Source organism: Ipomoea triloba, chromosome 8, assembly GCF_003576645.1.
Source record: "Ipomoea triloba cultivar NCNSP0323 chromosome 8, ASM357664v1".
Classification (NCBI taxonomy): domain Eukaryota; kingdom Viridiplantae; phylum Streptophyta; class Magnoliopsida; order Solanales; family Convolvulaceae; genus Ipomoea; species Ipomoea triloba.
The window spans coordinates 8,754,053-8,826,141 of record NC_044923.1 but is presented as its reverse complement, the minus strand read 5'-3'; the positions used below and the strand labels follow the sequence as shown (position 1 = coordinate 8,826,141).

The 72,089-nt window shown below is 34.5% G+C and overlaps 2 protein-coding genes across 3 annotated transcripts; one reads left to right on the top strand and one right to left on the bottom strand.

Annotated features, from left to right (window-relative positions):
- Positions 1–804: 804 nt before the first annotated feature.
- On the bottom strand, positions 805–6,899 carry LOC116027778 (ubiquitin carboxyl-terminal hydrolase MINDY-2-like). The gene is made up of 15 exons (XM_031269524.1): positions 6,598–6,899; positions 5,614–5,732; positions 5,415–5,521; positions 5,207–5,294; positions 4,064–4,727; positions 3,797–3,961; positions 3,094–3,148; positions 2,921–3,002; positions 2,702–2,782; positions 2,181–2,285; positions 2,048–2,094; positions 1,486–1,675; positions 1,239–1,333; positions 1,027–1,141; positions 805–925 (listed from the first exon to the last, which is right to left on the bottom strand). The coding sequence occupies exons 1-13, from the start codon at positions 6,749–6,751 to the stop codon at positions 1,250–1,252; spliced, it is 1,941 nt and encodes a 646-aa protein (XP_031125384.1). The 5' UTR covers positions 6,752–6,899; the 3' UTR covers positions 805–925; positions 1,027–1,141; positions 1,239–1,249.
- Positions 6,900–19,491: 12,592 nt separating this feature from the next.
- Positions 19,492–44,146, top strand: LOC116026553 (MADS-box protein SOC1-like). 2 transcript variants are annotated; one of them, XM_031267872.1, is made up of 8 exons: positions 19,492–19,588; positions 19,746–20,014; positions 38,605–38,758; positions 40,177–40,238; positions 40,410–40,509; positions 40,633–40,674; positions 41,497–41,538; positions 43,710–44,146. In XM_031267872.1, exons 2-8 carry the CDS (start codon positions 19,833–19,835, stop codon positions 43,812–43,814), a joined length of 687 nt encoding a protein of 228 aa, XP_031123732.1. In that variant the 5' UTR covers positions 19,492–19,588; positions 19,746–19,832; the 3' UTR covers positions 43,815–44,146. The 2 variants fall into 2 exon arrangements, with proteins under 2 accessions (XP_031123732.1, XP_031123733.1); XM_031267873.1 differs by lacking the exon at positions 41,497–41,538.
- The last annotated feature ends 27,943 nt before the right edge of the window (positions 44,147–72,089 follow it).

Sequence of the window (72,089 nt, the reverse complement as noted above, 5' to 3'; positions counted from 1 at the left end):
GTGGATTGATAACAATTTATGAAAGAAAGAAATGGCCATCCCATCTTAATTTAATAATAAACTGTGTATCTAATTGTATAGTATGTTTTCAAAAAAAAATTGTATAGTAAATTTACATTTGAATCTATTTTTTTTTTCATTTTATACATGCTACTAAAAAAGAGAGGAATAATTTGTTAGTTAAAATGTATTCCATATTTCAAGATTCTAACTGAATAACATATAGTAAATTCACTAAATTGAAAGCCATTAACGAAAACAATAATTCAAAATTACATATAATCTTAAATCTAAATTCAAAACAATGAATCTCACTCCTCCCACCCATGGCCCATGAGATGTATCAAAAGAAAAGAAATAATTTCATAAGGAAATAATAAGGAAATGTAAAAAATTTATGTCAGACCGTCTCATGAATCCTTGTATATGAGACGGGTCGGATCAATATGAAAAGTAATACTTATATTAAAAAATATAACACTTTTATATAATACCAACGTTTATTACTTATATGAGAAAGTATAGTACGGAGTAATAATTTTGAAAAAAAATGTAATACTTTTACATTTTGATTTAAAAGTATATTACTACATTTAAAAAAATGTAATACGTTTACCTCGCACGTAACCTGGAGCAATAATAAGCCTCCAAATCAAGATAAGAGATGGCCACCGCGGGGAGATTGAAAGCAAATAGGTCAATATTCCCTGCCCTACCCCCATCCAACTCAATTAAGACATGAAAAAAGACAATCAAAAATTACATCAAACTTGTAAACTTGATAAGAAGAATATGCTAAGCTTGTCCAATGCCAAATCAGAAGTCTCAATTCAATCCCCATTACCAGTTGTACTTTGTACATACAAAAAAGAGTTTTATTATACAATATTTTTGCAACTCTCTGCTGCCTAGCCAGCCTTCACTCCTGAGAATGAAGAATTTATATCAATGACAAAATAATATCTCTATCAGTCCAGAAGAATTCTTAATAATCGCATGATTTGCAAGCACAGGTAGATGGAGCACCTTTATACACAACAGGGATATGTATGAACCACCTTCAACAACAGGGATATTTGACTTTGCAAGTACCTATAAAGCAATGATATGTGCCTCTATACAGCTATGCTATGTGGTATAACTGCAAATTTGATGAAGATCAATATGAGTATAATCGAAAGCAGAGAGTCGAACAAAAAATTACAAACAAACAAAACAAAATTATTTACAATACACACCACGGTTGGATTTACATCACAGTACACTTTTCTTTTGCTGGCTCTGATTCCTGATTGGAAGAGGAAGTTGATTGGTTTCTATTCGGCCTTGATACCTGTACAACATCACGGATTCCATATAAAGCATAATCCAGTGAACTAGCAATTTCCACACACACACACACACACAAAAGCAAACTTCAAAGCCACTTAAGAATCTGCTAAAAATCTAATAAGATTAAAAAAAAAAAAGTCTGAGAAAATGTGCCTGATTACGAGGACCAACTATCAACCTTGGCCCACCATCACCAGTGGGTTGGGCCTGATTACGAGGACCAACTATCAACCTTGGCCCACCATCACCAATCGGTTGGGCCTGCTTACGATTAGCCCGTGCCTGGCAACCTTCTTGCTCAAATTCCTGCTGCTGAAGTGATATTGCCAATTCTGTATCAGGACTGGCAAACAACAACAAAATACATGATTGTCACAAGGTAGGATATCTCAGCTGTCAATTAAGATTATAGAAGCAAACTGATAACTTATCTGAACAAATATTTCTTTTACAAACAAGTAAATCTTAAAATTTGTATTATGACAAACATTAAATAGAGAAAATGTAATTGTTGGGTAATTGGTTTTGGAGTGACACTGACTATAGAAGAACTGGTTACAGCAGTAGGATTTAAGATAACGTGTTCCAAAATTCAGTCTGCCTTGAACTATAAATTACATGGCTATCAACATAATGGCCAACATAGTAATTGCAACCAGTGTCCGATCACATGTAAGAGAAAATATAAATAAGTGTAAATTAATTAAACTTTTACTCGAAATATTTATTCTTCACAGCATTTCCTAAGCTCTCTAGAAATTCCTGCACGATACTTGAAGTCAAGTTTCAAAAATGCATCAAAACAATTCACCACATTAATTTTAGAAAAAAAAAAAAAAATTACATACAGCAGTAGAAGTGATGGCAGTAAGTCGATCCCATGCATTATTGGAGCTATTTCCCAACTTGAACTCCTTAAAGTTACTTGTCACATAATATGTGTCCCCCTTCACCTAAAGACCAATGCAAGCAGCAGTGGTTATAATCCAGAAACAATAGTTCGGTTATAGCATATCCACCCAAGTCTTCTAATCAGGGGAGATCATAAAAACAGTAGACATCACTGGCGGTGACATTTTTGTGGAAGTTGGTCTATGCAATACAGAGGTCGAAGTCTTGGGATCAGCAGTCAATGGTGGGCCCAAAATAAAGACTTTGTAAAGCAAATTGAAAAGCACTGAAACTTTAAAGTGCAAGGGCATATCTGAGGAAAAATAAACAGCAAGGTGGGGTGTTAACAGCATTTTATTGCAATGACCAGTGTAGACCTATAAATTGAGAGCTTCACTAGAGTGTACATATGTTGGCCAGACCTTATTTTTCACTTTACAGAAATAACTTAAGTTTAACTTAAGTCCAGAAACCATACCTCATTCAGCTTTTCCCACACCAAATTAGGCTGGTTTAAGAAGCCTATGTCCGTGGCTAAAATATATAACTCCCCTTCAAACTGCATTAAACATAAATACCAGGATATATGCCAAGTAAAATGAAGTCAAAAAGCAAAACGTAGGCCACAAAATAAAACTTCAAATTCAATAATAACATGGATCTGTCAGTTATAATAAGATGCAGGATACAAACTGACCTTAAACATGGTGTTAAAATGATTGTTCCGAAAGAAAACACAAAGCTCACGCTCTTTCAGACCAGCTTGCAAGCAACCTAATCTGCAGGGGAGGGGAAAAAACCATAACTTGCCTGGTAGAATGCAACATGTTAATTCCCAATGGCATACCAGAAAGCGGAAAACAAACTCACCCATAGATTGTCAGTTGACTGGCATTAGCATTCAAGAAGTTCCTGATCAATTCCCCTGCAAGAACTAAGAATAGTAAACAAAGTATCCATGAACTAACACAAAAATATGAATGTCAACATAAAACAAAGTGAAGCATTATTAAAACACATTAGTATATACGAAGTACAAACATTGGCCAACATATCAATTTGGTCGCTATGCTTTTGTCGCCTTGTCAATTTTGTCCTATCTTTTGCTTTTTTCTTTGGTCAGTTTTAGTCTATTTTATGCTGATTTCATTTCATTTGCCTGACTGTTAGCAATTTTTATTTCGTTTTGTTAATTTAACCCACTTTTTACATGAGCCTACCACATAAACCATTGACCCACTATATGTCAAGGAGCAATTAACCCAAAAAAATTAAATAAAATAAATACTTATCTAATGAATTGCTCCTTGACACATAAAAGTTAAATTATTTTGTTCTTTATTTATGTTAATTGTTCATTGACATTTAGCAGTTAATGATTTATGTGGTAGGGTCAAGTACGAAATAGATTAAATTAATGGAAAGCAAAAAAATTACAATTAGTCAGGGAAAAATGAAGGAAACAGCATAAGCTAATCTAAATTTGATAAAATAAAATAAAATAGGGAAAACTTGACTAGACAACAGAAACATAGGGGCCAAATTGATATTTCTTCCTATAAACAACTCTTACCCTCTCTTGCAGAGATCCCATCCTCGGGACTTTCATTGTGAACATGTCTACTGTCTCCATCCACTTGTTTGGCTAGAACATCCGAGTCTTGTCTTCCATCAACACTAGAAGTAAAAGTTTCAGGATCATCCGAGTCTTGTCTTCTTCCACTAGACAAATGAGAATCTACATGCAGTGCCAGTGAACTAGATGAATCTAATGCATCACAACTATTTTGATTGGTCTCTGTCATATGTCCATGAGCAAAGGTGAATTGATCTTTAATACCTATATTGTCCCCAACTATACGCACATGACTTCCACCTGCAGATGAGGGAACTTCTTCAGATTGGTCAGTGTTCTCAACCAGCAAATTTGGCTCTCCGGTTTCTTTGGACGGATCATGACTAATCCTTGGAGAGGAACTAGCAGCTACTCCTGCCGACTCTGATTCACAGCTATTTGGGTTAAGAACCACATCATCCAACTTCCTAGAACCATCAGATACTGTGACTACATTGGAAATTGGTGCTTCAGGCTGGGAAGTGTCTTTGGCAACATTTATTTCAGATGCCTTGTCAGAAACTAGTCGTTCATGATCTTTGATATTCGCAACCACATTTGGTGAATTTTGTACATTAGTAAGTAAATCATCTCCTGAAGAAATTGTCCCTTCAGCCATAGACAGCTCCAAAGCTCTTTGCAACTGTTCTTCTTCTTCAATGTCTCCTCTTCTTGCCTTGTGTTTGTCAGAGATGGAAACAGAAGAATCATTGAAAGATTTGCCTCTTGAAAGGGTAGGAGAAGGCACCCCTAGTGCTGCAGTTGTTGCAGCATCATTTTCAGCACTTTTCTTATGTTCACTCCCCATATCTCGTGTTTCAAGAGCTACAAGCTCCCCCATCAGAGTATTATATGTCTTTGATCCAATTGCTTTTGCAGTATCATGATCCTGATAAAAAAGAAGGATGATTATATGATGATATGAAAATTTACAACAGTAACTTTCAGGGTCAAAATGGATTGCCTTCAGCATCAATTTCATATTAGAATATCAATTTTAAATTAAAAGCTTCTAAGAGGAAACTAAAATTAATCAGTAAAATGAGTAAGTCAATGAAATATTACATCAGAAGAACATCTTTAACATAAAAAATAAAAAAAAATTCAAAATATCACAAAAAGTGGAACAGAGAGGCCATGGCTTGAGGCATCATGGAAAATAAAATAAAATACTCCATGCATAGTGAAGCTTGAACCATTAACTGTGACCAACTAAAATTTAGGTGGAACTACAGAGAAATTTTCTATAGTTAAGATAATCTATGAAAGGATTATATAGAGAAAATATAAAGGAGAGGAGAAACTGAAGCTTTCTTAAAATAGTCCAGCAAAAAACTTCATTAGTAAATTATGTTTAAAAGCTCATACCTCCGGATCAACTATCCAACCATGATAGAGAGGAATATCTAACAGCTCAAAAATGGCAAGTTCCCCAGTATACTCAAAGTCACCAATTCTGCAAATAATGGCAAAACATGCACACCATTACATTCATAAACATAAGACACCACAAACCAGGTGATCATGATGGATAATGTAGTTAAAGAAATAAAAATCAAGAGACAAGATAAACTACCTTTCAAATTTTGTATTTACAAAAAGTCCAGTTGCAAGTCTGGGAAGCAAGTCAATTGCATCAGTGACTTTTTGTTGCTGATTCTTAACATATTCTGCATCTTTATCCTGTATCTCCATTAATAACCACTAGTATCTGTCTACTCTGTAGTGCAATTAGAAATATAAGTTTTCTAAAATAAGCTGCAAAGAGGAATTACATTGACATTACTGCTTGAATATATCAGCCTCTTAGCAACAAGTGAAAGGAGTTTCTGTTGTGACACCTCAGGGACATCAGGACTCAACTCCAAACGATTCGTCAACAACAATATATTGCCTATAGGTTACACGAGGAAACAGCGATCAGAAACTTGGTCTGCAAAAGGAAAAATAAGCACTGACATGTTGCAGACAAATCCAACACACTCCATGATCACACACTCCATAATTCTGTAAGGTAACAAACTTCAAATTTAGTAGAAAATCAAAATAAAGATCAAGGAACACTAGTTTGTAGCTTATATAACCGATCTTGATCAAGATAATGGATCCTTTTATTTATTATTTCCCTGATTTATCATACATGGAAAATCACACAAGAATGTTTTGATTCAGTTTTATCCACTACTAATATTCAAAGAATTCAAATCATTGACTTGATGAACTCTTGAAAATGCCATACACTGCACCAACATCAATCGTAATTAGCTCAAATGCAACACTATTTCCAGGGCAATCCAAGCTGACTAATCCAACACGATAAAGACAAAACTAATACAAAGAACGAAAAAGAACAGTCAAGAACAGTCAAACGATCACTTCTTCGTCCAGAAGACACATCAAGAACAGTCAAACGATCACTTCTTCGTCCAGAAGACACAAATTGGATTCTCAAACGATCACTTCTTCGTCCAGAAGACACAAATTGGATTCAAGCGAAGTCGCAATCGCAAACTTAACAAATAAAATGGTAAAGATAGTTCATATAAGACACGAACTACACATGCACATATATACACACGATCACTTCAAGAACAGTCAAACGATCACTTCTTCGTCCAGAAGACACAAATTGGATTCAAGCGAAGTCGCAATCGCAAACTTAACAAATAAAATGGTAAAGATAGTTCATATACGACACGAACTACACATGCACATATATACACACGAAAAAAACCCTACGACAGAGAAGAGAAGTTTACAGATAGCAAGCAGAGGACAGGGGCCATTGTCGTTCTGGAGGACGATAGGAGTGGTCCGGCCCATGAACTGAATAACCTTCGTCTTGTACCTCATTTCTTTCTTTCCCGGCTCATCAGGAGAAGAAGAATCATCAGAAGAAGAATAAGGAAACATTTTCCGCAGAATCAATTGAGATTTCAGAAACTTTCCGATATGCACTTCCAACACCCAATTCACTGCGATTTTGAGCTTTGCGGTATCTAATGTGTATATACGCTCATAGCGTATATATAGTTTTTCCGAGCTGTCTCAGAGAACAAAATCCAAAGCAAAATGGGAGAAAGGGAGAATGGAGTAAAGAGCAGAATCATTCCTGTTTTATTTTTAAAGAGCACCAGCCAAGAAAGGAAACACTATTTTTTTTTTTCTAGCAATGGATTTAAACGGTTAATATTTCAAAATAAATAAAGGGAAAAGGGTCAAATTAGCCCCTGAACAATAGCTGAAAAGTCAATTAGGCCCCGAATATTTAAAAAGTACAATTAGACCCTTTAACATGTAAAATTGGGGCAAAAAACCCCAAAAACCGGTAAATGACCTGCAATTACAACTTCCGAAGGCAACCAAAGGAAATCTCCGGACTCCGGCGGAAGGCAACCAAAGGAAATCTCAACTTCCTAGGCTAAACTCGTGGCGGGCCACGAGACTAGGCCAAGGCCCATACGGTGGGTCATAAGACTAAGTCAAAGCCCATCATTATGGGCCCAGAGACGGGCCCTGGGTTTGGGACTCCTCGGCTACTCGAGTTATGCACTTCCGAACCCCGGGTCTCTATTATTATTTGGCCGTTTCCAATATCTCCATCATATATATATATATATATATATATATATATATATATATATATATATATATATATATATATATATATATATATATATAAAATTAATTAATTAATTTGTATCAAAGTCCATCTTATAAAATAGACTCAAAGCGCATTTCAAAATTCTAAGCCAAGTCAACCAATGACAACAATTTTTTAAATTTAAAATCAATCATTGAACGGAAAGGTAGTGTTTGGTTGAAAAATTTTGCACCTTATTATGAGTTTTGATACTTATTATCATGTTTGTTTGCCTACTTTTGTTATCCTACTATTGGATTCAAATCCTTTATTAGTACACTTTATTTTAGTTAAGCGTATCAAATAAATTCGTCAACTTCTCCCCAGCCACTCAATGTATTATATTGCCTTCTTCTGCTTTCATTTCTTCTTGTCTTCACACAAACAAGACATGCTACCTCTACCTATAAAATAGCAACAATAATAATTTTTATTTAAAATGTCATCTAGTTTAATAGAATAATAAATTAAAATTTGTGTGACATGGTGTGACACACAAGACAAGTTCTTAACCATGTCATATGGTATGTCATGTCATCTAGTTTAATCTAGTTTAATAGAATAATAACAATAATAATTTTAATTTAAAATCTTGTTTTGAATTGAACCTAGGTTAAGTGTTTGTTAAGAAAGAATATTAATCATTTTAGTGCATCATTTACCAGTTAATATCATTATTATTTTATATAATTAGATATTTAAACTTAACTTTAATTTTAGAAACATTATAAAACATATAAATCTTTTGATGCTATTATTAATTATTATTTTATATTTAAAATACTTAAGACATGCTTTTACTTTGAGGGAAAACGCATTAATTAAGTTTAAAACAAAAGCTATCAAAAACACCCCAAACTTCTTGAAATACATGCATCTCACTAGCTACTAATTAATTCCTTGAAATACAATAATGGATTCATCATAATCCATTCAGAAATAGAAAAGCCAAAATCTTTCCCCTTATTTAAGTAGTTACAAATCTACAATTTCTAATTATATCATATCTTAATGTTCTTTTTTTTTTTTTGGTAAATTTACAGGGTCTTTCTCTCCGTCCGTTTAACGCCGTTTAACGGTCCGGGGTCCACCCACGTTCGCTCCGAGAGGCACGGGAGCTGGCCCAGGGGGAATCGTCACTTGTGGGAATTGAACCCGGGTTCTCCCGAAATTCCTCCTCACAAAGAGAGCTCACTTGCAACTTGAATATCTTAATGTTCTATTTTAGCTTTACAGGTACTTTACCAAAAGAAAAATAACTTATAATCCTAGAAAAAAAAAAGTAATTTAAAAGTGGGTGAGTCTCCTGTGAGATTGTCTCATAGATTCTTATTCGTAAGACGGATCGGGACTAAATTGATTTACCAAAATAGTGGTTGGGGATTTAATTGACGAAATTTAAAACAATCGAATGGTCAATTTGCCCAAATTAAAAATTAGCGACTAAATTGACAGTTGCAAAATTAACTTTCCCAATAAATAATAAGAAAAGAAAAATAATATTTTTCCCTCCTAAATTTTTCCCTCATTATGTATGTGGCTTTCATCCATTAGATGTCTATGAATTGACTGAGCCACCATTAGTTAAAAATAAAGATAATTATCCAAAAAAAAAAATGCCATGTAAGGATGAGAAATTAGAGGGGAAAATTTTGGAGGTGAGGGTTGCGTTACTCATAAGAAAATCAAAGAATACAAACACATTATTGCACAAAATATTTTACAATAATAAGTGTGTTTAGTTATTGACAAAATTTACAAAATAAATAAATAATATTTTAAGACTATTTTCTATTTTTCCAAACTTAACAAAGAAATTATATATATAGAATACGGTTCAAATGCGATTGCGGTGCTCAAGTGCAGTTGTGCGGTGAAAGGAGAGCCATTGATCTTGTCAAAATCAATGTTAAAAAAAACGCAGTGGCAATTTGGTACTTTTTCATATAGGTCAAACTTAAGGTGCGTAATTTTCTTTCTTAAGGTGCATGGTGTTTGTGCTTAAGGTGCGTGATTTTGAGCTTAAGGTGTATTAGTTGTTGAAACTTAAGTGCGTCGGTCTAAAGCTTTAGGTGCATGCATTATTTTTCTTCTTAAGGTGCATGATTTTTCTTCTTAAGGTGCGTGGTTTTTGTGCTTAAGGTATGTTGGCTTGAGCTGTTGAAACTTAAGTGCTTTGGTCTAAAACTTTAGGTGCGTGGTTTTCCTTCTTAAGGTGCGTGATTTTCCTTCTAAAGGTGTGTGGTTTGTGTGTTTAATGTGCGTCAGTTGTTGAAACTTAAGATGTGTCGACCTAAGGCTTTAGGTGTGCGATTTTCCTTTTTAAGGTGCATTTTTCTCTTCTTAAGGTGCGTTGTTTTCCTTCTTAAGGTGCGTTTTTTTTCTTAAGGTGCGTTGTTTCCATCTTAAGGTGTGGTTTTTTTTTTCTTAAGGTGCATAGATTATAAGCTTAAGGTGCATCAGTTTAATTTTTTTTTTAAAAAAAAGAATAGATCATCGCACAACTGCACGGGAACCCATACGTTTCAAATGCGGTTGGGGTGCTCAGGTGCAGTTGTGTGATGAGAGAAGAGCCATTGATATTTCCAAAATCAATGTTTAGGATTAACAATGTTAAAAAAAAACATAGTGGCAATTTGATACTTTTTCATATGAGTCAAACTTAAGGTGCATGATTTTCCTTGTTAAGTTTCTGTGCTTAAGGTGCGTTAGTTGTTGAAACTTAAGTGCATCAGTCTAAAGCTTTGGGTGCGTGATTTTTTTTCTTAAATAAAGACAGTACAAAGCTCCACGACCACTTCCACGGGCCGTGTGGGTGGCCGTGGAGCTGTCGCGGTTCTGGGTTAGGCGGAGGGGACGCACAACCACCTCCACGGGCTGTGTGGGTGGCCGTGAAGGTGGTTCCTACTTTGCTCCTTGCTCTATTTCGCGCTCCGCTGCTCCCATCCTTCCTTGAGTGGGTTCCTTTGCTTCCAAAATAGATCCAATAAGCTCCCAAATACTTCCTTTGCTACTCGTTGTGGACAATTACACCTTTGAACACATAACACACAAACGAGTCTCAATTCCCACTAAGGTATAGACATTTTGTATAAAAAAACAACTAAAGTAGGGAGTAAATAATGGTTCAGAATTTGAGATTATCACTCTTATCTTGCATGTCATGTTTTTAAGGTTTACGGTTTAAAGAATAATACTATTGTTTATCCTGATAGGGTTAGGGAGTGAGTCTAGAGGGGGGTGGGGGACGGAGGGGGGAATAGAGTCTCTTAACTTGAAAATTTCCTAGCAAATGTTAAGTCAACCTGAGAGGTAATTAAGCTTAACGAATCGTTCAGAGTTTGAATGCACATCGGAAATAATTACTTAACCCTTTTATACGTTCTTTGCACGTTTTGTTTGCTTGGTAAAAATTAAGGGTTGTATGTGAATACTATGCAAAATATAAAGCAATAAAAGATAGAGAGAGAGAGTTTTTAAAGTAGTTTGAATGTTAACAAAGCCTACTCCATTCTTTTTCACAACACGTGAAGGTTTGCACTAAATCCCTTTAGTACAAAAACCATCAACAAATCACCCATTGTCCACAAAGCTGGCAATGAACTATTACAACCAGGTTTTTCAACTCTTACAGAGTTTACTCAGCCTCTTTCTACTTCTCCGAGTAGAGTTTACAAAGGTTGAAGAAATAAAGCTTTTCTTCTCCAACTTGGACGTCTTGGCTTGAATAGATCTGGATAATCGCACTTGAAGCAGCTCAAGACTCTTTGAATACTAGCTGTAAACTTTGAAGATTTGTCTCTCTTCTCTTAGATCACTGGTCGCTAGAACTTAGAACTTTTTCACAGCTTTTTGCACTTAGAATTTTGAAAATGACCAGCACCTTCTTCAGTGAATGAAGATGGTATTTATAGGGTACGAGAAAATAGTTCCGTTGAAGGGAAAACCATTTTCAAATAACCTATGGACCAGCGTGTAGAGACCGACAGGTTATCTGAAGAGTAGGTGAGTTGTTAGACTTTATAGTCGTTGAATCCTCAAAAAACGGCTGGCAACATCTTTGCTTTTAATGAGCTATCAACCTCGGAAAGTGTTCCTTTGCCTTTTGGAGACAAATATTAGACTTGGTGATGTAATAATTATAGATTTTTTATTCTATATTCGGTGAGTTTAATTGTGTAGACATTGGCCTTAGCATCTAGTTTGGTGTAAGCTAGGTGTGGCATATCACCCTAATGGATTGAAATTGCTTCCGCTGTGGTTTAAGTTTAATTATTTACCTTTTGGCTATATTCTAGACCTTTATTTGCCTTTAATTATGCCTTAGATTTGTGGGTGTTACACTCATGTCAAGATAAAGATTTCCAAGAGGTCACACTAGGTTCAAACGGGTTTATACAAATACATAACGAGTTATCAAACACTCATAACTACAAATATCAATGTCAAGGCATAGATTTCTAATACACATAAAATATAGATATCAAGAAAATAGGGTTCATGGATGAATAATACTCTATAACTGAAGATAAGGATTTTGCAAGACATCACAATAGAACAAACTTGAACAGAAGATAGACCAAAACACACTGGAATAGAAATAGCCAGAACTGGACAGTATTGAAACTGGACTCACGGGATTGGTTGGCGGGGTTAGAGGACCCGCCACCCAATACCGTGATAGCAACGGTGGTGAATAACAGGTCCTTCTCCCTGGACATTCACCCCAAAATATACCTTGCGGGGTTCGTTCACAGGCTCCCCAGACCCGTGACCCAATCCCGTTAGGTCAAAAGCAGATACGAAGCAGAAACATCAAACTTCAACAACATAGAACAAAATGTACATCAGAACCTCACATTTTCAAGGCAGTGTATAACTCTAACAACAAGGATTCAAAAAAAAAAAAGCAAGGATTCAAAAATACAAGGAATGACACACTTTCAATACAAGAAACCTTCAAGAAACAAGACATATTTCATAGAACATTCAACCAAAAATAAGCTCAGGGAAACACAAGAACACATGCATACATCATCATAAAGAGTAGAAAATAGGTTTTATTGGACATGGGTTTACCTCTTCAAGCTAGCACTCCAAACCAAGACCTCCAAGAGCTCAACCTAGCATGACATCACCTCCTTGCTCATCTAGGAACCCAAAACCCACCATAAGAAGAAGAAAGAAGTTCATAAAGATAACAAACCAAAGAAAGAAAATGCAAGATAAGGTAGGATCTTACCATATAATCTTTCCCTAAGAACAATAAAAGAGGAATCTTGCTTGAATCTTGAAGATGAAATGAGACCAGTTTTTGAAGAAGAAAGGAAGAGAAATGGCGTGAAGAGTAAGTAGGGAAGAGAGAGAGAGTGTGTGTTGTCTAGACAAGAGCAAGTCTTGGATATATAAGATATTATATACATACATACATACATACATACATATACAAATACATACATACATACATACATACATACATACATATGATAAGCACTATTTTTATATTTAATTTAAATTAATTTTTATAATAATTTAGTTTCATTTATTTTACATTATATTTATTTTAAGATTTATTTTATATTTTATATTAATATAATAATTATATGAATAATTAGACTTAATGACTATTTTATCTATTAAAATTATATTACCATTATTAAAAGAGTTGGACTAAGTAGATTAAAGTGGATTCCTTGTTTTTTTAAATTCTTTTTACCAAACCAAAGTTTGTTTATTTTATTAATAAAACAAAGACCCAAGCTTCATCCTTTAGGTCTTTAATTAGTTTTGTTTTATTTTGTTTTCTAAGTACGTAGACAGCAGATTTGGAGAAAGATGCGGACGAGCTGCGGATGTGCGAATTGCGAAGACTACGGTTGCGAAGAACAATTCAAACGGTGCGACACGTGAACGGCTGTCCAAAGGTTTCTTACGCAATCTACTCTTATGAACGGCCAAAATTAGGCCAAAATTAGTATAAATAGGATAATAATTTTCAGTAGATAATCAGTTTGTACAGAAAGAATTTCATTTACATTGTAAACACTTCCTACGATGTCCTGCTGAGTTTTAATTTTTTCAATTCGAGGATTATTGAAGTTTGATTCTACAAGACCAGTAAGCTTTATTTAGCCTAAATTATTCTTTGCACTTTATTATCTATATATCTTCTGTTATATTCATATATATGAATTATTGTTTGATTAATTGTTGCAAAATGGCCCATTGTTCAATTGTCAAGTTATTAAATTGCTAATTAGAACCTTGAATCCGTAATTGTTTAAGTGTTCTAATGTTGGTAGCAAATAGCACAATTTGATTAAAACTGATTTTCAGTTTGTGTTATAAAGATATATAGTCTAGCTTAAATGAACCGAGCTTGTGAGTTTGTTGGCTAGGATTGGTAGTCTTTCTAACTCTTTTAATGCTGTTAGTAAATTAAATCCTAAGAGCTTGTTTAGGGTTGTTTATTAGCTAGGGAAGTAATTAAAGAGCTTGTTTTGATTACCGACGAAGTAAGGAAAGACAGGTTGTTAGAGCTTGTTAATAACCATAACCAATCTAGTAAAGAGTAAAGTTAGTTCGGCTTGCAAATCAATATCTGTCTTGTTAGAATTAAACTGATATTATTGCTTGGGTTGGATACCAATTGCCATTGACATTTATTTGATAATTATTTGCTATTTGATATTATTTTTCCATTTATTGTTACTATTAAATTTCTATTCCCATCTCATTATTTATTAAATCTATTGCTAAAAATAAGTCTAACCAGTCTCTGTGGATACGACCTTACTCATCGCTATTACAATTCATAAGAGTAAGTATTTATTATTTGTTGGTTTCGACACCCATCAACATACATACATACATACATACATACATACATACATACATATATATATATATATATATATATATATATATATATATATATATATTAGGGTGAATGATTTAATAGAGAATAAGCTTGGATCTATATGTAACAATTATATGAATTTAAGAATAAGTATTGGGCCAAATGATTCCAATCTTAAATAAATAAGTAGAATAAGGAGAAAGCGCATAATACTAAGAATTAAATGTCTTAGAAATAATATATAGACTAGTATAAATAATTGGGCTTTGGTTTAGAAATATTCTAGGAATTATTCTTAGTTCAAGAGTTGGGCTTAACAAAAGGATAAATTCCATTCTAGAAAATAATGTCGGGAGATAATTTCGGAATAAATTATTATGTGGTGTCACTCTCTACCTCCCTTAAAAGGAGCTTCGTCCCCAAAGCTAAAAATCAATTAGGAATAGGATTTGAAATCAGAATAAGGGTTTAAATCCGAATATGAATGTCATGCAAATGAATATGCTAAGAAAGAGTTCTAATCTAGATTGTAAGATCTCAATCTAACTAATACGAAGTACCAATCTACCCATTCCTAAACAAAAGAAATTACTCATAACTTAAAATCTATTTAAAGCTTAAACTCGTTTACCTCGATCAAACAAAGTTGGGTAATATTTCCTTATCTCATCCTCTATCTCCTAGGTTGCTTCTTCGGCCACGTGGTTGGACCACAGTACTTTCACTAACTTCACTGTTTTCCGGTGCTGTTATCTTGTCTTGATTGGTTTCCAAAATCCTCAATGGCCTCTCCTCGTAAGATAGAATCTCATCTAAGGTCACAACCTCATAAAACAACATGTTGCTCAATTTAGCTAATACTCCCATTTGAATGGAATTCCAATCATAATACTTATACTCACCTTAGATGGATAACATGAGATGCATCATGCACATACTTTTCAGTTGAGGCATGTGGAACACATCGTGCACTCGATCTAACTTGATTGATAAAGGCAAGCGGTAGGCCACTTTCCCAATCCTTTTCAATATCTCGTACGGTCCAATAAATCTGGGGCTTAGTTTACCTTTTTTCCAAATCTCATTACTCCTCTTGTGGGTGAGATTTTTAGTAACACATTTTCCCCTTTCTTGGAACTCGGTTGGCTTTCTCCCTAGGTCAGCATATGACTTCTGTCGGTCTTGGGTGGCTTTCATCATTTCTTGAATCAAATTAACCTTTTCCATTGTCTCTTGCAAGTATTGCGGTCCCAAACTCACAAGATTTACCAAATCTTCCCAACACAACGGGCTCCTGCACTTTTGTCCACACAAAGCTTCATAGGATACCATTCGAATGCTCGCATGATAGTTGTTGTTGTAAGAAAATTCAGCCAAGTCTAAGTGTTCTTCCCAAGATCCTTGAAACTTTAGCACGCACGCCCTCAACATGTCATCCAAAATTCACACTTAGATAGCTTAGCATACAACTTATTTTCTCTTAGTGTCTGCAATACGGTCCTAGGGTGTCCCTCGTGCTCAACTAGATTATGAGAATAGACCAATATTTCATCAATGAGTACAATCACGAACTCATCCAAATAAGGGCGGAATACACGGTTCATCAGATCCATAAACACAGTTAGTGCATTCATCAATCCAAACGACATTACTGTCAATTCGTAATGACCCTATCTGAAGAAATTGAATTTTTATTTAACATCATGAATTAAGTTATATTTCCTCCGTCCCATTTTATGTGTCTGGTTCGTTTAACGATACTTGACTGAAGTTATTTTTAATCCAATTTTTCATAATATTAAGTTTAGTATTAATATACAAAATTTATATATTTAGAAACTACACTAAAAGTACTATTAAACACAAAAAAAATTGAATTTAAAAATAAGTAAAAAATACTAAAGAAAATAAACAAAGAAGAAAGAGTTGGGTTGACCAGTGAATAGTAAGTAAGACAGATGAAATGGGACAGAGGGAGTATATTATTGATAAAAGAGCTTAATTGTAGAGAAAAAAAAAACTTTTTATAGGTAACACTTCACTTTTAGTCTTTTTTTTTTTTTTCCAGAACATTCACTTTTGGTCCTAGTATTATTTGACATGATCGTTTTTGGTCCTCTATCAACAAAACAATTTAAATATCGTTAAATACAAAGTCATTTCGGTCTTCAATTATGGATTTTTTTTTTAAAAAAATTAAACATAAAAAATATAGCGAGTCAATCTACTTTGTATATAAAAAAAAGATCAAAATGTCTTTTTATTTAACAATACATCAAGGATTTTGTTGACGGAGGACCAAAAATGGTTATGCCACAATAATACTAGGACCAAATAAGAATGTTCTTAATAAAAATGACTAAAAGTGAATTGTCACCTATAAATTAGGAGAAAAGATGTCACACTCTCACATAGTGACATCACCTTATAAAAAATTATTTTCTTTTGTCATTTAAAAAGATTCTTTACTACAATTAATCTCTTTTATCAATATATAAATTAATTTAATAAAATATATAAAAATAATAAAAATTTCAAAGTTCGTCAAATTATTTTAAAAACTTCAAAATAAAATAATTTGTATTACATAAAAGTTTTAATTATTTTAATTACATAATAAATTATTTTTAATGTATATTATTAAAAAGTAACAACAACAACAATAACAATAATAACAATTATTTTTGGGTGTTGCCCAGGTTTAATTTCACCATCGACTAATCTATTCGTTGAATTGTAGGCACGACCTCTATTGGGTGAAACAACTGACCTGGAGATTTAAGACTGCTCCATACCCAAAGTCGATGATCGAACCTTTAACGTTTAGTTAAGGATAGATGATAATAATATAACGAAAATTATAATTCTGAAATTAAAAGAACTGCGAAGCATTGCTTTAAAAAAAAAAAAAAAAAAAAAAAAAAAAAAAAAAAAAAAAAAAAAAAAAAAAAAAAAAAAAAAAAAAAAAAAAAAAAAAAAAAAAAAAAAAAAAAAAAAAAAAAAAAAAAAAAAAAAAAAAAAAAAAAAAAAAAAGAAGAAGTTGGATTGCAATCGTGACAACAAAGCGTTAGGGTATCTTTATTCGTGAAATACTTTCTTGACTTTTTAAAGTGAGTCATCATACTTACACATCATCAAAATTACAATTTCCTAATTATTTTCTCTACATTCTAACAATTCCAACTTACTTTCAAAAGTTTATCCACTTTCATGCATGCATCCCATTAAAAAAATTATTACCTTTCATCAATATTATTATTAGAGTTCTTCTACATGGACTCCTAATCTCTACTTTTTCACTTTTACTTCTTGATATGATAAGTGATGATCAGTTGTCTTCATCATGCATGTTGATTCCCAAAAAAATATGTCAACATCACAATTTTGAGTGAGAAAGTAAAAGTAAGGAGTAGAACTTGAGAGTCCAAGTAATATTTTTCTTATTATATATTATTTAAATTATTAAATATGATTAAAAGAACTCTCTCTCTCCTCATAACGGTTTACTTTTGCTTCATTTTCAAGGCTTGCACAAAAAGCAAAATCTCTTATCTCAAGGGCCTTCACATCTCAGCTTGATAGGATTATGAACTGGTAAAACACAGTGATTTAAAATTCATTAAGTGGGAAGACTAGTACTTGATATTCACAAGAAGCCACTCGGATGAAACACGCACACTACGACTGCTAAGGCTCGATCATGCGTTCTTGTTCATGATATGCCACCACAAGAAATAACTGAGCTATTTTGCAAGGATTACAAACTACTTAATGCTAAAAGAAATGCTCCGTAATTAATTAACATGATATGGCTTATAGCATGTGAGACATTTAAAGAGGGTAAATTTTAGAAATAGGAAGGCCTTATAATGAAATAGAATTTTCAATTAAAGTAATAGTTTTCATGGAGCCCATAGAGCCTTTGGCCCTTAATTAATTTACTGAAATATATATATATATATATATATATATATATATATATATATATATATATATATATATATATATATATATATATATAGAGGATCGTGTTCAGGTGCGAACTGGCCGCCCAGGAGAGAACTGCGAACAAATCACAGTGCGCCACGTGTCCGGAATGTAGTTGCACCTAACGTTATTACTAGGTGCATGTCATGTTATAACTAGGTGTACATAGGTGTACCCAGGTGCATAAATGTTAACAAGTTAAATTACTTGCACCTGCAAGTGAAAATAGGTGCACACGTGCTAAATTACTTGCACCTGCAAGTGAAAATAGGTGCACACGTGCAAGTAAAATGTCACCTGCAAGTGAAAATAGGTGCACACGTGCAAGTAAAATGTATTACAAGTGCAAGTAAATTATACAATGAGCATCAATACTAAGTGCACCTAATGTCATAACTAGGTGCACCTAATGCTATAACTAGGTGCACATAGGTTACACCCAGGTGCATGAATGTTAACAAAATAAATTACTTGCATAAGTACAAGTAAAATGTATTGCAGATTCAAGTAAAATGTATTACAGGTGCAAGTGAATTGTACAGTAAGCATCAATACTAAGTGCACCTAATGTTATAACTAGGTGCACTTAATGTTATAACTAGGCGCAACCTATGTTATAACTAGGTGCACCCTATTTTATAACTAGGTGCAACTAGGTTGCACCCATGTGCATGAATATTAACAAGGTAAATTACTTGCATTTGTAAGTGAAAGTATTTGCGAAAATAGGTGCATGAATATTAAGAAGGTAAATTACTTGTACTTGTAAGTGAAAATAGGTGCGAAAATATGTGCACTTGTAAGTGAAACTAGGTGCACTTTTAAGTGAAACTAGGTGCACCAAAGTTCCAGTTATTTACGAAAATGTCACCGCGTCATTTTTTAAAATTGCATCTGATTCGTTGATCTGGACACGTGGACAATTGTGGAGCATTCTCATTTCCTACCTGGGCGAGAGTTCGCACCAGAGTGCAACCCTATATATATATATATATATTAAAGATGATGATTATGTTGGCATCCATTAGCTATTTAAGGATTTATACTATGAAGAAAAACATTTTTAAAATTTTCTACTTTTGGGTGCTTATTATTGCAAATTTTACTATAATAAGAAACAATACACGTTTTAGTTTTCAAGAGTCTTTACTATAATATATATATTCCTTTTAGGGTTTCAGATGAACGCTTCTCTCTCTCTCTGTCACATACCTTGAATTCTTCCTCAATCCTTCCAGATCTGAGAAAACCAATAAAAAAGGTTGTGCCTGGTTTTCCTCTTTTGGTAGCCAAAATTAAACATCAATTAATTCTATTTTTGGAAACTTTTCTGTAGCTTTTATTTTAAATTTTTTTTTTTTGGGGGTTTTCTTGATCTGAACTAAACCCAGGTGTTTTGGCTGTTTTATTTCTTGCAGATTGGATTGAGACCATTTATAGCTACGAACCCTCGAATTCTTTTCTGGGTTTTCGATTTTCTTGAGCTCAAACGGTGTGGAAAAAAAATGGTGAGAGGAAAAACTCAGATGAAGAGGATAGAAAATGCTGCGAGTAGGCAGGTGACTTTTTCTAAAAGGAGGAGTGGGCTTCTCAAGAAGGCCTTTGAGCTTTCAGTTCTCTGTGATGCTGAAGTTACACTCATCATTTTCTCCCAAAATGGAAAGCTCTCTGAGTTCTCAAGCTCCAAGTAATCTCTCTCTCTCTCTCTCTCTATAAGAATATGATTTCTAGCTCTCAGTATATATGAATGATATGATCGGTAAAATATCTATTTTTCACTAAACTCTTGATAGTTCAGCCCCCAAACCCCAATTCGTGGTGATTTAATTTGGGGGGTGGGAAGCTCACGTACGTACAAGTGATAGGATCAGTATCAGACATTATCTATTCTTTTGATGATGTTGAGTTTGAAAAGTCAGGTCGTTGTTTACGTGCAAAACCTACTCATAGTACATATACGTAGTTACGTACTACAACCCACTTGGCCAAATGGCCAGTTCATGAATGATGACTAAGTAACAGAAGGTGGACCTCAACTTCTGCTAATTATATTAATTAAACCATTATTTATTGGAAAATGCCAGTTTCCAATGGAGTATTAAAGAGTTAATACCATATGAGGTCCTTCGAGTGTAGTTGTTTTGTCACGTTTAGTAAATTTTTAAATTGACCGTCCTTCAACTTTCAAATCGTTACCATCCGTAGTCAAGGTTAACCACTCATGATCTTTTAATTTTTAAAATTTAACCAGTCGTGGTCCTCCTAAGCTAGAAATTTATGTAACAATTTTGTTGAGAAAAAGGGGATCATGACATCAAGAATATAAAATGAAAAGAGGAATGGAGAACTTATGTGGATTGATTGAGAGCTTACGTCCACGGGAGTGAAGGAGAATTTTATTAATTGCGATGATATATAAAATATCTAGGGCTACAAGCTAAGCATTATATTTATGGACAATCCTAATGCATGGTACATTTACAAAATTACCCGTGTATCATACAGCAGGGGCACTACCCCTGCACATATGCTTTGCTTTGTTGCGCTACAATCCATTCGGTTCCACTATGCTCCAATATCTATCATCTTTTATTAACATATGAGACATACACAATAATTTAAATATCCATCTTACGCAAATATATATGCCCCTTAGAAAATAAACTCGAAGTCTCTAACACACCTCTAGATTGGGGTAGCCATGCTCATCTAACAGCTACAAACACCCCACAAATTCAAACAATGATTGAACTTGTCAATAGTCACTATCTTTGTCAACATGTCAGTTGCATTCTCACTAGTATGAATTTTCTGCAACAATATCTCTCAATAATTAACTAACTCTCTAATCTCATGGAACCTCACATTTATATCGAACTTTGACTATTACAAAGCAGTTGAACTCCACCTTACTTAATACCCAACTCCTTGACCAAACCTGAAACCCATAGGACCTATTTAGCAGCTTTAGTCACAACCATGTACTCTATTTTAGTTGTAGGCAATGCTACAATTGATTGGATCAATGGTCTCCAACATATAGGTTCTTCTCCTAGTAAAGACATACCCAGTTGTAGACCTTTTGTTATCCAAATCACCAACATATATAGTCCAAATTTACATACCCTACGACCAAAGACTCACTTCGCTAATTGCCAAAGAAAATACCTTGCTTCATAAAACTCCTCAAATAATAGAGAATCCACTTGACTTTCTCCAAATGTTGCCTCCTTGGTTTAGACATAAAAATGCTAACTTGACTATAACATGAGCCAAATCAGGATGAGTACAAACCATAACATACATCAAACAACAAGCTGCATTAGCATAAGGAACATTTGTCATATCTCCAATCTCACTAATTATCTTCGGGCATTGATCTAATGAGAGCTTAAAATGATTTGGCAATGGAGTTTTCACTGGTTAGACTTGCTCATTCCAAACTTGTTTAAGTCTTTCTCAACATAACTCTGTTGAGTAAGCCACAACTTCCTAGAACCTCTATCCCTTTGAACCTCCATCCCACAAATTTTCTTTGTAGCACCTAAGTCTTTCATCATGTCAAATTCATAACTCAACAAACCTTTCAACGCAGTGATATCATTCATATTTTATCAACTATCGATATATCATCCAAATACAATAATAGAAAACAAATAAACCGTTATCAAGGCTATTAACATAGACCAATAAGCACACACACATCGTGTCTAGCCAATCTTGATCATATAAGAATCAAATTGCTTTTACCACTATCTTGAAACTTATTTCAGCCCATACAATGATATCTTAAGTAGTTTGTAAACCAAATGCTCACCTCTAGGTTTAACAAACCCTTCCGGTTGCTTCATGCAAATACACTTATCTAGATAACCACACAAAAAAAAAACCAGTATTTACATCCATCTACTCGAAGTGCAAATCCTAAATAGCTGCCAAAACAAGTACTGCCCTTATTGAAGTATGTCTAACTGCAAGGGAAAAAAACCTATCATAATCTATTTCCTTTTCTTCTGAAAACTCCTTCGCAACTAATCAAGCTTTAAAATTTCGCCCTTTTTTTTTCTAATATTGGTAGCTTCTTCTTGTAGACCCATTTGCATCCAATAACATTCTTGCCCTTAAGAAGCTGGACTAGCTCACATGTATGATTCTGGTGCAAACACTTCATCTCCTCAACCATACATACCATCTATTTATCTTTTTTCTGGCTAGAAATAGCTTCTTGAAAGGTAACTGGATCATTATTGCTAACAAGAAGTGCAAAAGAGACTATGTTCCCAAAACCATACCTACTAAGAGGTTTAAAATTGGTGCTTCTTGATTTTTCATTGGCTAAATTGTAATCTTCTAAGTCTACTCCATTAGGACTACTTGTAGATGTTGAATTTAAAACCTCATGGTTTTTCATATGTAGAGGAAGTTTCTCCCTCTCAGATGTAGGTTGCTTCTATGGCCTTTTAGGTAATGGAAATTGGTTTATATCCACCTCTATTGCAGCTAGCCCACAACCACTGATGAACATATCCTCTTGGTTCTACTATAACATGTATTGCGCATCAAACAATGTATTCTTACTGATCACCACTGTCTTTGCTACATGATCTCAGAACTTGTAACCTTTCACACCTTTCTTGTAGCCCAGAAAGATGCACTTCTTGGACTTTGGATCAAGTTTTGGTCTCTCATCACATTGTATATGCACATCAGTAGAACAACAAAAAATACGTAAGTGATCAAAACTGACTGGATTACCTGTTTAAACTACTTTTGTGACCTTGTTACCCAAAGATTTTTGTAGTGACCTATTGATAAAATAACATGCTATATTTACCGCTTATGCCCAAAAGCTCTTGGGGAGTCCTACATTCAATCTCCTACAACCTGTTCGTTCAGTAATAATCATGTTCAACCTTTATGCAACACCATTTTGTTTTGGTGTCTTGCGCACTGTAAAGTGTCTCTAAATCCTTTATCCTCACAAGATTTTTGAAACTCAGTTTATGTGTATTCGATACCATTGTTAGATTTTTTTTTTCTATCAGTTTGAGTCTCCACTTCAGCTTTTTACAACTTGAACTTTACAAAGACTTCATATTTTTGTTTCAAGAAATACACCCAAACCTTCGTAGAAAGATCATCAGCAAAACTAACATAATTACGAGAGCCACCCATAGATACCTCCTTGGTAGGTCCCCACACATCATAATGCACATAATCAAGAATTTCCTTAGTTTTTTGCTTCCTAGTAGACAAAATGGTAGTTTATTTCCAAGTAAACAGAACTTATAACACTCCAACTTGTAGCACTGAACAACGTTTTACATATTCCTCTTATGAAGTTCATACATACCACGTTCACTAAGATGCCCAAGACGCAAATGCCCCAACTTGGTACTATCACCATCAAACTCAATAGAATTAACTCCACCTATAACTGTACTCTCTAACAATTTATAAATATTCTTTGTTTTCTTATTGCCTTTCATTACAATCAACGCACCCTTACACATTTGAATTGGTTTCCCTATTATCTTTAGCTTTATGAATAAAACCATTTTCTTCATGCAAAATGCCAAGAGAAATCAGATTCACTGTCAACCCATTTATGTGTCTAACATCACATAATGTCCTAACAACACCATCATATAATCAAATTTTGATTTCACCAATTCTAACAATACTATGACACCTTTCATCACCCAAAAAAATAACCAAGGTTTCCTGACTTGTATGTGGCAAACCACTCCTTGTTAGATGATATGTGATAAGAGCAACCAGGATCAAGAATTCAAGCATTTGACAATTGCTTTGGTGTCACTAGGGCTAGAGTAATTTTCATTCCCTCTTTCTCAAATGAATATCAATTTTTTGAGTTCATTAAATTGCTCCCTCCTATCATAAAGCCATCCACCCAATACTTGTCTATTTATTCTCACCTATCCAGTGTCATTAAGCAATGCAATCTTATCAATAACCACAACTCCTCGAATAACATACCACTAACAACATCAACGTATGCAATGTTGATTTCAATAATCATACCATACACTTTACCATTCACATGACACTTTAGAGTGGAAAATGTTTTGGTCTCCATCTTAACGCTACCCAAATTATAGTCTTCATCCTCTTGACCTCCATGCTCCTACATATCTCATAATATCAACCACATCGAGATTTACATTCCAATTTCATCTGAATCTTCTCAATATTCACTCTTCTATTGTCAGTCTCATTTCCACACCCTCTAAAAAGAACGCATTCAGCCAAGCCCTCTTACCCATGGGAACTCTAGGCCTCTCCCTCCTCAAGGTAGCTATTGCTTCAACTATGTTTGTAACTTACCCCTCCAAGATAATCCTTCTTATTAATATCAAACTATACAACTACAAGTCTCAACAAACCAATTTGGAAATAACAAAATAATCAAGTTTGGAATGAATTTTAGAAAGATAAGTAAGAAACAAATATGGATAATGGACTTGCAATTGGAAGAATATAATTTCACTAGTTGATACAATTTTTTAATTTCAACACTTAAATTAATTTTAAGATTTTAGATTTTGGTTGAACACTTTTATCAAACACTTTGAATACAATGCAAGTATTTTGAGAATTTGTCCAATGAATTTCTAGAGATAGATGTACCCTAAAAATGGATTTCAAGCAATCACAATAGGATAATATTTCAATGCTTGAATTTATTTTTTTTATAAATAGTTTTGTATTCTTTTACTTAAATTTTTTTTTAGCTTTTCTTGAAGGCAACAAATAGGTATGGTAGAAATTAAAGGAATAGAAGTAGTAGGCATAAGATTTCATTGAGAAACAAAGATACAAGGAAGAAAAACAAGTAATTCTAGAGAAAACAAAAGAAAGAAAAATAAGCAAATGAGCCTTACTTCTGAACCTATGAGACTTATCATAGCAACTTGGAAGGGGTAGAATCTAACACTCCACAAGAGGAAAAATGTTGATAAGTGAAAGGAATCCACAAGGTTTTATTGAAATACTTACTTCAAAGAAGAATAACCATTTAGGCTTTCTTGGATTTAATTTCAAAAGTATAAAATAATTTCTTATAAAAGTAGGTGGGAGTATTTGATGTAGATTTAGAGGTGATGGTGAAAACGGGTGTAGATGTCGAACCACGAGGATTGAGTTTATGGCACGTAGAAAGTCGTTATCTAAACTCTAGGCACCAAGGTCTTGGAATCCATAAGGTTCCAATCAAATCATTTTAGGCTTGAAGATTTAACAACTAAAGTATTTTTTGGTAATTTTGGATTATAGGGTAAACAAGATTAAACTAGGATAAAATTCAATTGGGAAAGATGAGTTAAATTATGTGTATTTGTCTACTGATGCATTTGACACTAAAATTGGGGGAGGAACATTAACCCTAGGTTCTTGAGGCAAGCACTAAGGAATCCAAGTTTCCACAAGGATTAGAACAAAGGTTGCCCCATTTCCATGGTGTATCAACCTAAATTCTTTAAGAACAAAAGCTTTGTAAGCCCCAATCTACCCCTATTTTCATAGAAGAGAAATTGGGTTTGAGATTGGGAAGGCTCAAGTCTTCCATCCAATTCCCATTGCGATGGAAGACTTTCCAAAGACAAACAACAATCATTGCGCAATAATTATTGAAAGATAGAATTAAAACCCAACTCAAACTCAAGAACCCTAAATGGGTGTTCATCCCCTTTATGCAATAATCACATAAATAGCATCAATAGAAGCAATAAACACCAAATCTAACCCATAAAAAGGACTACTCACTCATATCTAAGGTAAACATAGCAATATTAAGCAAAGAAATCATAAAAGTGCAATAAGAGTAAATAAGAGATGAAGAAGAGGAAAAGAGAGTTTTATTATTAAATGGTGGAGAAGAGTTGTTGTGATCTACTCCATATCCTTGAAATCAATGCTACCAAGTGTTTCTAAGTGTAGATCTAAGCTAATCTAAGCTAATAAGGCTCTGTTTGGCAAAGCTTATTTAGGAGCTTATAGCTTATTTTAAGCTACTAATAAGCTATAAGCTCTGTTTGGTAATGTTCTCAAAATAAGCTAGTAGCTTAAAATAAGAGCTTATTTTGAAACGCTACTTGGGGTAGCTTTTCAAAATAAGCTAGTAGCTTTTTAACTTTTTTCCATCTTTATCCTTATTATTTTAAATAAATGACATTCTTTATCCCTCTCAATTAAAACCCTTTTGACATTTTCTTTTCATTATCTTTGGCTGTAATTTCAGTTTGATATTTATGTTTGAACATTAATTTTTGTATGAACTAATCTTATGAATTATAAATATTTTTTTTTACTTTATATATTTTCAAATATATATATGTTCTTACTTTATATTTTATTTAAATATATTGATTTCATTATTTTATATTTTAATATATAAACAAACCTATTTAAATTTAAAGTTATTTAAACTGTATGAATATGTCATTTTTAGTCTTTTTACATTTATCAGCTTATCAAAAAGCTAATTTTACCAAACACTTTAAGCATAACAGCTCTTCAGATTTCAGCTTCGAGCTTATAACTTTTCAGTTTTCAGCTACTTTTCAGCTTTCAGCTACCTTTTCAGCTAGGTTTGCCAAACATAGCTTAAATGCTAAAGAAATGAAGAAAAGTAGTTCTAAGCTAGCAAGGGGTTCGAACTTGGGCACAAAATGCAGAAAAACAGCTTTTATACTGTACAGGGATCGCGACATCCGGCCTAGCAAACTACCATTTGCTAGGCCGTATGGCTGGTCGAAATCTACAGCGGGGCATGCGGCCGCACATCTGGCCGTTTGCTAGGCCGCATGTGCTCAATTTTCTAGCTTTTCTCCCGCTTCGTGTTCCGCTGCTCCGATCCTCTTTGAGTGAAATCTAGGCCTCCGGGGTATTGACTCGTTGTGACCTATTTTATCTAGAAACATCAAACCACACAAACAAATCATAGATTCCACTCAAACTAAAGCACTTTGTTAGAAAAATTGGTTAAAATGAGGGCTAAAAAGAGGTAAGGAATTAGGTGCACCAGTATTTATAGCCCCATCAAGGTACAAGTCATACATAGCACAATGCATATGTAGCTAAAGCACAAAAATAATAAAACAAATTTGAACCAAACACATAATTATCTAATATGTATTGGAGGATCGTAGATGTTGAAGGAAAGAAGCATAGCGAAGTGGGTTGGGGGTGTGGGGACAACGGCTCCACAGTATAGTACATGGGTAATTTTGTACATGTACCATGTTTAGGGCTGCTTATAAATATGATGCTTGTAAACCTAGATGTTCAACCATCACAATTAATAAAAATAACATCTTCATTCTCGTGGACATAGACACATTGCTAAACGACATAAATCTTGTTTTTTCTACTTTTGTCATTATTTTCGATTCTTGTTCTTGTTTATCTCAAAAAATTGGTATCAGAACGTAGTTGAGATGGGCAGTTAAAGTGCAAAATTTTGAAGTATCAAAGTTCGATGCTACAGGGAATTTCATGGTATGGTAGTCCAAGGTTAAGGATTTGTTGGCGCAATAGGGTTTTTTGAAAACATTAAAGGCGGCAAAGACAGCCAATTGGGAACATTTGAAGGAACGCACTGTATGAACCATTCAGCTATGCCTCATAAATGAAGTCGTATATCATGTTCTATCCTTAGCAACCTCGAAAAAATTTGGGATAAATTGGCTGCAATATGGAGAACCGCTTGATTGTCACGCCATAGCTTTGTAGGAATAAGAACCTTGAATCCTATTTCATTCAGAATGTGATATATCCACAAGATTTCACAAGTGTCTTGTGTCATTGCTTTATACTCTGACTCTGCACTTAACCGTGAAACAACATTCTGCTTCTTACTTTTCTATGAGATCAAGTTCCCACCAAAGAAGACACAAAATCCTGTTGTAGATCTTCGATTTTCCTTAGACCCTACTTAGTCTGCCTATGCGAAGCACTCAATCCTCATATGTCCATGTTTTTTATATACAATTTCACACCTTAATTGGAGCTCCTTTCAAATAGTTGGAGAAGCTATAAATTGACTTACAACAATAACTGAGTACGCAATATCAGGACAAATTATAGTTAGGTAGTTTAGCTTGCCAACCAATCGTTTGTATCTCTCTGGATCATTAAATGGCTCTCCTTCTGTTGTTAACTATGAATTAGGGATCACCAATTTCCCTGTTTCTGTCAATAGATCAAGTACATATTTCCTTTGAGAGAAAAATATACCTTTCTTATTCATTATTACCTCGATACTTAAGAAATAAGTTAATGTCTCAAGATCTTTAGTTTAAAATTGAGTATGAAGGAACATTTTAAGAGATACAACACCAGCGGTGTCACTTCCAATGATGACAATGTCATCCACATAGACCATTAATAGAATAATACTTGCTTTAGAGCGTTTATAAAAAAAAACAAACAAAATGATCAGACTTTTCCTTCAACATACCAAACCTCTCAATTGCTTAACTGAATTTCCCAAACCAGGCACGAGGGATTTACTTAAGGCCATACAGAGATTTAAGAAGTCGACAAACCTTACTATACTCCCCCTTAGCAACAAACCCAGGTGGTTGCTCCATATAGACTTATTCTTGAAGATCACCATGTAGAAAAACATTTTTAATGTCTAGTTGATGTAATGGCCAATCAAACACAGCAGCCATAGAAATAAGCAATCTAAAAGAGGTCAATTTCACAACAGGAGAAAACATGTTAGAGTAATCAATACCATAAGTTTGTGCAACTAGACAAGCCTTCAATCAAGCCACTAACCCATCAGGGTTAACCTTCACCACAAACACCCATTTGCACCCAATGGCCTTCTTCCCTAGTGGTAAATCCACCAAGTTCCACGTACCATTGAAATCTAAAGCATTCATTTCCTCAATCATAACATTATGCCAACCAAAGTGGGCTAAGGCTTGTTTGACAGTTTTAGGTGTGGTTATGACGTCAAGAGAAGCAAGAAAAGAGCATGATGTAGGAAGTAAGTGAGTATAAGAGACAAAAGATGACACAGGATACATACATGATCTTTTACCTTTACGGATTGCAATGGGCAAGTCATCTAGATCTTTTGACAAAGAAGCCAGCTTAGGAGCAGGAACCAAAGAGGTTTCCGGGGTTAGGGTAACAGTTTCTAAAATAACAGATTGTTGCTTATAGGAATATACCTAAGTGATTGGAGGTCGTGTAGTGGGTACGTAAGTGGGAGTATTGGTCATTGTATAGATGAGAACATCATCATCATCTTCCCTCTGATTATGAGATGGTGAAGGAGATGAGAAGGGGACATCTTCATGAAAAATTACATCAATAGATACTAGATATCGTTATGTAATTGGATAGTAACACATATACCCCTTTTGGACACGTTAGTATCCCAAAAAAATACACTTTGCACCAGCCCAAAAATGCTTGGGAACTTGCATTTGGAACATGAGAGCCCAAGCAGTTTTCAATAAATGTTTGTTTTTCCTTTGGCAACCCCATTTTGAGAGGGGGTGTCAACACAGGATGATTGGTGTAAAATACCATGTTCAAGCATATAATAGGAAAAGGGATCAGAAAAGTACTCTTTATCATTATCACTTCTCAAAACACGAACAAGAATATCAAATTGTGTTTTTATCTCAAAACTAAAGCTCGAAAATGAGAAAACAATTCAAACCGACTTCTCATGAAATATAACCAAGTCATACGAGAATAGTCATCAACGAAAGTGATTTACGCTTCTTAGCTCATGTGATTGGGGGTTGCCCCCAAGTTTTGTCGTTCTCAACGGAGGTCAAATTGGAAGCATTGTTTAGTTCGTAGTCTATGGAATGCCTTGCGGCTTCCTCATTCGCCTCATCACGAACAATCAAAGAATAAAAGAATTGTTGTTGTATGTAGTTTCAAAGGAATCAAGAAAACAAGATTGAAATCAAGTGGAGAAAACTAGGAAATGAATTTTGAGTAGACATGATGCTTCATTGCGTGCCTAATGCTTAGGAAAATTGTCTAGTGTGGTTGGTTATTCCCAGGTGGTTTTGCTAGTACCTTTCACCATAGGTCTACTAAGTTCTCCCTAGCTTTGGAATGCTTTTTAGGCAACGAAGGGGCTTAGGGGAATTTTCACAAACACTTTGCCTGCACCACCTTACCTACTCATACTTTTCAAGACTAGAATAGGAAATCACAATTGAGTGGAGCTACATCAAGCCTAGCAATATCTTGCCTAGCTTTAATGCCTTAGATCATTCAAAGAGTTGGATAATCCTCAAAGAAAACAAACAAGTCATCAATAATGAACAAGAATAATTCCTCCAATCCACACAATCCAATCTCCCAATTAAGAATTTCAGAACCACACGTAGCATCATGTTACTTCATAACTCAATTCCTAATGAAAGATTACCTAATCATGATAACAAATGTAAAACGCAATTGATCTAATTGCACAATATGAAAATAACAATGGAAATCAAAATGCAAAGCAAATCAAAGGTAGAATTAGAGATTTACCAAAGCAAAGCAATAGAATTCCAAATAAATGAACTTGAAAGTAAATCTCCTTCCACAAGATTGCAAATGAAAGTAAATGTTTCTCTCTCTACAATCTAGGAAAATGAGTTCTAGCTTCTCTCTAGAATGTCTAATCTAATTTCTCAAAATGATTCACCCCTACAAAATATCTAAACTACTCCTTAAATAGCTTCCTCCTTTGCACTTGTCCTCAAACATCTCGCCATCACCTAGTCCACGCACAAGTCCACGTGCGTGGACTTTTCACTTAACCACAACATCTTCTTTCCACGCGTGGAAGTGAGGCGTGGAACTCTCTGGAAGTTTTCCACGCCACATTCCACGCGTGCCAAGAGTAGAGCTTTGCAATTGGTTAGCACATTAGAGCGTAAAACACCATAGGTTACTCACAAAAGGATATCAAATGAGCACAATTGCTCCCCTAATTTAGACCCTTAATCTAGGTATCTTTGGCACTTATCAGAAAGTAACAGAATACTGAAACCCAGATTTGGACATAACACGACAAGGACCCCAGACATCTAAATGAACTAACTCAGAAGGAGCATTTGCTCGTTTATGAAGTCTAGGACTTAAACTAACTCGATGATGTTTAGCAAACTAGCAAGACTCACAATTTAAAGAAGGCACATGATGAAATTGCAGACACATCGTTTTCAACAAAGGTAAAGAAGGGTGACCCAAGCGGTAATGAGCTTCAAAGGGAGTACCCATCCCCAAGAAGGCAACGATTTTTGGCATATGGGAATCAGTAATGTAGAGACCACCAGACTCATGTCCTTTACCAATAATTTGCTTCATCGTAAGTTCCTGAAACAAACAATGATTAGGGAAAAATGTTATAGAACAATTCAAAGCACGAGTGATTTGACTAACAGAGAGCAAATTAAAAGACTAATTGGGGAGACTTAAAACATATGACAACGGAAGGTTAGGAGTTGGATTTGTAGTACCAATATCAAGCACCCTAGAGGTGGAACCATCAGCTAAAGTGACATGAGAAATTGATAAAGAAGAATGAAAAATAGACCATAGGCTAGAGTTACCTATCATATGATTTGTGCCTCCTGGATCAATAACCCATTTGAAATTATTCTTAGCCATAACACCTAATAACAAGGTATCAACACGCCAGCAAGCTAATAACAACAAAGAAATAAAAAATCTAGTCACAACCCAACAATTAGAAACTATATAAACCAAAATAACATAGAAAGATGTTAGTGGAACCTCCAATGGCAAAACTAATCCCAGAACGATGATGTAGATGATAGGGCGACGCTGGGAAAGGAAGTCGGAGCTGATTCCGGCGATGGAGAATGGCGCACACGCCGGCGTTTGAGAAAGTCGGAGAGAGAAATGGCTGCGCGAGTGGGACACACGTAGGGCAGAACAACCCCAAACTTGGCAGACCGGTCGATATCGGCAACGGACGACTCCTCTTGTGCAGGCGGTGAGAACAAACTGCAGGCAATACTCCCAACCCAAACTTCTGTTGTAGGCTCAAAAGAAGAAGAAGAAGAAGAAGAAAATAAAATCTCCGATACCATGTTAACAGAAGAACTCTATATTTTTCATATTTTTCAAACTAAATAATATACACATTTATACAATAAACTATATATTAACTAAGGTAAGGATAGGAACCCAATCTATAAGAATATACACATTAATCCATAATATCTTGTTAAATATATTCCTACCATTTATAATGTCTAACAATTATAATTGTTGTGTCTATGTTAAGAGCCTTGATAATGGTTCTTTTATTTTTCTTTTGTTACTGTATGTGAATGATATGTTGATTGATGCTATGAGTATGAATGATGTTATTCAATTGAAAGCTGAGTTAGGAATTCGATATGAAAGACTTTGGTGTTGCACATAAAATTCTTGGCATGGAAATTCACAGAGATAGAGGTGTAAGGAAATTGTAACTAACTCAACAGAGTTATATTGAGAAAGTCCTTGACAGATTTGGGATGAGTCAGTATAAATCAGTTACTATTACTTTGACTAATCATTTTTAGCTCTCCCTAGACATTTAGCGAGATTGAATATATGACAAAGGTTCCTTATGTAGTGCAGTTGGCTACTTAATGTATGCGATGGTTTGTACATGACTTGATTTGGTTCATGATGTTAGCCATGTTATTAAGTTCATGTCTAAACTTGGGAAGTAGCATTGAGAGGTAGTTAAGTGGATTCTCCAGTACTTGAGAGGCACTAAGTGGCATGGTATTGTATTTGTGAATTAGCACAGTGAGCCTTTAGTTGTGGATATATGGATTCATATTATGTTGGTGATATGGATAACATGCTTTCTACAACGAGGTATATCTTTACTCTTGGTGTTAGTCCTATTTGTTGGAGGCCATTAGTTCAGTCTATTATAGCTTTGTTTACAACTAAAACATAATACATGGTTGTGACTATGGAAATTAAAGAGGTTTTATGGCCTTCAGGTTTGATGATGGAATTGGCTTTCTTTCAGGTTTGATTAAGGTGAAGTTTAGTTACATTGTGACAGCTAGTCTTTTTGGCTAAAAATGAAGTATATCATGTCAAAACTAAGCATAATGATGTGAGGTTTCATAAGGTTAGAGAGTTAGATGCTTTTGGTTAAATATTGTTGAAGAAAATTCATACTAGTGAGAATGTTGCAGACATGTTGACAAATGCAGTCACTACTAACTAGTTCAAACATTGTTTAGACTTGTTGGATGTTTCTAGATGCTAGATGAGCATGGTTACCCTGACCCATGGGTATATGCTATATCAGTTTTTTCTCCTAAGGTGTCATATCGGCTAAGGTGGAAATTTGTTGTGTATGTATCATATGTATTGGAAGATGATAGCTGTTGGACGAAACAGAGCAGAGCGGAGTGACCAGAGCGCAACAAAGTTCATAATGTAGAATGGATGGGGTGTGAGGGCAGCGCCCTAGTAATAGGGACACATAGCTAATTTTGTACATGTACCTTGTTTAGGGTTGCTTATACATTGGATGTTCTACCATCACAATTAATAAAAAGACCAGTTTCGCCCCCATTGATATATGCACATTGCCGAACCACGTAAATCTTGTCTTCTTGTCTTCTTTACTTTCTGCAATTATTTTTGATTCTTCTTCTCACTTATCTCAACAGAAGACATACGTAAGAAGAGACACGTGTTAATTGGTTAAGTGGCAGGATTACCCAGTCCCATTGAGTGCCTTTTGTGCCCTAGGCGTTGCACTACCTCATGCTTGCTAGATTATCAATGAGAATGCTAATTCCTTTTCAGAAGTTCATCATGTGAGGAAAAGCAAGGAACTTTCTTTTCTCGTTTTGGCCTCAAAATGTTTATTATTTCTTCAATCCAATCATCTTCTCTTGCATAAATACTAAAAATAATGTGAGTATAACATAATATCAATCTAAATTAATAACTTTAAGCTAATAAAATGTATGATAAAAGAATATGCACAATGAACTCAAATATTGGCATTATAAGTTATACAAGTTTAGATTTGGCTGAAATATATTGAATAAAATAACCCCTACAAGAAAATAGCTATTTACCAATGATCAAAATCATTGGTATAATAGTAAGAGGAAGAAATGATGCTTTCTCTACCATTGCTGGAAATTTGAACATTTAGACCTTTTTGAAATAGTACAAATATCCTAAGAGAGGAGAGGTGAATTAGAAGGACATTATGTTTTACACAAAAACTTGTGTAAAAGAATCTCATGTGAGATGTGTCTCAAGTATTTAATATTTTTCTATGTGTAATCAAGTATTACATTTTCAATGAAAAGTATTACTTTAAAAAAAACGTAATACTTTTTTCTTGAAAATCATTACTGGAAATGTAATAATTGTTGGCATATGAGAAGTATTTTGTTTTCGTTAAAACTCATTACATTTTGAGATCCGTCTCACATGAGACAGTCTTACACATGACCAATTATAAGTTTTATAGTTGAATTATTACAAGTGCTATCTAAGTTACCAAATTACCATTGATGATAAAAACCTAGGATTTTAGAGTGTTTTAAACACATACATTCTAAGGACTCATTCCTTGAGATTTCACAATAAACAAACTTCAACCCACTTCACTAAGTTGGCAATAAAACAAACCTTAAATAACCCTCATTGATGAGGTTGCACACCTATCTATAATGCACATACGTTAAACCACACTAAAAGATCGAATCCAATCAATTACCTAGTCTAACTCATAGTCTTATAAACCCATATGGTCTCTCTTATTTTATCAATGTGGGACTCTTAAGAATATTAATCAAAAGTAAACTCAAAGGTTCAATTTATTAAGAACTTGAAAGTTAGAAGGATGGATAAGAGAAAGCTTTCAAGGAATTTAATGAAACTTTAAAAGTTTGTTAAACCTTAAAAATTAGGCTTCAAAGAGTAAAGGAAAAATATTGAAGATGCTAAAACTTTTAAACAATATATGGTTAATATTCAAGGTTCTTAGCTAGACCATGATTGCTCCAAGTGTGTCTTTATATATAAATCAAAAGAAAGATAATATATGAAGCCAACAAAAGCTCTAAGTGTGCCTTTATATATATATATATATATATATATACACACACACTATGCTTTCTTGGTTTAAAAGAATTAGTTTAATAAGAAGTCACATGCATAGATTTTTCAACTACAACAACTATTTTCTTATATGCTTTATATACTTTACTCTTAGTTGAATAACTATGAAATATGTTTCATTTGACTTACCATCAAACTTACCCAAGTTGTATTTAGTGTCAAGGTTATAACATTTCTATTCCAAGACTTTGAAGTATAAGATATTGTGTAAAAGAGTACTCATTATATTACGTCAAATTAAAGTACAATTAGAATAACACATGCATGCGCGCACACAAACACACGAATAACTCAAAATCAAAGTGAGCTTGGTCCATTAGAGTTAGGGTACCATTCAAGACTAACACTCCCTCTCAAATTGGAATATAGATGTTAATCACGTTACATTCAACATGTAACAAATGTAATCAACTATACATCTTTTGAGCCCTTTAATGATTAAATCTACCAAATGATCTACAATTTGCACATGTGTTGAAATTAATCTCAATTGAATATTTTAATTTGTGAAATGAAAATCTAGCTCAATATGCTTTGTCCATTAATAAAACACAATCGTTGGCAATATTAGTGGTTAGTTGATTTTCACACATAATATCAATGATTTCTGTGTGTTAATATCAATCTCCTTCAAATAAGTTGTGTATCCATACAAGTTTACGTGTGCTTTGAACTATAGCATGATACTTAGACTTTATGGTAAGTCATCTAACCATATCTTTTATTTCTTGATTTTCCACAAAACCAAGTTTCCTCTCACAAACACACAATACCTAATAATATATTTGTTGTTACTTACAGAAAAGGGTTCAAAATCTATGCATGTCTTGATGAACATGTATTATTTCATTTCTTGGTGCATTTTACGTATTTAACTATAGGAGCCTTTATAAATTGACATGCTATATATGCTAACATGAAATACAATGTCTGGTTGAGTGATCGTGAGGTAGTTGAGTCTTCGAACAAGTTTTTCATAATGTTTTGGCTCCATATGTAGCTCCCACTATCTTATGATCAAATTGATATTTTGATCTAAAGAAGTTCTCATGCCTTCGAGTCAAAGAAGCTAATATCCTTTAACAAGTCGAACTCATACTTCCTTTGTGAGAGAAATATGTGCTTCCTAAAACAAGCATATTCAATCTCCAAGAAGTATTTCAATGAGCCAAGATCTATAGTGTGGAACTTCATTTAAAGGAATTAAGGTTTTGAGAATCTTGATTCATTTAGCATTATTAGTTGTGATCACAATATCATCTACGTACAATATTAAAAGAATGCAACCATCATTTATGTGCCTAAAAAAATATAGTATGATGGCAAGCACACTTTTGCAAGCCTAACTCATATTGCATTACTAAATTGTCCATACCATGCTTAGGGTGGTTGTTTAAGCTATATAGAGATTTCTGTAATTGACATACCTTCCAAGATTCTCCCTAAGTAATAAACCTAGGTACGTGGTTGTTCCATAGACACTACATTAGCTAAATCACCATGCAAGAATGCATTCTTAACATCTGATCGATCTATTTGATGTAAAGGCTATTGATTATTAGTAGTTAAGGATATAAAGATGTTAAAAAAGGTAAGCTTAGTTATAGGGGAGTAAGTGTCATTCTAATCTACACCATAATTGTGTGCATAGCTTTTTGCCTCTAATCATGCCTTTAATCTAGCCACAATAGATTAGAATTTAGCACATACACCCATTTACACCCAATGACTTACCAAAAGGAAGGTAAGCCAAATCCAGTGTCCCATTAGTATCAAGTGCCTTTATTTCTTCCTCCATAGCTGGTTTCCATCGAAGATGAGATAGAGCTTGGTGTGAACTTTTGAGTGTGGAGATAAAGTATAACTGAAAGATAAAGGCATGAGACAAAGGAGACAAATGGTGATGTAAGATAAACGGGCAAATGGGGTGAACAAAACTATGAGTGCCTTTTCATAGAGCAAGAGAGAGATAAATCTAAATCAACATTAGTTGATAGTGATTCTGGTAAAGGATCGGAGGAGGAACAATTGGCCCATCTATAGGGAGACTAACCTCTTTTGATTAGTGAGGATAAACATATATGATAATACAAGTAGGTATATTTGCAAAATTGGACTCAATTGACACTATACGATGGGGTGACCTTGGTACTACCCTTACTCGAAATTGATGCTTTAGATCCATTAGTTAAGGTAACAATACTATCCAATTAGATGGAGTAATAAGTATATATGATACTTGAATTTCCTATTATATAAGTACTAGCACCTGAATCAATAACCCATTGTCGAGAAGTAGATGAAGACAAAAAAGATGATGAAGGTTATAATTAACCATTGCTTGTTCTTCATTAGTCGAGATCATTGTATAAGTGTTTGATTGTTAGATAGTATGAACAAACTTTAAGCCATCTTACTTATACAGTTTGATGCATTGATTTAATTTTTAGGATAACTTTTTTTGAAACATTTTTAAAATAACTTGATTCTCAACAATTAAAACACTCTATCCACTACGAATACCTCAAGCTCTATTAAACCAGCCTTGACCCACGCTCTAACACAGTTTGATTCAACACATTATCTTATGGAGTACAACTTCTCTCAACATTCAAAGCCATAGTCATCACATTGGATTAAGACCACACCTTAATATACAAAACCAACACATATTCTTTATCTAAACTAGAAATCTATCTAGCTAAATGTAAATAGTTGGTCCATCTACTTTTTCATCATTTGTGATAGGGGGTATGGCTATAGTTTAGAGCTTGAATATAAAGGTTTTTTAAGGGGTTAGCCTTGTTCTCAAACAAATATCCCTAGAGGTGTAGCTTCTCCATCCTTATCCCTTGGCCTGGCCTCTGTTTTCTTTCCCATATATATGTTCTTTTTTTCTTCAAGGAACTTCTGAGCTTCAATGCCTTTTTGTGCATTAAAACCACGAATGGTGTGTCTGGTTCGAACACGGAAATCGGAATTGGAATGGAAATCAAATATTTGGTAATTGAATATGTTTTGGTGAAACTATTTTGCGTGTTTGTTAGTAATAAGGTGGAATTGAAATAACTACCAATATTGATGTTTGGTTAGGTATGACTCTATAATCGGATTAAAGGTTTTAAAAATACAAACTAAAATCAAAAGATCAAGACTATTGATCTTAAGAGTGACGAGGAAGCGACGAAATGAGGAGACGATGAAAAGAGGAGGGATAAGGTTTTTGCTGGCTATAGGGGATTCACAGGTATGCATTCAGATGCTTTTTCTCAGATGAATAATGCACATTTTGCTGGCTACAGATGAATATATGCATTCTTGTACCTTTCAACTGGTAAATATATAAACTGAATTACTGGTTGATCTCTAATCTATATATTAATATATTACTATGAACTTTGAAAATAAGTACTTGCTCAATTATTTTCAACTACTCATTTTAATCCTAGTACTTTTTGTCATTGCAACGTGGCCCAAACTTTTCAAATAAGTTGCAATTTTACTTAGCATGTGTATTTAGTATTTTAACCTGTATTACAAGGAATTTACAACATTTGCTAGTATAAGTAACTCAACTGGTCACATAGGTGAAATTTGTCATCTCAAAATGAGGGAGTTCCTTATTATGTGCAGTGAATATAAATTTAGCCTATGTTGAACAATTGAGTCACTATGATATAAGCCTTCATAATGAAGAGGGGTTAAAAAAATGAAACATAAAAAATTACTAAAATACCCATGGATGAAGAAAAACTCTATTAGTGAATATAAATTTAGCCTATGTTGAACAATTGAGTCACTATGATATAAACCTTCATAATGAAGAGGGGTTAAAAAATAAAACATAAAAAATTACTAAAATACTCATGGATGCATGAATAAAAATCCTAATAGAGTTCAACAGTTACATTGCAAAAGAGACTAAAATTGCACCTTATTTGAAAAGGAAAACACATTTTCCTGATTTCCTGTTGAAAATAATGTCAATGCCCTTGCAATGCAAGATACGTATGGGTTGTTTAATTTGATTCAAATGAGTTTGGGATAATTGAGTGGACTGTATTATATTGTTTGTCTTGTGCTCTGTTTTTAATTAGAGAATAGTGAGAGGAGATGGGATTAAAGATTTGTTTCATGAAAATGAATGGGGACTACATTGGTTAAGTGGCTAAATATAGAAAATGACCTTTTTATTTATTTATTTTTCTCTTTATTTTTTATTCCATTGTTCAAAAGTAGAAGAGTAAAAAAAGATAATGGGTATTATAATTACTATAGGATTTGATTCCAATAGTAGGATAACATAAATAGACAAACAAACCTGCAATGTCAAAACTCATAGTAGGGTGCAAAAGTCTCCAACCAAACACACTCTTATGTTAATCTATGCTATTGATTGATGGGTGATAAACTTGCTTCATGATTTTCAATCTCCTTCTTAACTCTCCTTAAATTGTTTCTTGATAGGCAGAAATTGTGTATATTGTTATGATATGGAGCCCTACAAATATGGTTCCCAATAAAATCTATTTTTGCCTCTTGATGACTTAAATTCATGCTTTGAAACTATACTTTTTTTATTTTTTTGGACTATGCCTTAACTTCAAGCCAAGCTGGGTTTTAAAAGCTAGTGTTTACCTAATTTAAAGTATTTTGTTTGTATAGCTTACAAAAGAAGAGGTTGCTACATTAAGTAAGAACATCAATCTTCTTGAAGACAATAAAAGGTAATTATTTACGACGTTTTTATAGAATACTTTGTGGCACTTAACACTATAATGATTTGTCATGTTGGAGTGAAGCAGTACCCGAAGAAGCCTATTTAATTTCCGCCTATTTAATTTCTTGTATATTTGGCAAAAAAGAACTAAGCTAAACATTATTTATTAAAATTGTAGAAAGCTTTTAGGTGAAGGTTTAGATTCATGCTCTATTGATGAGCTACAAGTAATGGAAAAGCAGTTGGAAGGAGGCTTAAGCTGCATTAGGGCAAGAAAGGTATATCATAATCTCATCTCATGTACATTAAACTTCAAATTTGATGTGTCTTATGTATGACTGGATTTTAATATAGGTGATTATGAGATTAAAATATCTTATATATTATTGTTTCATGCCCAGGATTTATTATTCAAGGAGCACATAAATCAGCTTAAAGCAAAGGTAATTTCATATTCTTGTCAGTTGTCACCACCAGCAAAGTAAACAATGAATGGTAAGTTGGTAACCAAAGATTTTGGCCGTAACATAGTTAGTTATCAAGTCAATTTTGATTTGTTTGACCACTATTAGCTGTTAGACTTGATTAAATAGTTAATGGAGTGTTTGGTAAATAGTTATTGGCTAATAAATGATAGCTGATTGGGTTAGTGAGTTTGATTAGTTGATACTATTAGCTGATTGTAGGAAGATGTTTGGTAAATTAGTTATTAGTTGATAGCTAATTATATGCAAAATGACTTTCTCAAAAAGTTGCTTTGAGCAGTTCTTTGAATTTTAGCCATTTAGAGCAATAAGATGCTACAAAAAGCTAATTGACCAAACACTTATATTGGTTGTTTAACCAAGCTAAGTCAAACAACTAATAGTGTTCAAACAAGTCAAAATTGACAGATAGGCTAACTATTTTACCAAACATGGTCATTATGAGTGTTTGATTAATTAACTTTTTGTACTCCAAAATGGTAAAATTTAAAAAGCTCCTCAAAACATATCAACTTTTTGAAAAAAAATCATTTTGCATGCATGTAATTAGCTATCAACTAACAGCTAATTTACCAAATATCTTTCTACAATCAGCTAATGTTATCAACTAGGCAAGCATATTAACCCAATCAACTACCAGCTATTTACTAAACAACCCTTTATCATTCTTATTGAAGTTAAATGTCTCTGCTGCCCCAATCGTCTAATATGATTCGTCTAATATGATTAATGAGACCATTATAATGTTTAATATTATTTAATTTGTTTCACTTTACTTAGGAAAAAGTTCTATGCAAACAAAACGCTGAGTTGCGAAAATTGGTGAGATATTTTCCTTCTCTATATTGGATATTATATTTCAGCATATATACTTGCATGTTGTTTAAAATGACTTCACATGTATACTATATATTAGGCCACATGATCAAATCTTCTCCTTAGCATACAGATTTTTGCTTGCCCAAAAGTGGATAGAAAATTTTCAGTTTTTTTTTTTTTTTAATAACTGGAAATGGGTTTTCTTCTTTCAATCATTTTCATCCATATATGCTGGTCCAAAAAAAAAAAAAAAAATCTGCACAAAAACTCTTATTTATTTTACTATTGATTTTTCTTTTTATGTTAAAGTGTACATTGTAATGATGTTAAGGGTGTGTTTGGTTTACACATAGAAATTGGAATTCAAATGGGAATTAAATACTTGGTAATGGTAATGAATTTTGTGAAAGTATTTTACATATTTGGTAGTATGGTGAAATTATAATGTTTATCAATATAGATATTTGGTCGTGTATAACTCTATAATGATAATAAATGTTTTAAAAAATACAAAAATAAAAAATCAAGACAATTGATCCTAATATAATAACATCCAAAGCATCAATATGAACAAAAAAGTCAAAACAAAAATCTAAAAAACTCATCCAAACTTAAAATTAGATTACCAATAAGATGGAATGATACTCCTTTTTAATTAGGGAATAAGATTTGTAATTGAAAAGGTAATCAAATATCATAGTTGTGTTTTAAAAAATTGTCAACCAAACACTAACTATGATTTTGAGTTCCATTCAGTGTTTAGACCCATGAACCAAACACATCCTAAGATAACTTGAATTTCTATCTACTTTTCAATATATTCTTTCCAACATAGTAAGATATGTAATAAATTTTGACACATTTTCAATGTATTAACATTTAGTAATGGCTTGGAAATTTTTCGTATGCATAATCGTACATTGAAAATTTTATTGATTTTTATTTTTATTTTAACCTAGTGTTCTATCGGAAAGAATCAAATAATTAAAATAATATAAAAATTTTCGATGTACTAGAAGGTAGGGAACTTTTTAATAATTAAATAGATGGCTGGGAAAATGATTTTATTGTGTATGTGTATGTACATGTATTTTATTGTGTATGTGTATGTACATGTATAGGGGTCAAAAGGTACATTGAACATCATGATTGCATTCATTTTAAATGCGTGCACAATTTTATCATGCATGTTCATGAATCATGTTATTATTTGTGATAGAGATATATGAAATAGACACCCATGATTTCGGCTGATTTTACGAGTCATATATAATTGTGAGAAAGAAGTTTAAATGTTGCGAATTAAAGTTTTTTATTTTTTGTCTGACAAACTCATTGACTATATATATATATATATATATGAACGGGTTCCGTGCGATTGGCTACTTCGTTGTGCGGTTAAATTTGAACCATTGATCTTGCCTAAATCAACATTCAGGATTAAGAGTGATTAAAAACACGTGCAGTAGCAATTTGGTCTTTTTGCATTTAGGTCAAATTTAAGGTGCGTGATTTTCCTTCTTAAGGTGCGTGAATTTTGTGCTTAAGGTGAGTGGTTTTTGTATTGTGTGGCTTAAGGCGCATCAGGTGTTGAAAACTTAAAGTTTTAGTTGTGTGGATGGTTTTCCTTAAGGTGCGTGATTTGTGTGCTTAAGGTATGTCAATTGTTGAAACTTAAAGTGCGTTGGACTAGTGCTTTAGGTGCGTGGTTTTTCTTCTTAAGATGCGTTGTTTTCTTTCTTAAGGTGCGCGATTTGTATGCTTAAGGTGTGTCAGTTGTTGAAACTTAAGGTACGACATTTTAAAACTTTAGGTGCATGGTTTGTGTTCTTAAGGTGCTTTGTTTGTGTGCTTAAGGTGCGTCATTTTGTGTTAACCGTACAACTGCACGAGAAGATATATTTGCACCTGATCCACTCCCTATATATATATGTGTGTGTGTGTGTGTGTTTGTGTGTCCATAATCACATGCGAACTGACCTTAAGGTGCGAACCTGCAAACTTCTAAAGGATTGCACCGCATATATTATATGATTGCAGTGCACGCGGATACGAGTCGTAACGGTACAATCCTTCAAAAGTTTACATATTCGCATATATGTTAGTTTTTATCTGATTATGATTCTATATATTTGCCTTTAATGTTTAGTGACAAATTATTAAACATATTTCAGTGTGAGAAGAGCCAAGTGCCTATTTCTCTAATAAAATTAGGTGAGCCTCAGAAGCAAATAATGGAAGTAGAGACAGAACTGTACATTGGCCTGCCGTCTCAGTAGTACAACCGAGTTGAGCATCATCCTACACAACTAATCATTATAGTCTCTTGTTAATGTTTATTTTTTAGAACGAGTAATGCTATATACCCTTTATCTCTCCTATGGTCTTCCCCTGCTGATGTGACATCTGATAGGATTTCTTAATATCTAATTATGAACTAAATTTTGTTTTTTAAATTAATTATAGAGTCGTTCAAATGAACACTCAATAAATAGAAGTCACATCAGGAGGGGAAATATGAAAGGAATAAATTTAGAGGGGTAGAAAGCATTTTTATTGTTTAAAAAAATATATTCATAAAGTGTGTATCGATGATGTGCTACATCTTTTATATCTTTTTAACGTTTTAACTGAATATATTCATAAAGTGTGTATCGATGATGTGCTACATCTTTTATATCTTTTTAATGTTTTAACTGATTTTGTAAAAGTTTATTTTGTGGGTAATTAATAAATTTATTGGAATTAGAGAGAATCCTAACAAATTTTATGTGGATCATGGTCATACAGCATTGTACGAAAAATAAAAAAAAATATTTTTAATATATTAAAAGTATATATTATTTGTGTATTGAATGTACATTATACAAAATAATGTATTTTTAGTACTTAAATAGTGTACTTTCCCTGAATGCAAGATACATTTTTAATATACTGAATATACATTATTTGTGTACTGAATATACAAAATAATGTACTTTCAATACTCAAATAATGTACTTTATTTATGTAGACAAATAATATACTTTTTATTTATGGTCCATTCAATAACGACTTGAAAATTAGCTACAAGGTTTCTATACAAGTATATTTATTAGGAATGTTAATCATAGCACGAAATCGATGGGTTGAGCTGATAAGCCTAAAAAATTTTAAGGTTAAGAATTAGAAATTTTATTTATCTCGATAAAAAATTAGCTTACATACTATGTCCGATAAGCCCAAAGATTCTAATATTTTAAGGTTAAAGTCATGAATTTTGAACTCGACCAAAAAAAAAAAAAAAACCTAATAGTCCGATAAGGCTAGCTCGAAAACGAATGGGCTAGCCTAGGTGGCATCCCTAATATTTATTGTACAAATTCATCAAGCTTAGGGTCCGTTTTGAAACTCGTAAAATGACTTTCGAAAGTTATTTTCTAGATTTTCTCGTGTTTGACTACTCAAGGAAAATAAAGTCAAAGGAAAATCATCATTCTAATCAATGGACAAACCATCCACCCTATAAAAATGACATGAACCCACAGTATTTGCAAAAAAAGATCTACCTGCAAGAGGATCACCTCATAAGGGTGCCCTGATTATCTTTATAGATGTACCACGATGTCTTTGTAAAGTTGAGACTCCTTGAGGATCAACTAAAATTCGTGAAAACCCCCCTTAACAAGTTTCAAAAGCGACAACAACACGATTGAGGCAGAATGATTAATCAAGTTGTCTGTCAAGTTGGGGATTAGGACCATAATCAGGATTAGTGTTAGGAACAAGTGTAATTTAGATTTTGATGACACCAAAAGTTAGGAAATTTCAATCTCAAAATCTATTTTATTTCCTAGACTTAGGAACTCTATCATTTGTTTCGAATAGTTCGAATGGTAAGTCGAATAGTTACGTTTCGGATAGTCAGGCGACAAAGCTTCAAAGAGTTGAAGGCTAGAAGAGTTCGAGTCGAAGAATAGAAAATAAAAAGAGTTCAAGACTGAAAGGTTGCAAATGTCGAATAGTGGAAGTGTTTACCTTTCGAGTAGAAGGGAATTATAAGAAGATGTTCAAATAGTAAGTACAACTATTCGAAACTGAAAGGTTATAAGTGTTAAGGTTCAAAACATTAACTCAAATAGTAAGAGTTAACTATTCGAAAGGACTACTCGAGACATCCTCCGAGCAAACAATTTAAAACCTTAAACACAAGAGCTTTATGAGAACATGTGACCAAGGCAAAGAGAGTCCTAGGTACGCATCCCTAAAGAGATTTTCCTTAAAAGCCTAAACAATAGGAGTAGAACAAAAAGTAAAGTTCAGCTAAAAAAGTGGTCTAACGGTTGAAAAAAAAATTGACATATAAAGTAACCTTTCGATTTACACATTGGCCATTACCAATGGTTAAATTAAAGAACGTTTGAAATGAGTTTCCCTCCAACGGATTCATTTCAAAACTCCTATAAATACCTTCATTCGAAACTGAAGAAGATGTTGATCGATTAAGAGAAAAATATTCATGTGTTCAAAAGCTTTCAAGTTTCATATACGTTACAAATAAGAGATAGTTAAAGATATAATGCCAAATCAGGAATAGAAGCTTGTGCAGCTCAAAGTGAAGATCAAGTTCAACATCAAGAGCCAAGTCTTCTAGTTGGAGGATCAAAGAATCTTTTCTTTGAAATCTTGTATCGCTACTCTGTAGAAGTAGAAAGAGGCAGAGTAAAATCGTGTGGAGTTGAAAAACCTAAGAAACTCAAAGCCGGCTCTGTGTTCAAGGCTTAAGTGTTCTTTTTGTACTAAAGGGATTAGTGCAAGCCTCCTTTGGAGTTTAAAGGAGAAGAGTGGAGTAAGCTGAGTTGGCTGAACCACTATAAAAACTCTCTCTCTATCTTTACCTTACTGCATTCATATTCATTTCCACACTTAAAATTCTAACATTTCAAAGGAACATTCCTTCTGACGTGCAAAACAATTAAAAGTGGTTAAATATTTTCTGTTATGCATACTCAATGAAAGGTTAACCATGAAGAAGTAACCCTTCGGATCTGCTTAACTGAATCGTTAAAATTTTTAAAACTTATACAAGTCTATTCACCTCCCACCCCACCCCACCCTACCCTCTAGACTTGTAACCCCTCTTACCAGGACCATACCCCTAAAGCGATAAGGGTAGTCAGAGGAAAACACTTAGCCTGGAAATGCTACAAAAGAGCATTCCAAAAGATAAGATAGGGGCATCGGTCTGTGAATAATATAGGGAAGAAACTCAAAAAAAAAAAATTAAGGAAGGGGCCGAAACCAGTCATAGAGGTAGCGACATTAAGTCGTTTTATGTCAAAGTTGGCTAAATGATCACTTCCCTTTTTCCAATTAATGAAAGAGATGAAAGGTTGCACATGAACGCTCGAGTGCCAAAAGGCATTTGATCATTTCAAGGCTCACTTGGGCTCAACCCTAGTGTTATCCAAACTAGAGAAGGGAGAAACCTTAAATATCTATATAAGGGTGGCCTAACCACAATAAGCTATGTCATGCTAAGGGAAAAAACATGAGTTTAAAAGTCAATTTATTATGTGAGTAGGGCTCTACATGATGTCGAGCTAAGCTATAAACCCTTAGAAAGAAACGATGTACGCATTGTTAAGGATGATTAGAAAGTTAGTGTGATACTTCTAAATACACTACGTGGTCGATATGGCTGACCAACCCCTAGGCTTAATACTGAGGAATCATGTATCCTTTGGATAAATGGGGAAATAAGTAGTAGAGTTGGCTTAGTACAGCCTGGAGTACTAATTGTGTATGTCTATCAAGGCCTATGCCTTAGCTAATTTCATTGTGAAATGCATGGTGTCTAAAGAATAGCGGGGTCCAAATACACCAAGCCCCTTAGAGAATGGAAAATTTACAATGACAAGGCTTCCGTTGAGAAAGGCTACAAGGGAGGGGTTGTCTTGATCTCCCTTGAAGATTTTAAAGTTTACCAAGCATTCTAGTTCAACCCTTGAAACTCTTATTGAGATACCTTATCCCATCATGGATTTCAACTATGACTTGACCAACCTTGAATTTTGTAAGGTATTGCTATAAAGAGATCTCTCAAATGAAAAACTTTCCTCTCAACTATTTAACAAGATTTTAAAGCTTATTAAACTAATAGGGGGATTGAAACTAGAAAAATTCCTCCAGTTTCAAGGGTTGAAAATACAACTTGATTCTCGACTGGTAGTCGAGCAAGTAGTATAAAGAAATGGTCTTAAACCTACCAAAAGGATTTTACCACTAGGAATTACAAAAAATAAAAAATAAAAAAATACCGTGATTAGAAAATCAAGAAGCAGATCTCTTATCTCGCTCGACATAAGGGCTAGATGAACATTTGAGATATATATGCAGAATAGTCCAGGTGGTCGAGATAGAAACTCTCAACATTGAATGAGACAAGGTCTTAGCTATATTACTAGCCTCAAATGAGTAGCTGAATGAGATATTCTTGTACAAGACACATTGTGTCACACCTAATGACTCCAATGTTAAAGAAGGTTTTATACATGTTCTCTTTGTACCAAGTGATCGATGGGAAACTGTGCAAGTTGTAAGGTATTGGTATAAAGAGTTTAAGAGCTCACCTCTTTCCATGATCACTTGGTATAGAAAGAGGCGAGCTCTTAAACTCTTTCTATACTTCTGCTACTAACGATTCCATTAATGAGATGGAGTATTGATCTGGCAGGTCCTTTCCCGAAAGGTATAACATGCTTGAAATTTCTCATCTTGGCTATAGACTACTTCACCAAGTATGTTGAAGTCGAGCCTTTAGCCTCAATCACAGAGTATTAGTGTCGGAAGTTTGTTTAGAAGAATATATTATCAAGGTCTAGATTGCTATGGAAAATTGTGTTTGACAATGGAAAACAATTTGACATCTGACTTTTGATTGACTCTACGCATATTATGGGTTGGAACATATAAAAGTTCTGATGACAGACCTTAGGTGAATAGTCAAGTAGAAAATACCAATCGGGTCATTTAGACAGTCTAGATAAGATAATATAAATTAAATGTCAACTTGGTACAAAGAATTGCCTTCGATCATGTGAACCTACAAGGTTACGCCTCAGTGGAGCACTAGAGGAACACCATTCACTATGCCATATGACTACGAGGTAAGGGTCCCAATAGAATTTATGATTCCACCCAAACAAGCGATGTAATAATACCAACTTGAATAAAATGAAGAGAATTAAGGGTTGAGTACGTTAAACATTTTATAAGAAAGAGGAAACAAACGAAACTCATAGGGATATCGCCAATACCAATTAGCTGTAAAATTGTATCAGGATATATGGGTACAACTAAGACAATTCTAAGTAGGGGAATTGGTATTAAGGCGAAGAGAAGCTAATAAGCCCTTCAAAGGGGGTAAATTATCCAAGAATTAGGAATGCGCATACTGAGTATCAGGAATAATTTGAAAATGGACTTACAAATTGGAAATGATGCAAAGAGAGACATGTGGATAGCGTATGTAATACCTATCATCTTAAAAGGTTATACCAATGGCGTGTTATTGAAAAGGGGAATAAGTCCATCCAAGGGACCTAACAAGAGCCAGTTAGGCTCTAGGCTTTACACGTAGGAGAGGTTGGGGTGCAAAATAAAATGAATCAACGACAAATACAATACACAGGCATATAAAGAAATAAAAAGGTGTAGTCATATTAAGAATAAAACAGAGTTCAACAAAAAGAAGTCAAAATAGAGTGTCCGAAGTAAAGGTGCTATAAAAAGATAGTTTAAAGGAAATAATAAATTAGGACAGGCCTCCAGATGAAAGTCAAGTAGGTGGGGGTCCAAGAGTACCTAAAGCACCATTGATTATCCCATATATGGAAAGTGAGGTGTAGTCCAGACTAAAGATGTTGCTGATGAGTCCACACTATTCGCTATCGCCAATGTGGAAACCTGAATTGTTGTGATCATAGAACTAGCAAGAGTGGCAAGTGACTAGATTTGGGCTGTGATAGAGGAAGTGGGGCTAACCCATTCGGTAGTAACTAAAAACATTATGGTTATAGAAGGACATATGAGGACGGCAAAAAGGGTAGGCTACTACAAAGACAAATAATTTGGTAGCTTCCACCCTTGAATGCTGAAAGAATTGAATCTTCACTTCAATTTTGTACTCACTTCGTCCATTTTACCTGTCTTACTTTCCTTTTTAGTTCGTCCCAAAATAGTGTCATCTTTCTAAAATTGAACATAACTATCATTCTGCATTTTCCAATTTACCCTTTTGACTTTTCAACTTTTTAGACTATTAATGAGGTAAGTACAATTGTACTTTGTACAAATAACACCTACTTTTGAAGGACAAAATTGAAAACTTAGTATCATTTGTTATGTTGTATTAAAAACCGTGCAAAAAGTAAATGAGACAAACAATTAGGGACGGAGGGAGTATATAGTACATCCTACATATCCTACATACCAAGATAGGAGGCGGCCCTACCCTTGTTAATGATTCGCATCTAGATCTCCTCAATTTCTCGTAGGTAAGTTTCTACCACGGGGTACATGGTGACCCTACTTCCGAGAATAACTACCCACTCTTATAGTGCCTATACAATATTAATATATATGAGCCCTACATAGTCAAGATAATTAGGAAGAGCATATAGCCCTCTATAATATCCACCATTGACTAGCTATAAACCTCATGGGTTAACAACTAAGCATGTAGTAGCCCGAGAATACGTGTTATGGCTCACTCAACTACTACTCGAGTGAAATCATATGTGGCTTGCCAAGTGTCAACTGCCTCCTTTAGAGCGTAGGAGTACACCTAGAATTGTTATCTACAATCAATTTCCATGGCTTAGTGGGCCACCAATACACCATAATGGCAATTTTTAGTGCAATATGATCAACATGCAAGGTCGTGTGGGCATTTTGTAGAGCAGCCTGGTCATCCCTATGTTAGCTATTCAACTCATGCAAATTGTTCACCATTTAGCCTATGTTATCAATCTTGCACTTGGATTGATCTTTGGTTTGCTCCATCCCCTCCTATAGAGAATCATATGCGTGTTATATCTCTAGTTACTCATCAATTATGTATTGGATACAACGGTGCAACCCCAATACCTGCATGGTAATGTAAGAAAGGGAAAGTGGTTTAAAAAAGGGATATGCAATAAGAAGAGTCATACGTGCATATAGTAGTCCCTCACCATGTGAGAGCTAAGTGAGTCAAATGAACTAGCATCTATTTAGAAACGACGAGAAAAGGGAACCATCTCATGTAGTCATCATTGAATAGCATTTATATGGCCTAGGTGATAAAGGACGTGGAACTGTGGGCTTAGAGGATGGCTCATTGGGAAAACAAGGCATGAATGGATCAAATGGTTTATACTAGTAATGTCGTCCAGTGTGCTTTTGGCTTAAAAGTGCATTGTTTGTCCGCTCTAATCGAATTGGTGTAAAAGTAAAACCATAACCTATGTCATCCGCTTGACCAACCACTATTGGCAAGTCCTTGGCTTTATGGGTATTTCACTGAGAGGTAGAGAAGGTGTGTCCTTTGTAACTAATGATGGTATGGGAGCCTAGTCTAATACCTATGTTGGAGGATCAACTGCTAGACAAGCAAGCTCACATAGCCACACAGGGATACCTAAGGGCAAATGATATTGACATGTCTAGTATGAGGTTAGAAAAGAGGAGCCACTAAGCAGGCTTGCAACAAAGGGTATAGCTCGTCTCACGATTGATGAACTTGTAACATCTGAATGGCACGCTACATAGTCTAACTAATGCAAGTCATTAAACACTATGTCTAAGCCTCTAGTAACATAAACTTCCAATGCCTCGATGAGGTGGTGATATGGGCAACCATGATCTTGCTTAGGTGGTGGGGTAGTGAATAACTCGATTCCCAAGGTAGAGGGAACGGTTGGGCCACCGAAAGGCAATAATGACCAGGTGGATGCTTGGCTAAAATAGGGTAGTAGGTAAACAGCATGAGGTAGCATTCTATGGGGTGAATGGATTTAGAGCATGGGCTTTAGGGGCAACTTTGGGAGGTAGTTATAGGAGGCGAAGCTAGCAAGGCTAAGGTTAAAGGGTTTGGGACAATGATATTAGATTTTTGGAGGGTGGTGCTTGGTAATGGTGGGACTGGGGCACAATGAAGATGTTGTGGGCTTTGGCTATGGAGTTTTGGAGAAGAAGGAGTGGTGGTCAATGGCGAACTGGGTTAGGTTTTGACTAGATAGTTTTAGGGGTTGACGATAACGCTTTGGGGGTGGGCAACAAGTTAGGCATGACAACAAAAGCTAACCATAGCCGATGAGGCAGTGGTGATGACACGGGCAGGATGAGCGATGACAAGTGAGTTAGAGTTGATTGGTGAGCTATAGAGTGTATAAAGTTTTAGGAATCAAGGGGAAGTAACTGGTGGAATATTAAATATGTAGGAAAAGGATTTTTGGTGTGAAAAGTAGGCGTTGATAGGAGTGGTTGGGCAAGTTTGTGAGTTTCAAAGTTTACAAGAAAGAAATCCAAGTTAATGTAGAACAAATGGGCATAGAGTTGACATGAACTAGTGCATGTAGTTTGAATTTCAAAAGAGCCCAAGTGTATTTGAGAAGTCACAAGTTCGATCACATCTACTTTCTCTAGCTACCTATACGACTAGAAGAAATGGGGAACTCATTATTAGACCCTGGTATGGGCTTAGTGGGCTGAGGTATGTAAATTAGGCCAATACAAATTGGGGAATTATATGAAAGCCAATGTGATATGGGTGTAAAAGAGGGGGTGCATTGAAAATAGAGTATAGGAGGAACGTCGAGGGCCATCCAGCTACTACCATGGCTAGTGTATAACTTTTAGTCCTACTGCCAATCATGACAACGACGACCCTAGGTAAGGTTGGTTTACACTCGGTTGTGGCTGGGTTGCCACGAATTAGCCAGCTAATCTCGATTGTGTATATCAAGGTTAGGGGACATAGTTTTTAGCTCTCTTCTTTCAAAGTTCTATTCACCTTGGTTCAAATGCAGCTTACAACCTTGGGTTAAGCTGGAAACTTAGGCCAATTTGCCTGTTGGCTTATCCAACTTATTTATTTACTGTTGACAACCTGGTAGCAGTGCATTGAAGAGCCCATGGTCTTGTTAGCATTTTGTTCATTGCAATTCCCCCTATTCCTTAATTACCTAGTTTATGGTGTGAATGGTCCATTAAATATCATCAATATTTTATTATGAAATATAATTGAGCTTCAAACTTATCAATCTCCCACTTGGAGAAGTCCAACTTAGCAATCTCTCACTACAAGTTGGTTGCGAAGGAAGACTTGGTTGCATCTTTAGTAAATAGATGTGAAGATAGCTTTTCTTTATGGTCATTTGGAGGAGAAAATTAAAACTATATGCAACAATTAGAGGGTTTTGTAGTTCATGGGAAAGAAAGTTTGGTGTGCAAGCTTCATAAGAGTTTGTAAGGATTAAAACAATTTAATCCTAACACAATAATTGTGTATTGTGTTCATGAAAGTGTAATTGACATATTAAAAAAAAAAAATCAAATATTACATTTCTGCACAAAAAACATTGGAGTTAATACCAACCAAGGTCCCTCGAGTATAGTGGTTCCGCCATCTATGGTCCTAAACTTCAAATCGACCCTCCGTCATCCTCCTTTTTTCAAATTTGACCTGCCCTAGTCCTTCCGTTATTATTCTCCGTCTAAGCCGTGATATGTGAGGGCAAATAAGACTTTTCACATTTTGTTCTCTAAAATAAAAAGCTTGAGCAATTAAGGTACACCCTCGCCGTGTATATAACTGCTACAGAGAGGGTGAGGGAGATACAGTGACTGTTAGAGGAGGGAGGAGTAGGATGTGTGCGAAGTCGAAGGGGTCGAGACCTCGCCTTGACCGGCGAAACACCATCAAGGACATTGATTACGAGGCTTCCACCACCTCGACGGCGTCGACGCCGTCTTGTTCATTCAACGACCAGTCAACTCCCCGCACCCGATCGCTTGACTATATTCCGCTCTCTGAGAGGACAAGCTTCCGAATTGAAGGCACCGAGGACGAATTCGATCAAATCTGTCGCTCTTTAGGGCTTTCCCCTGAAGATTTCGCGATTCCGACTAATGTTTGGGAGGCTCGAAGATACTTCTCAGCTTCCAACAGTGTAAGGAGCTCTAGAGTTACGCGTAGTGGGATTTTGGACGCAAATAGGCTGGCTGATAGTTTTGCTACTAGAGTTGTGATTAGGAATGGTGATGAATTAGAGAACTGTTTAGGTGTTGAGCAATCATTTGCAGATGTTAAATTGGGTTTTTTTTTCTTCTTTTTCTTTTTCCTTTGATTTTGGCTTTTATTGATTTGGCATAAAAGAAATTTCCTTCTCCATTTGGTGTTCTTTCTTTTAAACATTCTCCTTTTGTGTGACTTTCTCAATATTCTATGTTTCTTAAACAATATAAGGGTGATGTGGTGGATGAATTTTGTGTCTATATGCAGCCTCCATTTTGGTTTGGTTTACTGAAAATCTTGTGATTGTGTTGAAATTTTATGGCAATGGCTCAAGAAGAACATGCCCAAGAAGACGGAGAGGGATAAGAGGGATAGAGTGGTGATTTTGACGAAAGCTGGGGACTTTGCGAGTGAAAAGTGATCGGAAGATGAGAAGCTGGTGAAGAGGGCATTCATCTTCACAAAATGGAAGACCAGGGCGTCGGAAAAGAGTGAGGTGGCTGGGTAATAAGGGAAAAGACTATTATGCCCTTACATTTCACAGTTGAGACGGAAAATTTTAACGGAAGGACTATGGCAGGTCGATTTCAAAATTCGAAGGATGACGGAGGGTCGATTTGAAAGTTTAGGATCATAGATGGCGGAACCACTATACTCGAGGGACGTCCTTGGCTGGTATTAACTCAAAAACATTGTTAATAGACATCATTTTATTTGAGAGCTAGTGAGAAAAAAAGGTCATCAGTATGGAGCTCATTTGTACGAGGCATCTCCACTCGCTGAGACTCCATTGTTGTTATATATGCTTAATTTAAAAAAACAAAAAAAAAAAGTGTTAATAACCGATTTAGCCTCTTGACTATAGCAATATTACCAATTTAGTCATCGACTATCATCCTTAACAAATTAAGTCTTCAACTTTAAAATCTTACCAATTTCGTCCTCCCGTCAATTTGAGCTGCAGGATAATAGCGGAGGATGAAATTAGGATAAGATTTTCAAAGTTGAAGACTTAATTTAGTAAGAATGATAGTCGAGGAACAAATCGATAATTTCGTTATAGTCAAGAGACCAAATCGGTCATTAACTCTTCAAAAAATTTGGCTATAGACCTTTAAATTAAGCTTGGTCCACAACATATGGCTTATTGTACATAGTGTTGTTAGTTCATCATGCTACAAGGCATGCATTATGAACAGTCGGTAAGCCTCTCAACAATCCTCATAGCCGGCCAAAGTGTCAAGCAGTACAGTACGTGATGAAAAATTCATTTTTAATCACTGGGGCATTGAATGGAAATCTCACTAATATCTCTCTTGCAGTTAGTTTAGATTTTGAAAGCATGTGGGAATTTTTAACTCTCAAACCTTCAATTGTGAGTTGGACTTTAATTAACTCTAAAAATGTTTAATTAATAGTTTGAAAGATTAAAACCATATTAAAATGACTTGATGGCATGGCATGGCATTAACATCATTTTGAAACATTTTAATTTTAACCATATATATATATATATATATATATTTGAGTACTACTGACTCTGTTACAATGTAGTATCTGTTCATAGCTATTTTCTCAACCTATTGAAGCACAAAGAGTCAACAGTTGCCTCCACTGAGGCTCGAACCCACTCTCATCATCCATGTGGTAACGACTTTGGGCATGGCCAGCTCCCATAGTGTGACGGGCGGTGTGTACAAGGCCCGGGAACGAATTCACCGCCGTATGGCTGACCGGCGATTACTAGCGATTCCGGCTTCATGCAGGCGAGTTGCAGCCTGCAATCCAAACTGAGGACGGGATTTTGGGGTTAGCTCACCCTCGCGGGATCGCGACCCTTTGTCCCGGCCATTGTAGCACGTGTGTCGCCCAAGGCATAAGGGGCATGATGACTTGACGTCATCTTCACCTTCCTCCGGCTTATCAACGGTAATCTGTTCAGGGTTCTAAACTCAACGTAGTTCTAAAATTTAACTAAGTCTAACACATATCATCAATCCCTTGTGGATAACCATAGAATAGAGTAGATTTGATTATCCGGCAAACTTAAACTTCATTGGCTACATGATTCGTTATCAAAATCAAGATTTATTTTTCGCACACATGTAATTAAGCTAAGCCCCACTATGTCACTATGTGGTCCAAAGGTTATGGAATACCCACCTAGTAAGGTTGTCGTCCAACTTGACCAATGTGGTCATGTCCGATAATAATCTAACAGGCGCCCTGTAGCCATATGTTACACAGTAGTTGTTTTTGTTTTTGTTTTTTTTCTTTTTTTGTTGCATTCTCTAAAATGTCATGTTTCCACATGTTACACAGGAGTTCTTTTAGCTTATTTGATCACTATTCGATCAGCTTTCTGAAAAAACTATTTGTATGTAATCAGTTATCAGCTAACAGTTAATTTACCAAACACTTTTCTACAATCACTAATGTTATCAACTAGTCAAATCCACTAACCCAATCAGTTAACAGCTATTTAATTACCAAACACTCCCTTATTACGTGTATAAATCTATATCTATACTATATATAAAAGTAAAATCCTCCTATTTCATTTTCTCACCCAAACTTTTGTAGTCAATTAATTAAATATTTTATTCGTCAAATAATTAATAAAACTTATTTGGTAAGAAAATGTAAAATAAAAATTAACTAATATCTATTAATTGGTAATATTGTTTCTATATTCACGTATTAATCAATACTATTAATAAAAGTAAAATCTTCCCTTCAACTTTCCCGGCACAAACTAATATTATTAATTAATTGGTAAAAAAAGTAATAAAGTTTAATTGGTAACAAAATTATAATAATTAGACCATTATAATTGTGAGAATAATAGGAACAAGTTCTGCATAATTTTATAAGAAAAAATAATTTATTAATTATTATTTACACCAATAATAATAATTCGAATACTTATCTATAATTTTATATCTATACTACTATTAATAAAAATAAAATCATCTTTTGTGAAATTTCCGCCCAAAATAGTAAAGTTAAAATGGAAAAGAAAACTACTTTTACTAATTGATTGAAAATATAAAAAGATCGTAATGAAAAAGGAAACGAAAATTAGACAAATTGGAAAAGGAAAAAGATATTACTAATTGACTAAAAATTATTTAAAAACTTTAAAGAAAACTAATTACACTTTCCGATCCTTTTGAAAACTTTTAATTATTTAAACTTTAAAAAAAATTAATTAAACATTGGTTGTTAGATTTTTTTTATAATAATTTAAAGGCAAAAAAACTTGTGTGAGACGGGTCGGGTCAAGATTAAAATGTAATACTTATACACAGAAATGTCACACTTATACGCTCAAATGTAATACTAATCAAGAATAAAATTTTTGTTACTTATAAGAGTAAATGTAATACCTTTAAGGGGAAATACAATACTTTTACATTTTGATTTAAAACTATTATATTTTTCCTCAAAAGTATTATATTTTCCCATATAAGTAAGGGGCACTTGTCAACATTACTTATTATGAAAATAAGTAACAAAAATTGTATTCCTGATTAGTCTTATATTTGAACATATAAGTATGACATTTGCATGATGGCTCGACCCGACCGACTCGTCTCACGAATAAGGATCCGTGAGACGGTCTCACACAAGTGTGACCCTAATTTAAATTAATTCATTCAAATATGGATAAGGAAGAAAAAATTAAATGCAATATGGTGAAAATGAATATACTTAAGGTATAAAAGTATAATTGCACATATATTAGTCTAATTGACTAATAATAATTGTTTAATAATTATTATGGTAATTAAGCTAAATATTGATCGTTGAATTTATTTTCATAATAATTATATTAAATTATTTCTCATTTTCCCATATTTATTTTAGTAATAATATAATTACATAAGTCATATTACATATCGATATTTTTAAGATAATTGTAGATAAACAAGTCATAAATTATTCAATTAATTAAGTGATCTTTTGCACTAATCTTATAATCAAATAAATGTTCACATTCAATATTAGAATTTTTTATAATTTCATCTTTATTTTTATTATCTAAATATATAATAAAAAATTTATCCGTGTATCGCACGAGTAATTGGACAACTATTTGCTTTAATTCAAGCAAGGAAAATATTAGAAAATATAATCGATCCAACCAATTTTCTCAGTTGCGCTATATAATATTTTGTGTTGTAATTTATATAATTGTATATCGATCCAAATATTCTTAAAATATTATATCTACCAAATCACTAATTAATACGGAATAATATGTTAATATGAAAGTATTTAAAATATTATTTCATTAACAAGAATTAAACCCACGAATAATAAGAATATATTCTAGTTCCAAATATGATCCAATAAAGTAATTAAAAAATTCATTAAAATATTAATATTAAGAAAAGTAACATCATAAACTAATTTCTTTAAATATATATACAAAAAGTAAATGCATACTACCCAAATTGCAAAAATTAAAAAAATAATATAATTAATTAATTAATATTAATTTTAAATGCTAATTAATTTATATTATTTAGTAGTCTATGATTATAACTATATTAATTTTTACCTTTGCGTACAATTTATTTTTTCCTGAATACTACTGACTCTATTACAATAAAGTATATGTTCATAACTATTTTTTCAACATAATGAAGCACAAAGAGTCAATATCGCCTCCACTGAGGCTCGAACTACAACCTCCCATATGAGGGAGTAACTTGGTGCCACCGTACCACAAGATGCTCGGCTACCTTTGCAATTTTAGTAGTATGTAATTTTTGATTAATTAAGGAAATTTATTCTATGATGTTTCCTTTCTTATATTAATAGTTTAATAAATTTCTTAAGCTATAGTCAAGCGGCATAACTGTGACTCTTCCAAATGCGAGGTCACAGGTTCAAACTCCAGTAGGTCCATTGACTGGACAGATACTATATTGTAACAAAGTCAATATTGCTTAAACAGAATATAATTTATATTACTATATTGTACCCTTACTTATAGTCTACCATCCAAGAACCAAGTAAGATGCTCATGAGACAATTTATTGGATATAATTTGGAATTATAATATGCTATTATTATTCCAGCAAGATGGGTTTAGTACTTTTCAATGGCATGATATCCTAAAGTTTTTTTATATTAACATATCATTAACTAGTTATTTGGCAGCCACATCAGCATATTTAACGGTTAAAATACCAATATTAAATTACATAATTATTTTAAGTTGGGGAGGTAGTTGATGTTAACTTAGTCTACAAGGTGGCGTTTGGCTCACTGGAAAAAAAAAATTCAAGAAATAAAAATTCCTAAAATTTGAGAAAAAGTCTATTCTATTTTGTTTGGTTCAATGAAAATTTTATCAAAGAAATTTAAATTCATCAAATATGAGGAAAATGTTTCTTGACTCATGTTAGATATTTTTATTCCACGGTATATTTTAGGGACAAATGTTCACCTAAGAAGAATAAAATAATTAGATTAATATAAAAGTTTACATTAGTAATTAGATTAATATAGAAGTTTTGTAATGTACTCGTACCTAGGAAACTTTTAAATAGATTGGGACCAAAAAAGATTTTTTGTGTGTGTAGTGGTTGAGAGGTCCATTTTTTATATTTAGAGCAAGGTTGCATTCTTTTTCTATGCACAATTTCATCATGTTCATTTTATTATTTGTGACGAAGATATATCATATATGAAATGAACAGGCATGATTATGACCGGTTTTGAGAAGTCTAAATCATGTAAATGAAGCAATTTTAAATGTGACGAATTAAACTTTTTTACTTTCCACCTGACAAACGTATTGTGAAAAGATATTTAAATTTGTGGCTTTCATTTGAAAACTCATAAAATAACTTTAGAGAGTTATTTTATGAATTTTCTTGATGTTTGAGTATTTAAAGAAAATAAAATCAAATGAAAATATTTATTCTGATCAACGGAAAAAATATTTAATTTGATGGAAAATGTCTTTTTATGAACACTGAAAACGGGAAGTGTTTATGTTTTATATTGATTCTCAAAGATAATAGATAAAGTACGCGTACAAAACATAATTATATACAGAGATGCATATGTGAAAGTAGAGACAAACAAGGACACTAATAGTAGAGTCCTAATACACCCCTCAAGCTCAAGTTGGAGAGACACAACATTGAGCTTGTCCCGAAGAAACTCAAAGCGTGGTGCAGGCAGTGGCTTAGTAAATATATCATCAAGTTGATCTTTGATAGAGATGAAATTGACCTGAAGCTCACCCCATTTCACTTTGTCATGCACAAAGTGATAATCAACCTCCACATGCTTAGTCCTTGCATGAAAGACTGGATTGACACAGAGATAAGTGGCCCCCAGGTTGTCACACCACAACCGTGAAGGACTCGATGAAGCAAGACCAAGCTCACGAAGTAACAAAACAATCCACGTGACCTCGTTTGATACATATTCGAGCCCTTTGTATTCAGCCTCAGTGGATGACCTTGCAACAATGCGCTACTTCCGACACACCCACGACACTAGATTACACCCAAGAAAACCCGCAAAACCACTACTAGATTTCCGATCCACAAGACTACCAGCCCAGTCCGAATTTGAGAAAGGATGCAAATTACTAGAGGTGGAGGGACGCAACTGTAAACCAAAATGAAGCATACCTTTCACATATCTAAGCACACACTTAAGCAGATATAGTGTGCATTAGAGGGCAAATGCATAAATTGGCATAGCCGATTCATCGCATAAGACAAATCTAGTCGCGTGACTGGCAGTTACCGTAACGCACCAGCCAAACTCAGGTATTATGTGGGATTATCAAATGGCGTATCATCAGAGACAACATATTGTGCAACAGACACATGGGTGGCTAGAGGTTTGCACTCAGTCGTACCGGCTTGATTAAGGATATCCTTCATGTACCTGCGTTGAGAGAAAACCAGACCACGATCTACCAAAACTATCTCAATACCAATAAAAAAAACTAGGTGATCCAAGATCCCGAATCTTAAAGACAACTGCAAGCTCCTGAAGCAAAGTGTTAGCAAGCTTAAGATCACTCGCTAAAAATAAAATATCATCTACATAAATAACTAAGAAAACCTGAGACCCAACTACAGAGTAATAGAAGAGTGAAATATCAGTCTTTGAAGACTGAAAACCAACCGAGACAAGGAAGTTATGCAACTGCTTAAACCAAGGTACGCAGTGTTTGCTTCAAACAACATAAAAACCGCTACAAGGGACAAACATAATTAGGTACCTCGGATCAGAATACCTAGGTGGTTGTCGCATGTACACAGTTTCGGCCAACTGACTATTGATAAAAGCGTTATGTACATCAAGCTGTCACGTAGACTACCGACGTGTAAGTGCGAGCAATAGTCGTACAGTAGTTGGCTTCACCATTGGACTAAAAGTGTCAAAGAATTCCTCACCAGCGATCCGATTAAAGCCCTTGGCCACTAAGCGAGCCTTATAACGCTCAACAGTTTCATTGGCCTTTTGCTTGGTACGAAAAACCCACTTACAGCTTACAACATTTATACCTGACTAAGGGAGAGCTAATTTCCGAGTGTCGTTCTGGAGTAGGCCCCACACCATTCTGGATGCTAAACAACCTCAATGTAACATGTAGGATCAGAAGAACAGATCAAAGCAACTAACACCTAAGAATGATCAGTTGCGCCTTGCGTCATATGACGAAGCACCATAAGATGCATGCGTTGCGGGGGTAACACAATCAATCCGCGACGCCTGGTAGGTCAAGCAGGAGGCTAAGAAGAAGTATCAATAGAGGGTATGGATAACGACGCAGTTCCCAAAGTCAGAGCAGCAAAGGGAAGCGCCACATCAACATAAACCACCAAGCTAGAACCCCATGGGAAGCTACCATAACCCTTTAGTTCCTGCATAGAAGAGATCCTTGAAAAAGGATCAATACTCTCATCAAAACGCACATGGTGACAAATAAAGATTTTTCCAGTGTGTAAGTCCATACAACGATAACCACGGAAAGACTCTGGATAACCCAAAAAAATAACACAAGGACTATAAGATAGTTTATGTTTATTATACGGGCGGATATACGGGAAACACGAACAACCAAAAACACGAAGAAAATCATCGGGACGTGAAGTACGAAACAACTAGTAATGAGGGCTAACCTAACACAAGACATAAGAAGGCAAACGATTGATGAGAAAAACAGCGGTTTCAAATGCAAAATCCCAATATTTGAAAGGAATAGAGCTTTGAACCATCAACCCCCTAGATCAGATTGTATATACACAAGATTGGCGATTGACAATACTAAGAGAAGAAATCACAAAAATGTAATTTGCGATACTCAGCCCCTAGATCAAACTGTATAGCTTTGATAGAGCGTGAAAATAAGTGTTCTACTATTGCCCGAAAAAGGTCAAACACCTTATAAAGATCATATGTCAAATGTAGGTGATGGATAAAAACCGAAAATAACGGGAATAATCATCAACAAAAAGCACAATGTAATGAAAACCAGTAGATTATAAAACAAGTGCGTGGCCTCAAATATCTATATAGATAAGATCAAGTACATTTGAACTGGACGATTTAACATGCAAAAAGTGGAATCTAGATGATTTGCCTAACTGACAAGCAGAACACATAAAAGACAAACTAATATGTAATTTGCTAACTGGACAAGTTGGAAAACCCCGATTCAAGAGACGATAGAGTAGATGCCCTAAACAATTGTGCCAGACACAAAATATGCTCGAGCAGGTAGAAACACAACAGGAGATGACCCAGAAATTGGCAACGTATAAAAACCACTCAAACTAAGACCCCTTAGCAGGATTTCCTTGGTTGCGAGGTCTTTCACAAAAAAAAAAGGGGGGGTGAAATTCAAAAAAGACATTGTTGTCAGACCTAAAGCTCTAGACGGACAATAATGAATTAGAGAGACTAGGAACATTTAAAACATCATATACGGTAAGAGAACGTGAAAGAATGGAAATTGAAGTATGACCAACACGAAAAATAGTCAAATACTATACCATTGCCGACTCGCAAAGTATCATCACCTCGTTACTCCTACGACACCACTAATGCACCAGCAACAAGCGTGACGTGGTGTGTGGCTCCCATGTTTGGATACCAAGAGAATAAACTAGAAGCAGCTACTCCTTAATTTGAAACACCAGCAGCCACGAAATTCGCCTAGGGGGTTGGGCTATCCGTATAGCGCTCGGAAACAAGTCAAAGTAGTGTGCCCGTGAATACAGCTTGTCCACCACGACCACTTCTAGCACTGCCACCACGGCCTCCTCGTCCGCGCCAGCGACTTCCTTCACCAGACTGACGTCCACCACGACAAACCACCATTGTAGTCCTCGAAGAACCTCCAGCTGAAACCTTGATAGCGGGATAGAAATGTTCATCACAAATAAACTGCTGAGCTAAAAGGAAGTCAGAGACCTGTGCAAGGGTGACCGGTGAACCAGTAGTGACTAGCGACAAAGCCATAGCACGGAACTCAGGTCGAAGCCCGCGAAAAACGTAGAGATTTTGCTCGTCTAACGTTACTATTTGTCCAGCCACGACAAGCTATTCCAAAAATACCTGAGCGCACCCTAAGTACTCTAAAACCGAGATGTCTCCCTATCGTAACACTTGTAATTAAAGACCTAAATGACATGTTTCCTTGCTATAATTGTGTCTTGATGAGATTTAGGGCATAAATTAGATCACCCACAATTGCATGTAACCACTGCACATTGGGAGATGACATATTGGTTGATGGATAGTATCTTGATTGTTTGTTCTTTTATTGTGAATTTGATTATCTCATAGGAATGAGTATATTTTACTTACCTTATTTTGGTTGGAATTATGGGAATAATTCCTTCCCTTTGTATGCTATTTTTCACACTTGTTTAAAAGTCAATTAAATGTTTCACTTTAGGTTGGCAATAGCTTATTAAACACTTGGCTCCAAAAAAAAACACCATTCACTCTCTTGCATTTCCCAATTTGCTTTCCTTGCTTTTATTTGTTGCTTATTTGATCATAGCAAACTATCCCTTGTTATGTTATGGTTAGCTTCTCATGAATAGATTAGTAGCTAGCGCTTAATACGCTTACTTCCTTGTAAATCGATACCTCATAATACTTCAAGCATTTGTTTGTCGCATTGTGCTGCAACCAAACTGGCATTGTTGTCGAGGAGGTGGCATCTATATATTGACATTAGTGAAAATTTTATTCTAAGAGTCTAGTCCACCCTTTTCTTTGTTTACTTTACTTTTATTAATTAGTTTATCTTGTTTAAGGTATTTTATGTTGTATGCACACAAGATCCTTGAGAAAGGAAGGTGTGTTACCTTTGAACCTTGAAATTGAAAAGAGAGCCATGCAACTTAGAAAAGAAGGAAAAAAGCCACATGCTCAAGGAAATATCAACTTGAATCTTAATGGGAATAGAAACGGGAATGGAGAAGGCAATGGAGTTAATCAACCACAACCGCCAAGAAGGGCTATGTCGGATTACATTGCACCCGATATGGAAGAACATGATAGCATAAATATCCCGGGTTTGGAGGCCAATAGTTTCAAAATCAAATCGACCATATTGCAAATGATAGCATCCGACCAATTTGGAAGGTCACCCATAAAGGATCCAAATGCTCATATCACTAAATTCCTCTAGATATGTAGCACATTCAAAATCAATTGAGTGCTTCATGAAGCAATTAAACTCTGTGTCTTCCCATTTTCTTTGAGAGATAACTAGGCTCATAGTTGACACATTTCTTTTCCTAACACTGCTTTTTTACTTGGGACCAATTGCATAGGGATTTCTTGAAGATGTACTACCTAATTTCCAAGACTCAAAAGATGAAGAGAGCAATTCAAAATTTCAAGAAATTACCAAATAAATCTCTAGCTAGCATAGTCTTGGGAGAGATTCAAGGAGCTTAGAAGATAATATCCACATCATGGTATTCAAATGGAGACTTGATAATGACATTTTATGAAGGGTTGCTTGGTGCTTCAAAGATCTTGGTAGATACTTTTTTGAGTGGATCGTTTTTGGTCTTAGACCCAATGCAAACCGAACAACTTTTAAAGAAAATTGATATGAATGATTCAACTTGGCACTTGGATAAAATTTTGCAAATAGAAAGCCACCACTAGAAAATCCTCAAAATGTGCTTAGGAAGCATAATAGAATCATTGGTTATACTCTTGATGAAATTATGGACATTAGTGCATATATGCATATAATTTACTTGGAAGAAAGGCATAATCCCAACGTAGGTTGAACCGAAACATGAAAGATGTGAAAAAAAAAAAAGAAAAAAAAAGAGAGATTCTTAAATTGATAGGTGTCAATAGTACTGTCAAAGCGGGCCGACCCGCCCCACCGCGGGACTAATTTTTGGCGGGCTTTTGTGGTCCGGCCCGTTAGGCCCGCGGGCTAGGATTCATACAACCCTAGCCCGCCCCACGCAGGTTGGCGGGCCCGCGGGCTTGTGGTTTTTCTCTCTCTTTTTTTTAAAAAAATTATACTTTGTACACAAAGTGTACACATGTACGTGTACACATGAATATACGTACACATGAATATATATTCATGTGTACAGTACACACATGAATATAAATATTTTATATATATATATATATATATAATATATTGCGGGTCGCGGGCCTTAGTGGGCTAAGCCCGTTAGGCCTGCTCTTTTACAGGCCACCTTTTTGTAGCCCTAACCCGCCCCACTGCAGGGCAGGTGCGGGCTAGCCCGCAGGCTTCAGCCCATTTTGACAGCCCTAGGTGTCAATATTATTTATCTAATATTGGATAGTAAGTGGGTTAGCCCAATCCATCTGGTTCCTAAGAAAGGGGGGCAACCATAGTAGAAAATGAAAATAATGAGCTTATCCTTACTAGGTTGGTCACCGGGGAGAGAATGTGTATCGATTATATGAAATTGAACAAAGAAACTAAGAATGACCATTTCCCCTCCCCTTTATTGATCAATTTCTTAAGATGATGGCTAAGCATGCTTACTTTTTTTTTTCATTGATTGCATTTTAGAATTCTTTTAAATCCCAATTCATCACGATGATCAAGAAACAACTACCTTTACATGTCCTTATGATACATTTGCATAACAGAGGATGCCATTTAGGCTATGTAATGCATCGACAACATTTGAAAGGTGCATGGTAGCCATTTTTTCATATTTCATTGAAAAAATTATGGAGGGTTTTATGAATGTGTATGCATTATCCTTTGAATTATCTTTCTAACTTGGATAAAGTGTTGATTAGGTGTCAAGAAGCCAATGTTGTTCTTAATTGGGAAACGTGTCATTTTATGGTAACCAAGGGGATTGCTCTTGGTTACTAAATCTCACAAAAAGGCATTGAGATAAACGCAGAAATAAAGGTTATTGATAAGCTACCACCACCCACTACGAAAAAGGGAGTAAGAAATTTCCTAGGGCATGTAGGATTCTACCGGAGATTAATTAAAGATTTTTTAAAAATTTCCAAAACCTCTTACTCATTTGCTTCCAAAAGAGGTTGACTTTGTTTTTAATGAATCTTTCTTTGATATTTTTTCTATGTTAAAAAAGGCATTGATTACGACACTCATTATGTCACCATCGGATTGAAGTATTTCATTTGAGAATATGTATGATGTTAGTGACTTTGTTGTGGTAGCCGTTCTATGTCAAATAAAGGAGGGACAAGATCTTACATCCAATTTATTACGCTAACCATACTCTTGATGAAGATCAAGTAAATTATTCCACCACCGAAAAAGAGATATTTGCATATATTTGCCATTCACAAATTCCAGCCTTATATTGTGGGGAGCAAAGTTATTATCCAAACCAACCACTCGACACTCAAATACATGATCAAAAAGAAAGATGTAAAACCAAGGTTGATTATATGGACCATTATACTTCAAGAATTTGACATTGATATCAATGACAAGAAAAGGGTTCAAAAATCTTGTTATAGATTACTTGTTAAGGTTAGAGACTTACAAGAAAGTGGTGGATATAAGAAGTTACCAATTGATGAAAATATCGTGGGAGAACAACTCATGACGGTTAAAGCATTCATGCCTTGGTATGTTGATTTGGTGAATTATGTGGTTTGTGATATATTCCCACCAGATGCATCACGTTCTTTTAAGAAGAAGCTCAAGCATGATTCCAAATATTATCTTTAGAAAAAACCATTTCTCTAAAAGAGGTGTGACATAAGGAGATGTTTGTCTAAAGACGAGATTGAAGATATCTTCAACCACTACCATTCATCACCTTATGGGAGACATTTTGGAGCTTCTAGGACTACAACAAAAGTTCCTCAATCCAATTTTATTGGCTAATTTTCTTCAAGGATACTCACACTTATGTGGTGCATTATAATAGATGCCAAAGAGTGGGTAACATTGGAAGAAAGAATGAAATTCCTCAACAAGGCATACTTGAGGTTGAATTGTTTTGTGTTTGGGGTTTGGATTTCATGAGTACATTTCCAAGATCTTTTTGAAATGAATATATTCTTGTGGCAGTATACTATCTTTCCAAATGGGTTGAAGGCATGGCATGCCATACAAATAATGCCAAAGTGGTCATTAAGTTCATCAAGAGAACATCTTTGTGAGGTTTGGAGTCTAAGGGCTTTTATCACGAATAATGGCAAGTGTTTTTGCAATAAAGCTTTGGAGTATATTGACTCTCTACTCCTTATCATCCTCAAACTAGTGACCAAGTGGAGCTTTCAAATAGAGAAATTAAATCTATCCTTGATAAGGTTGTCATAGGAAAGGATTGAACCATTAGACTTGAAGGTGTACTTTGGGCTTATAAAGCTACCTACAAGAACACTATAGGGACTTCACAGTTCAAGCTTGTTTATGAGAATCATGTCATCTACACGTAGAATTGGAGCACAAAGCTTATTGGGCAGTTACAAACCTCAACATGGACTTGCAACTTGCGGGTGAGAAGAGGTTTTCCAACTTAATGAGCTTGAAGAGTTTGGGTTGATGCCTATGAAAATGCTAAGATTTACCAAGAAAATACCAAAAGATGGCATGATAAGCACATTCTTAGGAGAGAGTTTGCTCCAGGTGATGAAGTCATTTTATTTAACCCAACGTTGAAGTTATTTCCTGGGAAGTTAAGGTCTAGATGATCGGGACCTTTCAAAGTTGTCAAGGTGCACCCATCAAGAGCCATGATTGTTCAAGGAAGAGATGAGAATATCACCGTCAACGGGTAAAGATTGAAGCACTACCACTCAAGTAACAAGATTGAGGCAAATGCGGTGTATAGCATTAATCTTCCAAACCTACACTTGAGAAAAGGAATAAAGGGTCAAGCTAATGACCTAAAACGAGGGTTTCTTAAGAGGCAATCCAAGCCTTTTCCATTACTCTTACTTGCCTTTTCATTTTAGTTGCTTATTTTGTTGATGGATTATGAAGAGTAAATACCTAAAATGGTTCCTCGCTTATGCCATAATTCACAAAGTAGTCCTCAACTATCAAGTTTAGCAAATTAAGTTCACAACTATTCAATTCTTACTCAATAAGGTCTTGAATTATTCAATTATTACTTAATAAGGTCCTTAACGAAGGATTGATTTGTGAATTATTGAGTAAGAATTGAATAGTTGAGAACTTAATTGATAAAACTGATAGTTGTTGACTAATTTGTGAATTATGGCATAGTCGAGTGACCATTTTGGGTATTTACTCATCTTGTGAATATATGATTTGGCTGTTAATGTTTGATTTTTTGGAAGTGCATAATGTTAAATTGCTTGTAAATTCATGATGTTAAATTTTTTGTGTCTATGTACCTTTGGATTGATATTTTTGCTTGTTGAATATAGGTTTGTTATTTGGAGTTAGTTTGCTATATTTTAATTTGAAAACAAGGGATAAAAATCATTTTGGAGTAGTTAGACACGTCCAACAATAAGATGCGTCAAACTTCTCAAGATTTTTTTTAAATCCGTTCAACATGCTTTGGACGCACTGAATTATTAGTTCAATGCGTCGAATGTTCCAGGTTTTTCCCCATTCATAATTTCATTCGGCCAAAGATTAACGCGCCGAACACTTCTAGTAAAAAGAATTTTGCTTCGGCCAAAGTTTGATGCATCGAACTTATGCCTCGACGCGTTGAACTCACCCATTTCCTCTTTTCGTTTTCTTGCTCCAAAAACTCCAGGTATTCAATCCAAACTCTTTCTAAGGCTTTAAGCTAACATCTTCACCCATCTTCTCCATCAAATACTTGAATTTTTTCTATTAACTTCAAAATTTTTGTGCTAAGAACCCTAACCCATGAATTTTAGGTTAATTTGGATTTTTGTGAATTAAATTGCTATGAGTTAGTGTTTAATTGCTTGATTACACTCTTGGCTGATGTTATTAGTTATTTACAATACAATGCATTGAATTTTTTTGTCAAGAAATTTTGATTAACTTGTCTTTTCTTACTTTTAAACTTTAATGCTTAATATTTCATATCTTTGTTCTAATGATTTGGGGAGGATTGCCATGCTTAAATTATACTAATTCATCTTCTTCAAAAATATGCATACAAGGTGTTTGTTAAAATGCTTAAGTGAATTCTTTGACCTTTATATGCATGATTTTCAATGATTTTGAACTTAATTGCTTAATGTGGGATGCTTAACATGCTTCATTTTTTTTCCTTATGCCTCCACATGCTCCACCTAAAGTTCATGTAATAAGATATTTCACCAGTCCACACGCATCAAATGAATACCAAGCATGGATCTATGCAAGAAATTTTAGAAAAGAAAAGAGCTTGAAATTGATATACCTCATGAATGGAATTGGGGTCCACGCTTCCTTGCACAATCGAGGCGAGCCATTTCCTCTCTAATATAGGAGTTCTATGCCAATGCAAGCAATGGTTTGGAAGAGAATACTTGCATGGTTCATGATGTTGTAGTAGATTTGTCGATTGCTGCCATCAACGCATATTATGGCACTATAGGCTATCATGGGAATGACTATTACCACAATGAGTTGGGTGCAATGAGGGTGTCAGATGAACTATGAGTATTTCACATTGTGAGACCAAGGCATCCTTGATTTCATCAAAGCAAAGCTCACTCCTTACTCACATAGGAAGGCAACTCATAGATGACAAGTTCTTCTTACTTATTATATTAAGGAACATAAGATAATTGATATAAGGAGAGTTATCAATCATAGCATATGTGTAGGAAAACACAAATGTTTGATTAGTTTTCCCTACTTCATTACATAGCTTTGCAAGTGGATAGGTATCTCCTTTGATGAAAATCGTGAGGCTAAGCTCAATGTCCAAAAGTGCATTACGATTGATTGCGTCAACTACTATTATGGGCTTAGACAACAAACCTCGCTAGTCATTGAGGAGGATGATGATGAGGATGATGAAGATGAGCAAGGAGAGGGTGTTGAAGCTATGGGAGATGTAGAAAGTGATCCCAAACCTGCTACACATGCACTTACCTAAGCTCCTCTAGGCGTTGATCTTGCACAATTCTTTGAGGCATGAGGAGTCCATGAGGCATGCCTTGATTGGTTTGTTGGTATTATGCATGCGCACAATCAATGAGCATAGGGCTTCACTCCATCAAATACTACAAGATAGACGCCCCACAATATGTCTTATTTCTCATCTAAAGATGATTTCTCATATGATTACAATTATATATATATATATATATATATATATATACACACACACGCACGCGCGCACACACACATGTTCACCTTCAATATAATTTATTTAATCACAATATAATATTTATAAGAAATTAATTTATTCATAAAAAATTAATTACAAATATGTCCAAATATCCCTTACTATTATTATTAGGTAACGGCGAAACCAGCAACCACTACTTAAGGGGGTAAACCAACTTATGTTACACATAACTGACCCATGGGGCTATCAAAGTGGGTTGAAGCCCACGGCCTAGCCTGCACCCACCCTGCGGTGGGGCGGGTTAGAGCCACATGAAACTAGGCCCGTGAAAATGCATGCCTAACAGGCTTTGCCCTTTGTGACCCGCGCAAGTCGCATGCTAACCTGCGGGCCTGACCCTTTTAGTTTTTAAGAAAAAAGAGTAAGTTAAATTAGCTGGTTAGATATTTATAGATTTACAGTAGACCAAGTCCACTCTTATTCCTCCAATTCCTCCAATTCCTCCAAAGTCACAGGCCGCACCGTCGTAGCCGTTGTCGCGGAAAGTCAGCAACTCCAACAAGCCAGCAATTCTTCTAAACTTGCAACCGTCGCCCCACCCACCACCGTGTTATCCGAGTTGCGTCCATCACCCGTCTATATATATGTATAATTAGGATAAAAAGAGAATCAATTTTCCTCTGAGAAATTATGTAGATTAATTTGAGTCATCTATCTAGAGTGAGACATGACTAGAAAAAAAGGCGAAAAGAATAGATGGGTCAACATTATAAATATACAAACTTTCAAATTAAAGTTTATATATTTATAAAATTAACCCTTTCCCTTTATCTTTTTCTTTACTTTTTCTTTTTTAATTCTAAGAGAGAAATGTTAGGAGGGGAATATAGCATTACTCTTTTATTATATATAGTCTTTTTGGATGAGTGTAATTACTTAAATTCTATGTTTTCATTTCTCTAATTTTTATTTCTAGAGTGTTTTTATTCTCCCTTCCTTACTTTTTTTTTTTCCTCAAATATTCTATTTCTAAAAAATCATGTTAATAAATACAACCTTGATAATTCACTCAAAACAGAATCATTCAATTAATTTCAAATATTTAACTAAAAAAAGGAAGAACAATCTTAAACGGTGCAATTAATGATCAAACAAAAAGTCAAAAATAGACACATATACACAAACACGTCTTGGGATTACATCGTTCATGAACGGACTTCACTTTAGCAACATAAAAATTACAGAAACAATGCTTATAATTCCAATAAAAGAGTTTCTTTTACGCAACTTAAGCAGGCTACACAATAAGTTGTGGTCCCAGTAGGTCAGTACACCCAAGTGCAAGCCTTCTATTGGTTTTTTTACAATTTAATAATAATAATAATAATAATAATAATAATAATAATAATAATAATAATAATAATAATAATAATAATGTGGTGATATTTTAACTTGTCATATATGTTCAATATTCATGGTTAAACTAAGATTTTTTATTTTTTTTATATTTTTAATATTTTAAAATTATTTTTAAATTTAATTTTTCG

Coding starts and splice junctions, on each gene's coding strand:
- LOC116026553 (XM_031267872.1), top strand. CDS start 19,833: ATGGTGAGAGGAAAAACTCAGATGAAGAGGATAGAAAATGCTGCGAGT. Junction 38,759..40,176: donor TGGCTATAGGGGATTCACAG/GTATGCATTCAG, acceptor TTGTTTGTATAG/CTTACAAAAGAAGAGGTTGC. Junction 41,539..43,709: donor ACGCTGAGTTGCGAAAATTG/GTGAGATATTTT, acceptor AACATATTTCAG/TGTGAGAAGAGCCAAGTGCC.
- LOC116027778 (XM_031269524.1), bottom strand. CDS start 6,751: ATGTTTCCTTATTCTTCTTCTGATGATTCTTCTTCTCCTGATGAGCCG. Junction 3,149..3,796: donor TGGGATCTCTGCAAGAGAGG/GTAAGAGTTGTT, acceptor TAGTTCTTGCAG/GGGAATTGATCAGGAACTTC. Junction 1,334..1,485: donor TAGTTGGTCCTCGTAATCAG/GCACATTTTCTC, acceptor GATGTTGTACAG/GTATCAAGGCCGAATAGAAA.